We start from the raw sequence: 72,089 nt of genomic DNA, 5'->3' as shown, positions 1-72,089 counted from the left end.
GGGAGACAGGAAGGGATACCTGGTCCCATGCCAGAGGCCACCCCTGGCCTCAGATCAATGTACCTACTATACAAAAAAAAGGACACTGGGCCAAAGAGTGCACTAGAGAGGGACAGCCACGCCAGTCAGCCATTCTGACTCTGGAGGATGACTATGAAAGTCGGGGCTCAGATCTCCTCCCCGAGTTCAGGGTAACTTTTGAAGTGGAGGGTACCCCAGTAATCTTTGAAGTGGATAAAGGGGCAATATACTCATCCCTAGTGTCACATTGGGCGCTCTATCAAATAAAAGGTCTCTAGTTCAAGGGGCTAATGACAGTAAATATCGGGCTTGGACAACTAAGAGGATCATGGACCTGGGGAAAGGAAAAATCCATCACTCCTTCCTAGTAATCCCAGAATTCCTAGGCCCATTGATGGGCAGAGATCTGCTCACCAAGTACCGGGCCAAAATAACTTTTAACCCTGAAGGCCCCCAAGTGGAATTTCTAAATCCTTCACTAAAAACTCCTATAGTCACAGCTCTAAATATGTCAGTAGAAAATGCACATCAACTCACTCACCTTGGTTCAAAGAAACTGCAGGTATTTCTGAAGTATCAAGAACAGAGTTTTCCACTAACTGACTCACAGCAAAAAGAAATAACTAAATGGGTAAAAAAAGCCTGTTGAGTCCATCAATTGGTAAATGCTTACCCTTCCAAGCTTCCTGCAGGAAAGCACCTACGAGGAACCAGACCAGGACAATTCTGGGCAGTTGACTTTACTGAAATTAAGCCAGCAAGGTATGGACATAAATATCTTCTAGTCTTTGTAGATACATTTTTAGGATGGATTGAAGCCTTCCCCACTAAAAGAAAAAAAAAAGAAACAGTGCAAATGGTGGTCAAGCAGATCCTGAAAGACATTTTTCAAAGATACGGCCTGCCACAGGTAATACGGTCTGATAATGCACCGGCGTTCGTGGCCCAAGTAAGTCAGGGGTTAGCCAGGAACCTGGGGATTCATTGGAAGTTTTATTGAGCTTACAGACCCTAGAGTTCAGGACAGGTAGAAAGAATGAATAGAACCATTAAAGAGACCTCAACAAAATTAAGCTTAGAGACCAGCATAAATGATTGGACTATGCTCATGCCTTATACAATGTTTCATGCAAGAAATACGCCCTCTGTTTCTTTGAGTAACCACACCCCCTGTGAATACCTAGGGTGCCTCTCCTCCAGTAATGGACCAAAGCCCAACTCTAAGACCTAACGATCCCTTTCACACCCCCTTGCTTGACAGACTTAAAGCTCTTGAAAGATCTCAGTGATACCTGTGGAAAAAGCTGGCCACTGCCTACCAAACTGGGGACGAGGGGACTCCACATCGATATCAAGTAAGAGATTCATCTACATAAGATGATATCAGGTGTCATCCCTGGAACCCCACTGGAAAGGACCATACCAGGTGGTACTTATAACATCTACAGTGGTAAAGGTAGACGGAATCACTTCCTGGATCCATGCCTCTCATCTCAAGCCTGCGCCCTGTCCACACTCTGGCTGGAAACTGGAAAAGACTGGTAACACTTTCAAATTGCATATTCACCATGTGGATAAGCCTATAGACTCTCCCCTCAGCCACAAGTAGTCCTAACCCTCATCAGCCCGTTCAGCAGCGTTGGCTGATCACAAATTCTACTGGAAAAGAAGTATAATCTATCTCGCATACAGCCCACTTAGGGACCTGGTGACCATCTCTCCACCCAGACATTTGTCAGCTGGCTATAGGTCTTTCCTAATGGGATATCCCTGATGAAGAGGATCCCACTAAAATTCCATTAAATCCCTTCCTTACCATAGATAATGGAAACAAACATTATGGATGTAGGGACTCACGAGCCAGATGCAGGTTGGCTAGCCTAGATTACTGTGTTTACCCGGCCGACTGTCAAAGCCATAAACAGCCATGGCTATGTGGGGGAAAAGCCGACTTCTTCTGTAAGTCATGGGGATGTGAGCATACAGGGGCTGCCTGATGGAACCCAAACTCCGCATTAAATTCAGTACACAGCATTGGCCATATTACGAATTAGAAAACAAAAACTGATGGCAACCAGAGGGGACTCTAGATCCTCAAATCCTGTGTGACCTTTTTAACATTTGCTGGTGCTCAAAAGGGTAAAAGGAGATTCCACTATGTAGAGGCCTTTTCCCTTCTTCGCTCACATCCTGAACTATGCTTATCCAATAGATCCTCACCTTCAGCCTTCTGCTCCAGAGTCTCTGCTGTCACTCCCACCTCAGCAACCTGATTTCTCCACTACAATTATTAGATCAAAAATCCAAATCTCTGCTGGTTCTCAGACCATTGCCCCCTTGCTGACGTAGCAGGTACTGAGGTACCCCTCCACCCACTCACTCCTCTCTTCTCCTGTCAGTGCCCGCACCGGGTCCCACCAGGTCCTCTTACCAACTAACCCAAAGCTCAAACCAGCTGAGGAGAGCCCTCAGACCCATATCCAAGATGTAATAAAAATGGCCTTTAAAGTTGCTTTGTCATCACTGAAAACAGTTTACTAAGAATTTAAAGTCCCTAACATGTGTTTTGGGATACTCACAACCATCTTCTTCTTTGCTCTACCTGTTCTACTGCTCAAATATTTGTTGCTAGGAAAATTCCAAACCACTTTCCAATTATTTTTTTACATCTCTCTTTTCTCATTCTCAGATACTCTGAGCTGCTCTCAGCCCCACCTTCTCCGTCTTTCCCCTCTGTACCAGGCCCACAGAAAAGTCTTTAACTGACCTTCTCCAGAAGTCTTCACCATGGCTGACTTTAGGACTTTCAGCAAAAGAGTCCCTATAAAAAAGTTCAATGTAGTTAAACTTCCTATTTTCATGTTGCCGTGTTCTACTTGGCCACTGGCTAAAAAAATTAGCACTCCTAATCAAGACACCCCCTTACTAGTTTTTCACAAAAATATGTGAACAAGGCCTCTGGCCTTGACATGGGGCTTCACAGAGATGGCTACATTTCTAAGTTAACGAAGTTAGCAACTGGGCTCCGTGGTAACAGCTGGCAATGGGAAAATAAGAAAGGGAAGAAAAAGCTCTTTCCCTCCCAGGTGTCCTTGAAAAGTTAACTTGCCCAGAACCGAGGAAAAAACAGAAAAAAAAACTGCTTTTTTCAACTTCTGCAGACTGTGAACTTCTGAGCCCCTTCCATTACATGTTGGGTACAAAATTCTGAAACTACCTAAACTTGGGTTTCAGAGGATTACTTGATTACAACAGATTCAATGCCCTCTGAATCTGGTTGCCACAAAATAGGACTGTTTCCCTGTCTTCAGTGCTATCTTAGGTGAGTTGCCTTGTCCGTCCCTACTACAGCATGATTCTATATACTTAAACATTGTTAATGTTTTCATGAAATGGTCAACAGATGTGATTAATTGTGTAATCGTGCAGATGTTTCCCAGAGTGCTCTATCACAATGCAGGTTCATTTGAAGATCAAATAGGGGGGCATTCAACCCGGTTCCACTGAAAATATATATCCCTCAACTTAGCCATCATATTAGGAATAGAAATTGCTGCACTGGTGGCCACGGGAACCACTGCCTTTGTCCATGGGACTCAACAAATGACCCAACAAATGACAGCAATAGACCAAAACTAAGATATTAGAAACCTCCATCAGAGCTTTGCATGAGTCTTTTACCTCTCTCTCTGAAGTTGTTTTTCAGACCACTCGAGGGTTGGACCTCCTTGTCATGAGAGAAGGGGCCTCTGTGCTGCATTGAGAGAAGAAAGTTGTTTGTATGCCGAGCATACTGGAGTTGTAATAAAATCTAAGAGTAAATTAAAAAGATTCCTTGAAAAGCATCAAAGAGACAGAGAGGCCCAAAAAAGGTGGTTTGAGTCTTGGTTCACACAGTCTTCCTGGTTAACTATGTTTTTATCAACCCCGGCCGGTCCAATAATAATCCTCATATTATTGCTAACTATTAAACCCTGTTTTCTCAACCGTGTAATTTCTTTTCTCCAGGCTCAAATTGGACGAGTTAAACTTATGGTAATACCCCACTAGTATACATAGAATGTGACACCCCCCAATGATCATTTTTATGATTAAAAGTAGCCAGAAGAAGAAGTGGGGAATAAAAGGTTAATAAAATAGGTACTTGTCACTTCCTGTTTTTCTGTATGCTTAACAAAACACTGTTGAAATCTTGAGAAATGCTTGCAAATCTTGTTCCCAGTATGTGCTGTCCCCAACTGCCCAACTGCAGAATGTGCTCCCTCACCCAGTTGCACGCAAATCGCCCACTCGCCCTGATCCATCAATAAACTTCCCTCCCTGCCCTTTCCAGGTAAAGTATATAAGCTCTACTTAAGCGATTCTCAGGGCTATCTGCTCTATTCAAGTGAGCTCTGAGCACCAGCATGCTGGACACTCAATAAACCCTTTGCTGTTGCATGAGATAGTCTGTTGGTGGTTTCCTCCTGCGAAGCTCGCCCGACATTTACTATAATGATTGAAAGTAGAAGAGAACATCCAGTCAAAAAGGGATTGTTGATAGAAATAGGAAGATAGTACGTTTAGGAAGAAGTGTGAGTATAGGATTTGGAACAAAAGTTCGTTAGCTACAGGGTTTCGGTTACAGAGTGATTGTTAAAGTCAGCACAGGTGAAGAGTCAGTCACAATGATGAACTGGGGAAAACATGAAGTAAAGCAGATATAAATAGAGACATTACAAAATAAGGCAAAGTATAAAGTGAGTGATAGGATTAGACATTTTGAACAGGGTTGAGTTTGAATACATAATTTAGGAAGAAACAAATATGTAGTCACCAATAGGATTGATATTTGAGAGCATTAGGCAAATTTCAGGTGGATGAATATTTCTGAGAATAATCTTGTGAATAGTTGATTATAAATCCACATACATGAACATGAATGAATTTAGGGAGTGTACATAAGACACATATATTTCATATTTAGAAAAATCTGGAGAGTACACACAGACAAAAAAAGTAGCAATATATGTCAATCAAAATTCATCATAAAATATATATCATCCACAGATCCAAAAATATTCATTTTACTGAACATGGATTTATGTATAATGTTGTTCAATTAGGAAGCTCACCCATTGTTTCAATATTCAGTACCAACAGGGTTTAGTAGGAGTGATCTCGTCTCACAATTTGTATCTGCCAAGTAAGCCAAATCACAAGAACAAACGTGTGGTACCAGGTAGGATTGTATATGTCCATATTAAAACACACATGCTGAATAGGCTACAGAGAAAGGGAGACAGGAATTCACATGTTTGTTAACTTTAAAAATACATGGAGAACTATTTCAACAAACAATTGACTAGATTTATAACTCCTACTCTGTATCATGCAGAAGGGAAGTCCAACTATACACCGTGCCTCCTCTGAACTATTTGTATTTCTATTCTGTTTGGGTTATTTTTCTCCATCATATTAGGATTAGTAGTCAGAGTCTGGAAGGGTATGGGTTAGTGTCAGGGATTCAGTATTTTGAATGGAAAACAGGAAATTGAATCCAATGTGTATGCAAACATATGCTACAGAAAAATCTTTCCACTCTCATCCAGAACAATGCCTTGACATTACCTTCGCCTCAAGAAAAACACAATTAGAGTAGAAGAGTTAAAAAATTTGTGAATACCTATCTGGATTGGAAAATGCTCCCGATTTCACATCATTGGAGTTGGTAGAGGAGTTTCTAAAAGTAATGGACAGGGTAAACACTCCACAAACCTCGAGCTCTGCTGGCCTAAATATTTTTGAGGATCTGCCTCTGAGGTTGAGCACTTGAAATATATGCTGTTGTCAGGAGCTTTAGCTTACTTTGTAGTGAGACCATCAAAGCTGGGTCTGCATCTATGTGATCTGGATGACATGGTTACTTACTTTCCAATGAAATCAGGCAACAGTGCTGAATTCTCTCTTTGTAGGTAAACTGTGGCCTCTGAGGGCTAATTGTCTCTTCGTGTGGACTGTGAAGCCATTTGGCCATCCTCTAATTTTCGTGGTGTTTTTGCTGCTGCTCTGGGAGTTTGGTATTTGCTTCACAAAATACGAGTTCAAATGGGACACAGTACTGGAGGAGTTCTGTCAGGTGTGGGGGGAAGGGTCTGGAGGAGAATGCACCAAACAGTATTTTATCCCACGTAGCTTGCCCCCTTGACAATAGCAACATGATTCAGAACATTGCCCTGAAACCTCTCCATATAACAAGATTCCTTTACATATAAGGGTCTGCTGGCTACACCATGTCAGTCACAAGCCATTTGGAATCCAATGGTAGATCCTCATGGCCCTACCACTGATGTTTTATCAAACAACTGCACACCACTGCTCTGGGCCCCTACTCAGCAGGATCCAACTTACTGGCATCTCTGTTCTAAACCATTTTCATGAAACCCAGTAAATCAAGGTACTGTCTGGTATACTCATGATCAGCAACAAGACATCCAAAAGTTTTCCAGTGCCACCTGGTCATGGGAATTTCAAAAATTTCATGGTATTTATCTAACCATTTTTCAAAGATGAAGTTGGAGTCACTGTGGGTTTCAATTCATTCAGGAATCATTAAATGGTGAGGAAGCTCATTTCAATGATAGCTCTAAAGAACTCTCACAGGCAAGGCTTCTGAAAGAGTGCCCAAAGAGGCCACATAAAGCCAGGCCCATTGAGGTCTACAAGGTGAGGCCCATGTGTGTTTTGACTCTCAACTCAGCCTGCCAAGTCTTTAATAATAAAATCATGTTATATAATGGCGGAGATTCCCAGTGCTCTGTGGAAAGCCACCCTGGGCCTAGATCTCAGTTTCCAATGGCGACTCTCATGCATGGCCTACTAAAATTCCAACAAAATTCATGGCAATATTTCTCTGACTTTAGTTCCACAACTCAGTCTCTAAGGGAAATCACACCAGAGTTCAAGCCCAGGTGGACACAGTCATTTTTTCCAACCGACACACAAATGACCAAAATTATAACCAAAACACCTCCACATGACACTAATCCTCTTCCATGTAGAGACTCATCCTCACCTCTGGCGAAGGTTTCTATGAGGGGCGCAGCCGAAGACAGTTTCCAAAATAAGCTCGCTTGCCCCTCATTTGCCTAAAGTCAGGGTGGCCTGGACACCCTTCCTGTGAACCAGGAGTGACAAAATAAGCATGCCTTTAATACTGCTCTGTTTCTCCAATTTGAGCCCTACTGATTTTCAGATATAGATTCTTTATTTCATTTGGAGTCATGTGAAAACCCAAGCACCACTGCAGGGCTTGGAAGAACTCATTTCATCCAAAGAATCCCTATTCTCACTTGATAGAGGTCATGAACCTAACAGAGGAAGGCAAGTGACTTCATCCACAATGACTGATCTTTTTGCAATTATGGTTTTGGATGGACACAAGCGATCATTCTTTAGATCCATCAGGAGCTGAGAATCTAAGTCACAGCCACACATAAGACCAAAAGGCTAATTCAGCCACATCCCTTACCAAAGCAATTAAGCAAAGAGCCACAGATGATGCCCATTCATTTCCATTTCAAAACTGTTTTCCTCAGGCTTCACAGAGGGGTGGCCTGAGGCAAAGGCCTTCCAGACATTCAGGGCAACAGAAAAATAGTTAAGCAAAAGATCCAAAGTAGGGTCTCTCCTCTGAGACTTTCCTGGTCACACTGATATTTGACATTCAGGGCAACAGAACAATAGTTAAGCAAAAGATCCAAAGTAGGGTCTCTCCTCTGAGACTTTCCTGGTCACACTGATATCTGAGTTTTCTGAGAATCTCGCCATTCTCTTAAGCTATCCAGTACATGGCCATGTCACAGGGCTTGGAGGTGGTACATATCTTGGAAACAAAACCATGAGCCAATTCTGGAGAATGGCCAGAATTCAGGAAGAAAACAGGAACTTAGGTAGATAGCAGGTGTTGCCCATGGATAAGACAGGTTGCATTCCATTCATTAATTGGCCAGGATGAATTATGGGAAGATTTATACTAGACTAGACATATATTAATGCATTATCTTTTCAAATGTCTACAACAACGGACACAGTGAAATACACAGACATAGGAACACTAGTCTGGTCAAACGACTTACTAGAAATAGTCCACTGCAAACGAAAAAACCGACTTTCCTACCTATTCTCAGAACATGAGACAGAACCACAAACACACACCCACTCCCACAAAGGCACCTCCTTCCCTCAAGTAGGTCTGTGACTATCCAAAGTGTTCTCTGACTTGTGGGCCATACTATCTTCTCCCAAAATGGCCTGTCCTCTATCAGATCTGGTTTCCTTGGCCAACTCTGTTAAGGTGTCAGGAAAAAGTGGTGAGCCACTACCTGCTTTCTCAGGAAAGGTCCCTCTTCAGAGCTCTCCTCCATTTGTCCTTCCTCACATCAGTAGGTACCAAAAAAGACTGACTCTGTCCTTGTTAAATCCAACCAAGTGAGCCCACTGATACTGGGACTGGGACTGCTTCTGGGTGCCTGACTTCTTGGATACCAAGTTCAGAGAGTTCCATCACCAAGGAAATGAGGTATGTCACTTTCTTTGGAACTGAATGAGGTCACTGTCTTGGCAAACACTTTGTCCTAAGAGTTGCTTCCAAGGGTCCCATGAGATGGAGCCGGCCTCTACTTCTTGTGACACTTTCACTAGTTAGAATGGTATATCAACCAGAGGAACCTGGGAACAGCTCTTCACCCAGGCCTGGTATTGTCCATCTTCTCTACAATAAGAAGAGAGAGGCTGATTCAGACACATCCCTTCATCCTGACCAGGTTGTTTGCCATGGAAGATGACTTTTGCTCTCTCAGGTCCTTTATACCTGCCTAAATCTTCTCCAGGTATCATTTCTGAATGGACCTTTGAGGTTCTCGCAGGTGGAAGGTACCCTAATTTCCTGTATTGTAAGAACAACTCTTTCCCTGCTCTTCTATAAAATGAGATTGAGGGAACAGTGTAGGTTTCGAGTTAATAACATGTTCGATTTCAGTTAGGAATCATTCTGTGAGATGAATAATGGTATTGGGTACCTACGATATTTATAAGAATATAGAGTTGAAATAAATGTACAAAAACAGAAATCTAAGTAAGATTTGAAGGCCAGAAATCATTCAGCCCTTGACTGGGATACTTAGCTTTTAATTATGTTCTGCAAAGATGTCTCAGATAATTCAATAATAAATGGCATAGGACCTTGTACCTTGGATGATTGAATGTAGAAGAGAACATCCAGTCAAAAAGGGATAGTAGGTAGGATTAAGAAGATAGTCGGTAGTTTTAGGAAGAAGAGTGAGTATAGGATTTGTATCAAAAGTTCTTTCCTAATAGGGTTTTGGTTAGAGGGTGAATGTTAATGTCAGCACATATGAAGAGTGAGTCACTATGATGAGCTTGGGAAAATATGTAGAAAAGCAGATATCAATAGAGACATTATGAAATCATGCAAAGTATAAAATGAGTGATAGGATTAGACATTTTCTACAAGGTTGAGTTTCAATATATAATCTTATGAAGAAACAAATATGTCGTCACCAATAGGATTGACATTTGAGAGCATTAGGCATCCTGGACATGGATGTTTTAGTAATCCATGTACAATTTCCCTTTTGGCTTTGGTACAGTCTTAAGTGTGACCTTCACATTTTTAGTTCCGAATATTACTGTGATAAAATGTTTATGTAGATCAGGTGACATGAGTATTTCTACCACCTTTTCTGGGAGCAATATATTGAAGACATAAAATTAGTTTTGGGGGTACAAAGAGGTGTACCCTGTGTCTATGAATATAGAGATAAAGCATGAATAGACCATAATGTGAATAAATAATATAAGTTGTTCCAAATTTAAATTATGTATTGAACTGATATCTGAAAAATTACAGGAAATCTTATATTGATATACAATCATTCATTCCGACCAATTATACATCAAATGGTAATATTAGTGTTTTGGTTTATCATGAAGAGTGTGTGAGTTTTGCTTCAATAGTGATTATGGAAATTGAAAATAATGTGTTTGGAAAGAATTCTCATGAAAAGACCAGTCAAGAAACCCTGATAATACATGTGTTCTGAAGCAATAAGTGATTAAAGTTGAAACAAATGCCTATAAATTTGTGAACTTGTGGATGAAATGTATATCCTATGATGTGCAAACCCTGAAGAAATAGTAATGTACCAGTGTTGAATACAAATGAACGTCAAATTACATATCATGTGCCATAAAAATCTACTTGCATTGATGTTAGACTGGGTTAGTTACTGTAGAATTATTAGGATTTGTATGCACCATTCACTGAAGTTAGTTTTCAGTACTAGGAAACAAACATGTATTTCAGTTAAATGAATATGTCTGAGAATAATCTTGTGAAAAGTTGATTATAAATCCAAGTACATGAACATGAATGAATTAAGAGAGTGTATATAAGACACATATTTCATATTTTGAAAAATCTACAGAGTGTATGTATATATACAAAAAAAACACAAATAGACATTAAAAAGTAGCAATATATATGCCAAACAAAATTCATCATTAAATATATATCATCCACAGATGCAAAAATATTTATTTTACTGAACATGAGCTTATGTATAATGTTGTTCTACTAGGAAGCTTGTAGGTTGAATTTTCAGTTCCAACAGCGTTTAAGAGGAGTGAACTCTTCTCACAATTTGTATCTGCCAAGTCAGCCACCTCCCAAAAATGTACATGTGATACCTGGTAGGATTCTATATATGTATATAAATATACATGGGTGAAATGGCTACAGAGAATTGGAAACAAGAATTCACATATCTGTTAACTTTAAAAACACATGGAGAACTATTTCAATTAAAAATTGACTAGATTTATAACTCCTACCTTATATAATGCAAAAGGCAAGTCCAAATATACAACATGCCTCCTCTGAACTGCTTGTATTTATATTTGTTTGGGTTATTTTTCTCCTTTTTATTAGGTTGAGTAGTCTGAGCCTAATAGCTTCGGGTTAGTGTCAGGGATTCACTATTTCAATAGGAAAATTGAAAAATGAATCCAATGTGTATGCAAATATGTGCTGCATAAATATCCTTCCACTCTCATCCAGAGCAATGCCTTGTCAATACCTTTGCCCCAATTAAGACACAATTGGAGGAGAAGAGTTAGAAAATCAGTGAATACATATCTGGAATGGAAATGCTCAGGAGTTCACAATCTTGGAGGTGGTAGAGGAGTTTCCAAAAGTAAGGGACTGGGTTAACACTCCACAAACATGGAGCTCTTCTGGCCTAAAAAATTTTGAGAAACTTTCTGTGAGGTTGGGCACTTGAAAAATATGTTGTTGTCAGGAGATTTGACTTCTTTGCGTGAGACCATCAAAGCTGGGTCTGCATTTATGTGACCTGGAGGACATGGCTTCTTATATTCCAATAAAGATGAGCAGCAGTGCTGCATTATCTCTTTGTAGGTAAACTGTGACCACTGGGGACTAAGTTTCTCCCCATGTGGACTGTGAAGCCATTTGGTCCTGGTCCACTTTTTGTCGTGTTTTTGCTACTGCACTCGGAGTTTGGTATTTGCTTCATGACATACAAGGAGCTAAACTGGGACACAATGCTGGAGGGAGTTCTGTCACGTGTGGTGTGCCAGGGTATGCAGGAGAATGCACCAACCAGGCTTCTATCCCTCATAGCTTGCCCCATTGCCCCCTTGTCCATATCAACCTAATTCTGAACATTGCCCTGAAACCTCTCCATATAACAAGATGCCTTTACATATAAGGGTCTGCTGGCTGCACCATGTAAGTAACATGCCATTTGGAATACAATGGTAGATCCTCATGACCCTACCACTGGTGATTTATCACACACCTGCCCAAAACTGCTCTAGGCCCACTACTCAGCAGGCTCTAACTTACTGGCATCTCTGTACTACACCATTTTCATGAAACCCAGTCAATCAAGGCACTGTCTGGTATACTCTTGATCAGCAATAGGACATCCAAAGGTTCTCCAGTGCCACCTGGTCATGGGAATTTCAAAATTTTCATGGTATTTATCTAGCCATTTTTCAAGGATGAATTTGGAGGCACTGTGGCTTTCAATTCATTCAGTAACCATTAAATGTTGAGGAAGCTCAATTCAATAAAAGCTCTGGAGAACTCTCACAGGCAAGGCTTCTGAAAGAGTGCCAAAATGGTCACATGATGCCAGGCCCATTAAAGTCTACAATGTGAGGCCTATGTATTTTTCGACTCTCAAATATGGCTGCCATGTCTTTGAGAATAAAATCATGTGATATCCTGGCAGAGATTCCCAGTGCTCTGTGGAAAGCCACCCTGGCCCTAGATCTCAGTTTACAAGGGTGACTCACATGCGTGGCCTCCTAAAATCCAAACAAAATTCATGGCAATACTTCTCTGAGTTCAGTTTCACAACTCAGTCTCTAAGGGGAATCACACCAAAGTTCAAGCCCAAGTGGACCCAGTCATTTCTTCCAACCGCCAAACAAATGGCCAAAATTAAAACCAAAACATTCCCACATGGCCCTCATCTTCTTCCATATAGTCACTCATCGTAACCTCTGGCTGGAGTTTTCCATCAGGGGCACAGCCCAAGACTGTGTCCAAAAAAAGCTCGCTTGCCCCTCATTTGCCTAAAGTCAGGGTGGCCTTGACAGCCCTCCTGTGAACCAGAAGTGATCAAATAAGCCTGCCGTTAATACTGCTCTGTTTCTACAATTTGAGGCCTACTGACTTTCAGGTATAGATTCTGTATGTGATTTGGAGTCATGCGAAAACCCAAGCACCTCATCAGAGCTTTGAAGAACTCATTTGACCCAAAGAATCCCTATTCACACTTGATGGAGGTCAGGAACCTAACAGAGGAAGACGAGAGACTTCATCCACAATGACTGATTTTTTGCCATTATAGTTTTGGACGCACACATGGGATCATTCTTTATATCCATCATGTGCTGAGAATCTAAATCACAGCCACAAAGAAGGCCAAGAGGCTAATTCAGCCACATCCATTTCCAAAGCAATTAAGCAAAGAGCCACAGGTGATGCCTATTCATTTCCATTTCAAAACTATATTCTTCAGGCTTCACAACGGGGTGCCCTGAAGCAAAGACCTTCCAGATATTCAGTGTAACAAAACAGTACTTAAGCAAAAGGTCCAAAGCAGGGTCTCTCCACTGAGAGTTTCTTGGTCACACTGATATCTGAGTTTTCTGAGATGCTCGCCATTCTTTTCAGCTATCCAGTACATGACCATGTCACAGAGCTTGGAGGTGGTACATATCGTGGACACAAAACCATGAGCCTATTCTGGAGACTGGCCAGAATACAGGAAGAAAACATTAACTTGGGAAGATAGCAGGTGTTTCCCTTCGATAAGACAAGCTGCAGTTCATTCATATATTGGGCAGGATGAATTTTGGGAATATTTATACTTTAAAGGACACATTCATTAATGCATTTTCTTTTCTAATGTTTACAACAACGGACACAGTGGAATACACAGACATGGAAATACTTGCCTTGTCAAACGACTTACTAGAACAGTCCACTGAAAACCAAAAACAAAAAAAAAACAACAAAAAAAAACGCCTTTCCTACCTATTCTCAGAACATGAGACAGAACCACAAAGCCATACCCACTCCCACAAAGGCAGCTCCTTCCCCCAAGTATGTCTGTGATTAGAAGGAGTGTCCTATGACTGGTGAGCCATACTATGTTCTCCCAAAATGGCCTGTCCTCTTTCAGATCTGGTTTCCATGGCCAACTCTGTGAAGTTGTCAGGAAAAAGTGGTGAGCCACTACCTGCTTTCTCAGGAAAGGTCCCTCTTCAGAGCTCTTCTGGCATTTGGCCATCCTCACATCAGTAGGTACCAAGAAAGATTGATTTTGTCCTTGGAAAATCCAAACAAGCGAGTCCACTGGGACTGGAACTGGGACTGCCTCTGGGTGCCTGACTTCTTGGATACCAAGTTCAGAGAGTTCCATCACCAAATAATGAGGTATGTCACTTTCTTTGGAACTGAATGAGGTCACTGCCTTGGCAACCACTTTTTCCTAACAGTTGCTTCCAAGGGTCCCATGAGATGGAGCCGGCCCCTACTTCCTGTGACACTTTCACAAGTTAGAATGAAATATCAACGATAGGCACCCAGGAACAGCTCTACACACAGGTCTGGTTTTGTCAGTCTTCTCTACAATAAGAAGAGAGAGGCTGATTAAGACACATCCCTTCATCCTGACCAGGTGTTTTGCCATGGAAGATGAGTTTTGCTCACTCAGGTCCTTTATACCTGCCTACAACTTGTCCAGGTATCATTTCTGCATGGACCTTTGAGGTTCTCAGCAGGTGGACTGTCCCCTTCTTTCCTGTATTGTAAGAACAACTCTGTCCCTGCTCTTCTGTAAAATGAGATTGAGGGAACAGTGTATGTTTCGGGTTAATAACAGGTTCGATTTGTGTTAGGAATCATTCTGTGTGATGAATAATAGTGTTGGGGACCTTCGATATTTAAAAGAATATGGAGGTTAAATATAAGTATGAGAACAGAAATCTAGGTATGATTTGAAGCCCAGAAGGGAATTGAGCCCTTGATTGGGATAATTAGCTTTGAATTATGTTCTGCAAAGATGTCTCAGTTAATTCAATACACAATGGCATAGGACTTTGTACCTTGGATGATTGAATATAGAAGAGAACATCCAGTCAAAAAGGGATAGTCAGTAAGATTATGAAGCTAGTCGGTAGGTTTAGGAAGAAGAGTGAGTATTTGATTTGGACAAAAGTTCTTTAACAATAGGGTTTCGGTTAGAGAGTGAATGTAAATGTCAGCACATATGAAGAGTCAGTCACTATGATGAGCTAGGAAAAATGTAGAAAAGCAGATATCAATAGAGACATTATGAAATCAGGCAAAGTATAAAGTGAGTGATAGGATTAGACATTTTCAACAGGGTTGAGTTTGAATACATAATCTTTTGAAGAAAAAAATATGTAGTCACCAATAGGATTGACAGTTAAGAGCATTAGGCAACCTGGACATAGATGTTTTTAGTAATCCATGTTCACTTTTCATTTAGTCCTTCGTGCAATCATAACCGTGACCATTACATTATTTGTCCAGAATATTACTGTGAAAAAATGTATATGTAGATCAGGTGACATGAGTATTTCGTCCACCATTTCTGGAAACAATATATTGAAGACGTAAAATTAGTATTGGGGGTACAAAGAGGTGCACCCTGTGTCTATGAATATAGAGATAAAGCATGAATAGACAATACTGTGAATAAATAATATAACTTGTTCAAACATTAAATAATGGATTGAACTGATATCTGGAAAATTACAGGAAATCTTATATTGATATACAATCATTCATTCCCACCAATTATACATCTAATGGTAATATTAGTGTTTTGGTTTATCATGAACAGTGTGTGAGTTTTGCTTCAAAAGTGATTATGGAAATCGAAAATAATATGTTTGGAAAGAAGTCTCATGAAAAGACCTTTCAGGAAACCTGGAGGAATGCATATATTGTAAAGCAGGAAGCGATTGAAATTCAATCAAATGCCTATAAATTTGCTAATTTGTGGATGAAATATATATCCTATGATGTGCATAAACTCATGAAATAGTAATGTACCATTGTTGAATAAAAATGAACGTCAAAATACACATCATGTCCCATAGGAATCTACTGGCATTGATTTTAAACTGTAGAAATATTATGATTCTCGTGCATTATTCACCGAATTTAGTTATCTCTTTTTTTAAATTTTTATATATGGTTGTTCAAAACATTACATAGTTCTTGATAAATAATATTTCACACTTTGATTTATGTGGGTTATGAACTCCCATTTTTGCCCCGTATACAGATTGCAGAATCACATCAGTTACACATCCATTGATTCATATATTGCCATACTAGTGTCTGTTGTATTCTGCTGCCTTTCCTATCCTCTACTATCCCCCCTCCCCTCCAGTCTTCTCCCCTCTTCTCTCTCTACCCCCAATACAGTAATAAATTTCTCCCCCTTGTATTATTTTTCCCTTTCCCCTCACTTCCTCTTGTATGTAATTTTGTATAACCCTGAGGTTCTCCTTCCATTTTCATGCAGTTTCTCTTCTCTCTCCCTTTCCCTTCCACCTCTCATCCCTGTTTAATGTTAATCTTCTTCTCATGCTCCTCGTCCCTACTCTTTTCTTAGTTACTCTCCTTATATCAAAGAAGACATTTGGCATTTGTTTTTTAGGGATTGGCTAGCTTCACTTAGCATAATCTGTTCTAATGCCATCCATTTCCCTGAAAATTCTATGATTCTGTCATTTTTTAATGCCGAGTAATACTCCATTGTGTATAAATGCCACATTTTTTTCGTTCATTCTTCTATTGAAGGGCATCTAGGTTGGTTCCACAGTCTTGCTATTGTGAATTGTGCTGCTATGAACATCGATGTAGCAGTGTCCCTGTAGCATGCTCTTTTTAGGTCTTTAGGTTTTAGACCGAGAAGGGGAATAACTGGGTCAAATGGTGGTTCCGTTCCCAGCTTTCCAAGAAATCTCCATACTGCTTTCCCATTTGCCTGCACCAATTTGCAGTCCCACCAGAAATATACAAGTGTACCTGTTTCCCCAGATCCTCGCCAGCACTTGTGATTGTTTGACTTCATAATGGCTGCCAATCTTACTGGAGTGAGATGGTATCTTAGGGTGGTTTTGATTCACATTTCTCTGACTGCTGGAGATGGTGACCATTTTTTCATGTACTTGTTGATTGATTTTATGTCCTCCTCTGAGAAGTGTCTGTTCAGGTTCTTGGCCCATTTGTTGTTTGGGTTATTTGTTATCTTATTGACTAATTTTTTGAGTTCTTTGTATACTCTGGATATTAGTGCTCTATATGAAGTGTTAGGAGGAAAGATTTGTTCCCAGGATGTGGGCTCCCTATTTTCCTCTCTTACTGTTTCTTTTGCTGAGAAAAAACCTTTTTAGTTTGAGTAAGTCCCATGTGTTGATTCTAGTTATTAACGCTTGTGCTATGGGTGTCCTATTGAGGAATTTGGAGGCGACCCCACAGTATGTAGATCGTAGCCAACTTTGTCTTCTATCAGATACCATGTCTGACTTGATATCAAGCTCCTTGATCCATTTTGAGTTAACTTTTGTGCATGGCGAGAGAAAGGGATTCAGTTTCTTTTTGTTACATATGGATTTCCAGGTTTCCCAGCACCATTTGTTGAAGATGCTATCATTCATCCATTGAATGCTTTTAGCCCCTTTATCAAATGTAAGATAGTTGTATTTTTTGGATTGGTTTCTGTGTCCTTTATTCTGTACCATTGGTCCACCCACCTGTTTTGGTACCAGTACCATGCTATTTTTGTTACTATTGTTCTGCAGTATAGTTTGAAGTCTGGTATCCCTATACCGACTGATTCACACTTCCTGCTTAGTGTTGTTTTTGCTATTCTGGGTCTTTTATTTTTCCATATGAATTTCATGATTGCTTTCTCTATTTCTGCAAGAAATGCCGTTGGGTTTTGATTGGCATTGCACTAAACCTATAGAGAACTTTTAGTAATATCGCCATTTTGATGATGTTAGTTCTGTCTATCTATGAACAGGGTACATTTTTACATCTTCTAATATCTTCCTCTATTTTTCTCTTTAGGTTTCTGTAGTTTTCCTTGTATAAAACTTGCACCTCTTTTGTTAGGTTGATTCCCAATTATTTTTTTTTTTAGTATATTGCGAATGGAGTGGTTGTCCTCATTTCCGTTTCAGAGGATTTGTCACTGATATTCAGGAATGTCTTTGATTTATGAGTGTTGATTTTATATCCTGCCACTTTGCTGAATTCATTTATTTGCTCTATTAGTTTCTTTGTAGACCCTTTTGGGTCTGCTAGGAATAGAATCATGTCATCTGCAATAGTGATAATTTAAGTTCTTCTTTTCCTATTTATATGCCTTTAATTTCTTTCATCTCTCTAATTGCTCTGGCCAGTGTTTCGAGAACTATGTTGAACAGAAGTGGTGAAAGAGGGCATACCTGTCTTGTTCCAGATTTTAGGGGGAATGCCTTCAATTTTTCTCCATTCAGAAGTATGCTAGCCTGAGACTTAGCATAGATTGCTTTTACAATATTGAGGTATGTTCCTGTTATCCCTAGTTTTTCTAGAATTTTGAACATAAAGGGATGCTGTACTTTGTCGAATGCTTTTTCTGCATCTATCGAGATGATCATATGGTTCTTATTTTTAAGTCTATTGATGTGATGAATAACATTTATTGATTTCTGTATATTGAACCAGCCTTGCATCCCACGGATGAATCCTACTTGATCATAGTGCACAATTTTTTTGATATGCTTTTGTATCTGATTTGCCAGAATTTAATTGAGGATTTTTGCCTCTAGGCTCATTAGAGATATTGGTCTGTAGTTTTCATTCTTTGAAGTGTCTTTGTCTGGTGTAGGAATCAGAGTGATGTTGACCTCATAGAATGAATTTGGAAGTTCTCCCTCTTTTTCAATTTCCTGAAATAGCTTGAAAAGTATTGGTATTAGTTCCCCTTTAAAGGTTTTGTAAAACTCTGCTGTATACCCATCAGGTCCTGGGCTTTTCTTACTTGGTAGTGTTTTGATGGTTTTTTCTATTTCCTCAATTGATATTGGTCTGTTTAGGTTGTCTATATCCTCCTGACTCAATCTGGGCAGATCATATGACTTAAGAAATTTATCGATGCCTTCACTGTCTTCTATTTTATTAGAGTACAAAGATTCAAAATAATTTCGGATTATCTTCTGTATATCTGAAATATCTGTTATGATATTGTCTTTTTCATCCTGTATGCTAGTAATTTGAGTTCTCTCTCTTTTTGTCTTCGTTAGCATGGCTAAGGGTCTGTAGATTTTTTTTATTTTTTCAAAGAACCAAATGGGTTGATGTGTCTGCTGTGCTTGCAGGCCGCTAGTCCTGTTCCACCGGTCAGTTGCAGGTCTGCCTACCTTGCGGGAGCGGGTGGTGGCTCTGCTTTGGCCCTACTGCAATTGGGGTGTCGTGACTACCATGCTGGCAGATCGCTGGAGCTGTTCCGGGTGCGGGCAAAGACTCTGCTCTGCCCCTACTCCAATTGGGTTGACGTGACTACCACGCCGGTGGGCCGTTGTGCTTGTACTGGGCGCGGGAGAAAGCTCTGCTCTGCCACTACTCCAATTGGGGTGTCATGTCTACCATGGTGGCAGGCCGCTGGGCCTGTTCCGATGGTCAGTCACAGGTCTGCTTTTGTGGCGGGCGCGGGGGGCAGCCTGCTTGGCCCCTACTACAATTTGGGTGACGTGACTACCACACCAGCTGGTGGCTGGGCCTGATCCGGGAGCAGGCAGTGGCACTGCTCTTTCCCTACTCCATTTGGGGTGACGTGGGTACCACGCCTGCGGGCCTGATGAATCTTCCTCTATGTTTCTAGAGAGAATTACGGAGGCATATAGGAGATATACTCCTTTCGATCCTCATGCAGAGGATCAAAATTCATCTGTCACAATGGCCTTTATTGGGCATGCTGCCTTGGATATTTAAAGAAAGTTACAATGCTTAGATGGATTACAAGATATGACTTTGAGAGATTTAGTCAGAGAAGCCGAGAATGTATACTATAAGAGAGAAACTGAGGAAGAGAAGGGAGCAAAAGGAGGATAAAAGAAATAAAAGACAGACTAAAGAGTTGACTAAGGTCCCGGTCACAATAACAAAAAGGCCAGAAATTAAGAAACAGGGAGACAGGAAGGGATACCTGGTCCCACGCCAGAGGCCACCCCTGACCTCAGATCAATGTGCCTACTGTAAAGAAAGAGGACACTGGGTTCAAGAGTGCCCTAGAAAGAGGCAGCCACGCCAGCCAGCCTTTCTGACTCTTCAGCATGACTACGAAAGTCGGGGCTCAGATCCCCTCCCTGAGCTCAGCGTATCTTTTGAAGTGGAGGAGACACCAGTAAACTTTGAAGTGGATACAGGGGCAATAAACTCAGCCCTTAAGGCCCCATTGGGCCCTCTATCAAATAAAAGGTCTCTAGTTCAAGGGGCTAATGGCAGTAAATATCGGACTTGTATAACTAAGAGGATCATGGACCTGGGGAAAGGAAAAATCCATCACTCCTTTTTAGTAATCCCAGAATGCCTGGCAGACTTTTGCTGTACGTCATGGGGATGTGAGCATACAGGGGCTGCCTGATGGAACACAAACTCCTCATCAAATTCAGTACACAGCATTGGCCATATTACCAATTAGATAACCAAAACCCATGGCCCCCAGAGGGGTCTCTTGATCCTCAAATTCTGTGTGACCATTTTTTTTTAAAGAGAGAGGTGAGAGAGAGAGAGACTGAGAGAATTTTTAATATTTATTTTTTAGTTTTTTGCTGGACACGACATCTTTGTTTGTATGTGGTGCTGAGGATCGAACCCGGGCCGCACGCATGCCAAGCGAGCGTGCTACAAATGAGCCACATCCCCAGCCCTGTGTGACCTTTTTAACTTCTGCAAGTGCTCAAAAGGGTGAAAGGAGATTCCCCTATGGGCATGCCTTTTCCATCCTTCACTCATATCCTGAACTATGCTTATCCAATCAATCCTCACCTTCAGCCTTGTGCTCCAGAGTCTCTGCTGTCACTCTCACCTCAGCAACCTGATTTCTCCCCTCCAATTATTAGATCAAAAACCCAAATCTCTGCTGGTTCTCAGACCATCGCCATCTTGCTGAAGTAGCAGGTACTCAGGTTCCCATCCACCGACTCACTCCTCTCTTCTCCTGTCCGTGCCCGCCCCGGGTCCCACCAGGTCCTCTTACCAGCTAACACAAAGCTGAAACTAGCTGAGGAGAGCCCTCAGACTCCTATCAAAGATGTAATGAAAATGGCCTTTAAAGTTGCTTTGTCATCACTGAAAACAGTTTACTAAAAATTTAAAGTCCCTCACATGCATTTTGGGATACTCACTCTTGTCTTCCCCTCTGCTCTACCTGTTGTACAGCTCAAGTTTTTGTTGCTAGGAAAATCCCAAACCCCTTTCCCATTATTCTTTTACATCTCTCCTTCCTTATTCTCAGATCCTCGGAGCTGCTGTCAGCCCCACCTTCCCTGTCTTCCCCTTCTGTACCAGGCCTACAGAAAATTCTTAACTGACTTTCTACAGAAGTCTTCACCATGGCTGACTTTAGGACTTTCAGCAAAAGAGTCCCTATAAAAGAGTTCAATGTAGATAAACTTCCTCTTTTAGTGTTGCCTTGTTCTACTTGGCCACTGGCTAAAAAAATAAGCACTTCTATGCTAGACACCCCATTACTTGTTTTCCACAAAATAATGAACAAGGCCTCTGGCCATGAGCTGGGGCTTTACAGAGATGGCTATATTTCTAAGATAAAGAAGTTACCATCAGGGCTCCATGGTAACAGCTGTCAGGGGTGAAAAATAAGAAAGGTAGGAAAAAGCTCTTTCCCTCCCAGGTGTCCTTGAAAAGTTAACTTGCCCAGAACTGAGGTAAAAACAGAAACAACAATGGCTTTTTTGAACTTCTGAAGACTGTGAACTTCTGAGCCCCTTCCCTTACATGTTGGGTACAAAATTCTGAAACTACCTAAAATTGAGTTTCAGGAGAATAATTGATTACAACAGAAGCAATGCCCTCTGAATCTGGTTGCAACCAAATAGGACGGTTTCCCTGTCTTCGTTGCTATCTTAGGTACCTTGCCTTGTCCGTCCCTACAACAGCATGATTGTATATAATTAAACATTGTTTATGTTTTAAAGAAATTGTCAACAGATGTGATTAATTGTGTAATGGTGCAGATGTTTCCCAGAGTGCTCTGTCATGATGCAGGTTCATTTGAAAATGAAATAGAGGGGCATACAACCCGTTTCCACTGGGAACATATATCCCTCACTTTAGCCATCCTATTCGGAATAGGAGTTGCTTCAGGGGTGGGCACAGGAACCACTGCCCTCGTCCATGGGACACAACAAATGACCCAATTAGAAGAAGCAATAGACCAAAACTAAGATATTAGATACCTTCATCAGAGCTTTGCATGAATTTTTAACCTCTCTCTCTGAAGTTGTTTTACAGAACAGGCGAATGACACAAAACACACACACACACACACACACACACACACACAGAAAAAAAAATAGCAAAATATATGTCAATCAAAATTTTCATAAAATATATATCATAAAAAGATCCAAAAATATTCATTTTACTGAACATGGATTTATGTATAATGTTGTTCAACTAGCAAGCTCACCCATTGGTTGAATATTCAGTTCCAACACGGTTAAGTAGGAGTGATCTCTTTTCACAATTTGTATCTGCCAACTCATCCACCTCACAAGAATGTATGTGTGGTACCAGGTATGATTCTATATATCCATATAAAAATATATGTGCTGAATAGGCTACAGAGAAGGGGAGACAGGAATTCACAATTTTTTAACTTTAAAAACACATGGAGAACTATTTCAACAAAAAATTGACTAGATTTAACTCCTACTCTGTATCATGCAAAAGGAAAGTCCAAATATACACCATGCCTCCTCTAAACTGCTTGTATTTCTATTCATGGCAATACTTCTCTGAGTTCAGTTCCAGAACGCAGTCTTTAAGGGAAATCCCAACAGAGTTCAAGCCCAGGTGGACCAAGATATTTCTTACAACCACCACACAAATGACCACAATTAAAAACAAAACACTCAAACATGGTCCTCATCTTCTTCCATATAGTCACTCATCGTAACCTCTGTCTGGAGGTTTCCATGAAGGGCTCACCCAAAGACAGTGTCCAAATAAACTCCCTTGCCCCTCATTTGCCTAAAGTCATGTTGGCCTGGACACCCTTTCTGTGAACCAGGAGTGATCAAATAAGCCTCCCGTTAATACTGCTCTGTTTCTCCAATTTGAGGCCTACTGACTTTCAAGTATAGATTCTTTATGTGATTTGGAGTCATACGAAAACCTAAGCACCTCTGCAGTGATTTGAAGAACTCATTTGACCCAAGGAATACCTATTCTCACTTGATGGAGGTCAGGAACCTAACAGAGGAAGACGAGAGACTTCATCCACAATGACTGATCTTTTGGCAATTATGGTTCTGGATGCACACATGGGATCATTTTTAGATCCATCAGCTGCTGAGAATCAAAGTCACAGCCACATACAAGGCCAAGAGTCTAATTAAGACACATCCCTTTCCAAAGCAACTAAGAAAGAGCCACAAGTGATGCCCATTCATTTCCATTTGAAAACTGTTTCCTTCAGGCTTCACAAAGGGGTGGCCTGAGGCAAAGACCTTCCTGATATTCAGGGCAACAGAACAATAGGTAAGCAAAAGGCCAAAAGCAGGGTATATCCACTGAGACTTTCCTGGTCACACTGATATCTGAGTTTTCTGAGATGCTGGCCATTCCCTTCAGCTATCCTGTACATGGCCATGTCACAGACCTTGGAGTTGTTGCATATCTTGGACACAAAACCATGAGCCTATTCTGGAGAGTGGCCAGAATTCAGAAGAAAACAGGGACTTAGGAAGGTAATAGGTATTGCTCATCCATAAGGCAAGCCGCACTCCATTCATAAATTAGGCAGGATGCATAATGGGAAGCTTTCTACTAGACAGGACACATCCATTGTTGCATTCTCTTTTCTCATGTCTACAACCACGGACACAGTGGGATACACAGACATAGAAACACTCATTTTGTCAAACGACTTACTAGAAACAGTTCACTCCAAATCAAACAAACCACCTTCCCTACCTATTCTCAGAATATGAGACAAAAAAACAAACCCACACTCACAAAGGCACCTCCTTCCCTCAAGTAGTTCTGTGACTCTCCGGAGTTAACTCTGACTGGTGTTCCCCCGAAATGGCGTGTCCTCTATCAGATCTGCTTTCCTTGACCAACTCTGTAAAGTTGTCAGGAAAAAGTGGCGAGCCACTACCTGCTTTCTCAGGAAAAGTACCTCTTCAGTGCTCTCCTGGTATTTGGCTATACTCACATCATTAGGTACCGAGAAAGACTGACTCTGTCCTTGGAAAATCCAATCAAGTGAGCCCACAGGGACTTGGACTGGGATTGCCTCTCGGTGTCTTGGTTCTTGGATAGCAAGTTCAGAGAGTTCCATCACCAAGGAAATTAGATATGTCACTTTCTTTGGAACTGAATGAGGCCACTGCCTTGGCACCCCTTTTTCCTAACAGTTGCTTCCAAGGGTCCCATGAGATGGAGGCTGCCCCTACTTCCTGTGACACTTTCACAAGTTAGAATGGTATATCAACCATAGGCACCCGTGAACAGCTTTCCACACAGGCCTGATTTGGTCCATCTTCTCTACAATAAGAAGAGAGAGGCTGATTAAGACACATCCCTTCATCCTGACCAGGTTGTTTGCCATGGAAGATGACTTTTGCTCTCTCAGGTCCTTCATAGCTGCCTATATCTTTTCCGGGTATCATTTCTGTATGGACCTTTGAGGTTTTCAGCAGGTGGGAGGTCCCCTACTTTCCTGTATTGTAAGAACAACTCCGTCCCTGTTCTTCTGTAAAATGAGATTGAGGGAACAGTGTATGTTTAGGGTTAATAACAGGTTCAATTTGGGTTAGGAATCATTCTGTGCGATGAATAATGGTATTGGCAACCTGTGAGATTTACAAGAATGTAGAGGTGAAATATAAGTATGAAAATAAAAATCTAGGTATAATTTGAAACCCAGAAGGGCAATGGGCCCTTGATTGGGATACTTAGCTTGATTTATGTTCTCTAAAGATGTCTCAGATAATTCAATATACAATGGCATAGGACCTTGTACCTTGGATGATTGAACGTAGAAGAGAACATCCAGTAAAAAGGGATAGTCAGTAGGTTTAGAAAGATTGTCGGTAGGTTTAGGAAGAAGAGCGATTATAGGATTTAGACCAAAAGTTCTTTAGCAATATGGTTTCGGTTAGAGAGTGAATGTAAATGTCGGCACATATGAAGAGTCAGTCACTATGATAAACTGGGAAAATATGTAGAAATGCAGATATCAATAGAGACATTATTGCATCAGGCAAAATATAAAGTGAGTGATAGGATTAGACATTTTCAACAGGGTTGAGTTTGAATATATAATCTTAGGAAGAAACAAATATGTTGTCATCAATAGGATTGACATTTGAGAGCATTAGGCAGCATGGACATGGATGTTTCTATTAATCCATGTTCACTTTCCTTTTAGGCTTTGGTACAGTCATAAGTGTGACCTTTACATTTTTTTTCAGAATATTATTGTGATAAAATGTATATGTAGATCAGGTGACATAAGTATTTCTTTCACCATTTCTGGTAGCAATATATTGAAGACGTAAAATTAGTATTGGGGGTCCAAAGAGGTGTACACTGTGTCTATGAATATAAAGATAAAGCATGAATAGAACATACTGTGAATAAATAATATAACTTGTTCCAACTATAAATAATGGATTGAACTGATATCTGAAAAATTACAGGAAATGTTATATTGATATACAATCATTCTTTCCAAAATGGTATACATATAATGGTAATATTAGTGTTTTGGTTTATCACGAAGGGTGTGAGTTTTACTTCACCAGTGATTATGGAAATCGAAAATAACTTGTTTGGAAAGAAGCGTCATGAAAAGACGAGTTCAGAAACCCTGATAATACTTGTGTTCTGAAACAGGAATTGATTAAAGTTGAAACAAATGCCTGTAAATTTGTGAACTTGTGGATGAAATATATATCGTATGATGTGCAAAAACTGAAGAAATAATAATGTACCAGTGTTGAATACAAATGAACCTCAAATTACATATCATGTCCCATAGGAATCTACTTGCATTGGTGGTAAACTGGGTCAGTTACTGTAAAATTATTAGAATTTGTAGGCACCATTCACTGAAGTTTGTTTTCAGTACTAGGAAACAAATATGTATTTCAGGTGGATGAATATTTCGGAAAATAATCTTGTGAAAAGTTGATTATAAATCCATTTACATGAACATGAATGAATTTAGAAAGTGTATATAAGACACATATATTTTATATATTGAAAAATCTGAATAGTGTGTGTGTATATATATATATATATATATATATATATATATATACACACACACACACACATAAAAACTACACACAGACATTAAAAAGCAGCAATATATATGAAAATCAAAATTCATCAGGAAATATATATCATCCACAGATGCAAAAATAATTATTTTACTGAACATGAGTATATGTATAATGTTGTTCTACTAGAAAGCTCCCCTATAGTTTGAATCTTCAGTTCTAACAGCGTTTAAGAGGAGTGATCTCTTCTCACAATTTGAATCTGCGAAGTGAGAAACCTCACAAAAATGTACGTGGGATTCCTGGTAGGATTCTATATGTGCATATAAATATACATGTGTGAATTGGCTACAGAGAAAGGGAAACAGGATTTCACACATTTGTTATCTTTAAAAACACATGGAGAACTATTTCAAATAAAAATTGACTAGATTTATAACTCCTACCTTATATAATGCAAAAGGCAAGTCCAACTATACAAGATGCCTCCTCTGAACTGCTTGAATTTCTATTCTGTTTGGGTTATTTTTCTCCATTATATTAGGATGAGTTGTCTGATTCTAGTAGGTATGGGTTAGTGTCAGGGATTCAGTATTTCAAAAGGAAAATTGGAAAATGAATTCAATGTGTAAGCAAATACGTGCTTCACAAATATCTGTTAAGGTCTGATATCCTCTCACTCTCATCCAGAAAAATGCCTTGACATTACCTTCACCCCAGGTAAAACATAATTAGAGGAGAAGAGTTAGAAAATCAGTGAATACATATCTGGAATGGAAAATGCTCAAGAGTTCATAACCATGGAGGTGGTAGAGGAGTTTCCAAAAGTAAGGGACAGGGTAAACACAACACAAACAGGGAGCTCTGAGAGCCTAAAAACTTTTTGAGAAACTGCCTCTGAGTTTGGGCACTTGAAATATATGTTGTTGTCAGGAGATTTGGCTTCTTTAGTAGTGAGACCATCAAAGCTGGTTCTGCATCTATGTGACCTGAAGGACATGGTTTCTTATTTTCCAAAGAAGATGAGGCAGCAATGCTGAATCCTCTCTTTGTAGGTAAACTGTGACCACTGAGGACTAAGTGTCTCTCCGTGTTGACTGCGAAGCCATTTGGTCCTCCTACACTTTTTGTGGTGTTTTTCCTGCTGCACTGGGAGTTTGGTATTTGCTTCACGAAATACCAGTAGCTCAACTGGGACATATTGCTGGAGGGAGTTCTGTCAGGTGTGTTGGGTCAGGGTCTGCAGGAGAATGCACCAACCAGGCTTCTATCCCTCCTAGCTTGGCCCATTGCCCCCTCGTCCATATCAACCTGATTCAGAACATTGACCTGAAACCTCACCATATAACAAGATGCCATTACATATAAGGGACTGCTGGCTGCACCATGTCAGTCACAAGCCATTTGGAATCCAATGGTAGATCCTCATGGCCCTACCACTGATGTTTCATCACACACCTGCCCACCACTGCTCTAGGCCCACTACTCAGCAGGCTCCAACTTACTGGCATCTCTGTTCTACACCATTTTCATGAAACCCAGTCAATCAAGGCATTGTCTGGTATACTCATGATCAGCAACAGGACATCCAAATGTTCTCCAGTGCCACCTGGTTGTGGGAACTTCCAAAAATTCATGGTATTTATCAAGCCATTTTTCAAGGATGAAGTTGGAGAAACTCTGGGTTTCAATTCATTCAGGAACCACTAAATGTTGAGGAAGCTAATTTAAATGAAAACTCTGGAGAACTCTCACAGGCAAGGCTGCCCAAAGAGTGGGGAAAAGGTCACATGAAGCCAGGCACATTGAGGTGTAAAATGTGAGGTCCATGTGTGTTTTGACTCTCAACTATGGCTGCAAGTTTTTCACAATTATATCATGTGATATCCTGGCTGAGATTCCCAGTGCTCTGTGGAAAGCCAGATCTCAGTTTCCAAGGGCAACTCTCATGCGTGGCCTCCTAAAATCCCAAAACAATTCATGGCAATACTTCTCTGAGGTGAGTTCCAGAACTAAGTCTCTATGGGGAATCACACCAGAGTTCAAGCCCAGGTGGACCCAGACATTTCTTCCAACCGCCACACAAATGACCACAATTAAAACCAAAACACTCCCACATGGCCCTCATCTTCTTCCATATATTCACTCATCATGACCTCTGGCTGGAGGTTTCCATGAGGGGTGCAGCCATTGGTAGTGTCCAAAATAATCTCACTTGCCCCTCATTTGCCTAAAGTCAGGGTGGCCTGGACACTCTTAATATGAACCAGGAGTGGTCAAATAAGCCTGCCGTTCATGCTGCTCTGTTTCTCCAATTTGAGGCCTACTGACTTTCAGGTATGGAATATTTATGTGAAATAGAGTCATGAGAAAAGCCAAGCACCTCGGCAGAGATTTCAAGAACTCATTTGACCCAAAGGATCAGTATTCTCACTTGATGGATGTCAGGAACCTAACAGAAGAAGGCGAGAGACTTCATCCACAATGACTGATCTTTTGGCCATTTTGGTTTTGGATGCGCACATGCGATCATTCTTTGGATCCATCATGTGCTGAGAATAATAATCACAGCCACATACAAGGCCAAGAGGCTAATTCAGACACATCCCTTTCCAAAGCAATTAAGCAAAGAGCCACAGGTGATGCCTATTCATTTCAAATTTAAAACTGTTTTCTTCAGGCTTCACAAAGGGGTGGCCTGAGGCAAAGACCTTCCTGACATTCAGGGAAACAGAACATAAGGTAAGCAAAAGGCCCAAAGCAGGGTTTCTCCACTGAGACTTTCCTGGTCACACTGATATCTGAGTTTTCTGAGATGATCTTCATTCTCTTCAGCTATCCAGTATATGGCCATGTCACAGAGCTTGGAGGTGGTACATATCTTGGACACAAATCCCTGAGCCTATTCTGGAGACTGGACAGAATTCAGGAAGAAAACAGGAACTTAGGATGATAACAGGTGTTGCCCATCAATAAGACAAGGTGCAGTCCATTCATAAATTGAGCAGGATGAATTATGGTAAGATTTATACTAGACAGGACACATCCATTAATGCATTCTCTTTTCTAATGTCTACAACAATGGACATAGTCGGATACACAAACATAGAAACACACACCTTGTCAAATGACTTACTCGAAACAGTCCACTTCAATCCAAACAAACCGCCATTCCTACCTTTTGTTAGAACATGAGGCAAAACCACAAACCCACACCCACTCCCACAATGGCACCTCCTTCCCCCAAGTAGATCTGTGACTATCTGGAGTGTCCTCTAACTGCTCGGCCATACTATATTCCTTCGAAATAGTCTGTCCTCTCTCAGGTCTGGTTTCCTTGGCTAACTCTGTGAAGTTGTCAGGAAATAGTGGTGAGCCACTACTGGCTTTCTCAGAAAAGGTACCTCTTCAGTGCTCTCCTGGCATTTGGCCATCCTAACATTAGTAGGTACCAAGAAATACTGACTCTGTCCTTGGTAAATCCAAACAAGTGAGACCACTGTGACTGGGAATGGGATAGCGTCTGGGTGCCTGGCCACTAGGATACAAAGATCATAGAGTTCCATCACCAAGGAAATGAGGTATGTCACTTTCTTTGGAATTGAATGAATGAGGTCACTGCCTTGGCAACCAGTTTGTCCTAACACTTGCTTCCAAGGGTCCCATGAGATGGAGGCTGCTCCTACTTCCTGGAACACTTGCACAAGTTAGAATGGTATATCAACCATAGGCACCTGGGAACAGCTCTCCACACAGGTCTGGTTTAGTCCATCTTCTCTAACATAAGTAGAGAGAGGCTGATTCAGACACATCCCTTTATCCTGACCAGGTTGTTTGCCATGGAATAGGACTTTTGCTCTCTCAGGTCTTTCATAGCTCCCTACAACTTCTCCAGGTATCATTTCTGCATGGACCTTTGAGGTTTTCAGCAGGTGGAAGGTCCCCTAATTCCCTGTATTTTAAGAACAACTCTGTCACTGCTCTTCTGTAAAATGAGATTGAGGGAACAGTGTATGTTTAGGGTTAATAACAGGTTCAATTTGGGTTAGGAATCATTCTGTGCGATGAATAATGGTATTGGGAACTTGCGATAATTAAAAGAACATAGAGGTGAAATATAAGTATGGAAACAGAAATCTAGGTATGATTTGAAGCACAGGACCTTGTACCTTGGTAGATTTAATGTAGAAGAGAACATCCAGTAAAAAATGGATAGTCGGTAGGATTAGGAAGATAGTCGGTAGGTTTAGGAAGAAGAGTGAGTATAGTATTTGGACCAAAAGTTCTTTAGCAATAGGGTTTCGGTTAGAGAATGAATGAAAATGTCAGCACATATGAAGAGTCAGTCACAATGATGAACTGGGGAAAATAAGTAGGAAAGCAGTTATCAATAGAGACATTATGAAATCAGGCAAAGTATAAAGTGAGTTGTAGGATTAGACATTTTCAACAGGGTTTAATTTGAATATATAATCATTGGAAGAAACAAATATGTTGTCACCAATAGGATTGACATTTGAGAGCATTAGGCAACCTTCACATGGATGTTTTTAGTTAAACATTTTCACTTTTCTTTTAGGCTTCGGTACAATCATAAGTGTGACCTTTACATTTTTTGTTCAGAATTTTACTGTGATAAAATATATATGTGGATCAGGTGACATGAGTATTTCTTCCACCATTTCTGGGAGCAATATTTTGAAGACATATACATTAGTGTTAGGGGTACACAGAGGTGTACCCTGTGTCTATGAATATAGAGATAATGCATGAATAGACCATCCTGTGAATAAATAATATAACTGGTTCCACTTCAAATAATGAATTGAATTGATATCTAAAAATATATAAGAAATCTTATATTGATATATATATATATATATATATATATATATATATATATATATATATATATATACACACACACACACACACACACACACACACACGCACACGCACAGACATTAAAAAGTAGCAATATAAGAGATCCAACATGGTGGCGGACATGGAGAAATCAAGTATCTGACCTCCTTAGCTGCGCAGGCATAGGGAGTCGTAAACTGTCTAAATGCTGTTTGTTCAGAATCACTAGGCAATGCTGACCTGACGTGGATCTGGTGCGAACAGTCTGGGCCCCTGAGAAAACACACAGAGCCCGGATCGGCTGCATAGAAGCTCAGATTTGCCTGCTTCTTGTGACTCAGAACTAACGTTCCCTCTGAAATAACTGGTCGGCCCTTCTGAATTTACAGAGGTAAAAGGCCACTGGATTGAAATGGCGCTTTGGAGACACAGTCAGGACCCATCCATTGCATTGGTCACCTGGCAAAAGGAACGAATGGTCACCATTTGCATGGGATACCACCGTGGAAGAGAACTGATGTCATGGGCAGAGGAGATAACTTCATTGAAACCAGTACGACAGGTGTGTAATTCCCTATGCATCTCTCTCCACACAGCGGGGAAACATTAAGGGCCCCTCCCAGCTCTCCCTTAAGGGGCCCTCCCAGGTCTCCCGTGAGAAAGATGGCCAGACCGAGGGAATCATGTGTGCTGTGGGACTTGTGGCGTGGAATTCCTGGCTACCGCTCCTACCAGTGCTGACAACTGAGGTCTCTTACACCAGCTAATGTGGGCATGGATACCAGAGAGCAAGCAAATTCGCTGGGGGTTCCCAGCCCCAAGCTCTACAAACTTAGGGTCTGAGGGAGGCAAACAGGGAGAGAGTGCCAAGCGTTGATGAAAACAGGGCTACCAGGAGCAGAGACCTGACGTGTAGCAAGTATTGTGGTGAGCGTCACAGTTGAGCGGAGCCTGGCTTGAGGAAACACTAGAGAAGGTCCTAGGCACTCAGGATTAGAGACCCGCGCAGTCTGGGAGGAAGAGCTGCTGCACAGTGATTGGTTCCCACCTATTGAGAGGAGAAGCTTGGCCCAGTGAGCACAGCTCCACCTACTGGAAGAGAAGTTAATTGAACTCTATGACTGCATGTATTATTATTATTATTATTATTTTATTTTTATTTTTTTTCTTTCATTTAAATTTTTTGTGTTGTTCTTTAACTTATTTTAATGTTTTTATTTTTTTAATTTTACTATTATTATTATTTTAAATTTTAATTTTCATTTTTTAATTATCACTATTATTTTTAAAAAAATTATTTCTTTCTTTATTTTCTATTTTTTTCTTTTGTCTTTTCATTTCTTTTCAATTTTCTTATTGCCCCATCCTTGAATTCTACCTGCCTATTCTCATTCTCTTTAGTGACTTCTTCCCATCCCTTCTAATATCTTTCCTCCCAAGCTTCAAATAAATTTATAAGAATAAGAAGTAACTCAGCACTCAAACAGAACAAGAAGTAACATGAGCAGCATCAAAAAGCAAGAAAGAAAAGGAGTACAAACAATGAAGGATAACCTAAATATTCAGGAGGACCTAGAATTATCAGAAAAATGGTCATATAAAGAATTCAAGGAATACCTTAGACAGATGAAATGGAACCTTAAAGAGGATACGAGAGAGCAAATAAATACAGTGAAAGAACACATTGAAAATGAATTACATAAACAGATAAAAGAAGAAGTTAATCTTCTTTATCAGGAGATAGAGATTATAAATATTCAAAGAATATTTCTAGAAATGAAGGAAACGATAAACCAAATTAAAAACTCAATTGAGAGTATCACTAACCGTGTGGAGCAAGTAGAAGACAGAATGTCACATAATGAAGACAAAATATATCATCTTGAAAAGAGTCTAGCCAACACAGAAAGGCTGGTAAAAAATCACGAGAAAAACATCCAAGAGATATGGTATAACATAAAAAAACCAAACTTATGAGTCATCTGGATAGAGGAAGGTACAGAGATTCAAACTATGGGAATGAAAATTTTCCAGAAATAAAAAAGGAAATGGATATACAAATTGAAGATGCTTACAGGACACAGAGCACACAAAATCACAGTAGACCAACGCCAAGACACATTGTTATGAAGCTATCCAATATACAGAACAAAGAGAAAACATTAAAAGCTTCAAGAGAAAGGAGGAAGATTACATTCAGGGGTAAACCAATAAGGTTAGCAACCTATTTTTCATCACAGACACTGAAAGTGAGAGGATCCTGGAACAACGTATTTCAAACATTGAAAGACAATGGATGCCAAACAAGAATTCTGTATCCAGCAAAATTCAGCTTCAGGTACGACAACGAAATAAAAATCTTTCATGATAAACAAAAGCTAAAAGAATTTGCAGCCAGAAAACCACCATTGCAAAGTGTCTTGAGCAAAACACTACACGAGAAAGAAATGAAAAACAACAACCAAAACCATCAGTGGGAAGTGCCTCAGTAATGACAGAGGGCGGGGGAAAAGCTAATCATGGAGAAACAAAGTAAATTTTAAAAAGCGATAAATATTCAAACATGGCTGGCAGTAGATACCATATATCAATAGTAACACTAAACATTAATGGCTTAAACTCTCCAATAAAGCAACATAGGATTGTAACTTGGATTCAAAAAACAAATCCAACAATATGTTGCCTCCAGGAGAGATATCTGAATGGAAAAGACATACACAGGCTGAAGGTGAAAGGTTGGGAAAAAATATACCATGCACACGGTCCTCATAAGCAAGGAGTGGTGGCCATCCTCAAATCGAATTAAATCGACTTCAAGACTAATTTAATCAAAAGGGATAATGAAGGAAATTATATACTGTTAAAAGGAACCATTCACCAACAAGACATAAAAATTATCAATATTTACGCACCATTAAATGGTGCTGTGACGTTCATAAAACAAATTCTCCTCAAGTTCAAGAATCAAATAGCCCACAACACAATAATTATGGGTGACTTCAACACACCTCTCTCACCATTGGACAGATCCTCCAAATAAAAGTTGAATAAAGAAACTATAGAACTCAATATCACAATCAATAACCTAGACTTAACTGACATATATAGAATATATCAACCATCATCAAGTGGATATAATATTTTTTAGCAGCACATGGATCCTTCTAAAAAATAGACCATATATTATGCCATAGAACAACCTTCAGTAAATATAAAGGGTGGACTTAATACCATGAATTTTATTGGATTATACTGGAATGAATCTGGAAACCAATGAAAAAGAAGGAAGGAAAAATCCTACATCACATTGAAAATGAACAACATGTTACTGAATGATTAATGTGTTACAGAAGACATAAATGAGAAAATCAAAAAATTCTTCAAGATAAATGAAAATACAGAAACAACATATCGGCGTCTATGGGACACAATGAAAGGTGTTTTAAGAGGGAAATTCACCACCTTGACATCATTCCTCAAAAATAGGAAAGAACAACAAATAAATGAGCTCACACTTCATCTCAAAGCCCTAGAAAAGGAAGAGCAAAACAACAGCAAATGTAGCAGAAGGCAAGAAATAACTAAAATCAGAGCGGAAAACAACAAAATTGAAACAAAAGAAACTATTGAAAAAATTACAAAACTAAAGCTTGGTTCTGCAAAAAATAAATAAGAAGGATAGACCCTTAGCATCCCTTTATGTTCAAAACATTTGAAAAACTAGAGATAACAGGAATTTACCTCGACATTGTAAAAGCTATCTATGTTAAGCCTCAGGCTAGCATTATTCTGAATGAAGAAAAATTGAAGCATTCCCTCTAAAATCTGGAACAAGACAGAGATGTCCTCTACCACCACTTCTATTCAATATAGTTCTCGAAACACTGGCCAGAGCAATTAGACAGATGAAAGAAATAAAAGGCATGAAAATAGGAAAAGAATAACTTAAATTATCACTACTTGCAGCTGATATGATTCAATATATAGAAGACCCAAAAGGGTCTACAAAAAAAACTACTAGAAGTAAGAAATTATTTCAGCAATGTGGCAGGATATAAAATCAACATTCATAAGTCAAAGGCATTTCTTTATATCAGTGACAAAACTTCTGAAACGGAAATGAGAAAAAAAAAACACTCCATTCAAAATATCCTCAAAAAATAAAACTAAAATCCTTGAGAATCAGCCTAACAAAAGAGGTGAAAGATTTATACAATGCAAACTACAGAACCCTAAAAAGAGAAGTAGAATAAGATCTTAGAAGATGGAAAAATATACACTGTTCATGGATAGGGAGAACTAACATCATCAAAATGGTGATATTCCCAAAAGTTCTCTATAGGTTTAATGTAATGCCAATCAAAATCCTAACGGCATTTCTTGTAGAAATAGAGAAAGCAATCATGAAATTCATATGGAATAATAAAAGATCCAGAATAGCAAAAGCAATTCTAACCAGGATGTGTGAATCAGGCGGTATAGCGATACCAGATTTCAAACTAAATTTCAGAGCAATAGTAACAATGACAGCATGGTACTGGTACCAAAACAGGCGGGTGGACCAATGGTACAGAATGGAGGACACAGAGATTAATCCACAATGCTACAACAATCTTCTATTTGATAAAGGAGCTAAAAGCATGCAATGGAGGAAGGATAGCATCTTCAACAAATGGTGCTGGAAAAACTGGAAATCCATATGTAACAAAATGAAACTGAATCCCTTTCTCTTGCATGCACAAAAGTTCACTCAAAATGGATCAAGGGCCTTGATATCAAAACAGAGACATGGCGTCTGATAGAAGAAAAAGTTGGCTACGATCTACATACTGTGGGGTCGGGCTTCAAATTCCTCAATAGGACATCCATAGCACAAGAGTTAATAACAAGAATTAATAACTAGAATCAACACATGGGACTTACTCAAAGCAAAAAGTTTTTTCTCAGCAAAAGAAACAATAAGAGAGGTAAATAGGGAGTCTAAATTCTGGGAACAAATCTTTACTCCTCACACTTCAGATAGAGCCCTAATATCCAGAGTATACAAAGAACTCAAAAAATTAAACAATAAGATAACAAATAACCCAATCAACAAATGGGCCGAGGACCTCAACAGACATCTCAGAGGAGGACATATAATCAACAAGTACATGAAAAAATGCTCACCATCTCCAGTAGTCAGAGAAAGGTGAATCAAAACCACCCTAAGATACCATCTCACTCCAGTAAGATTGGCAGCCATTATGAAGTCAAACAACAAGTGTTGGTGAGAATGTGGGGAAACAGGTACACTTGTACATTGCTGGTGAGACTGCAAATTGGTGCATCCAATTTGGAAAGCAGTATGGAGATTTCTTGGAAAGCTGGGAATGAAACCACCATTTGACCCAGCTATTCCCCTTCTCGGTCAATTCCCAAAAGACCTAAAAAGAGCATGCTGCAGGGACACTGCTACATCGATGTACATAGCAGCACAATTCACAATAGCAAGACTGTGGAACCAACCTATATGCCCTTCAATAGATGAATGGATTAAAAAATGTGGCATTTATACAGAATGTAGTATTACTCTGCATTAAAAAATGACAAAATCATAGAATTTGCAGGGAAATGGATGGCACTAGAGCAGATTATGCTAAGTGAAGCTACCCAATCCCTTCAAAACAAATGCCAAATGTCTTCTTTGATATAAGGAGATTAACTAAGAACAGAATAGGTATGAAGAGGATGAGAAGAAGATTAACATTAAAACAGGGATGAGAGGTGGGAGGGAAAGGGAGAGAGAAGGGATATTGCATGGAAATGGAAGGAGACCCTCAGGGTTATACAAAATTACATACAAGAAGAAAGGGAAAAATAATACAAGGGGGAGAAATTTATTACTGTAGAGGGGGTAGAGAGAGAAGAGGGGAGGAGAGGGGAGGGGAGGGGGGATAGTAGAGGATAGGTAAGGCAGCAGAATACAACAGACACTAGTATGGCAATATGTGAATCAATGCATGTGTAACTGATGTGATTCTGCAATCTGTAAACGGAGTAAAAATGGGAGTTCATAACGCACTTGAATCAAAGTGACAAATATGATGTATCAAGAACTATGTAATGTTTTGAACAAGCATAAATAAAAATTAAAAAAAAAAGAAAACTAACTTCGGTGAGTGATGCACGCGAATCCTAATATTTTTACAGTAACTGACCCAGTTTAACATCAATGCAAGTAGATTCCAATGGTACATGATGTGTACTTTGACGTTCATTTTTATTCAACACTGGTACGTACTATTTCCTCAGTTTATGCACATCACAGGATATATATTTCATCGACAATTTAGCAAATTTATAGGCATTTGTTTCACTTTCAATCACTTCCTGCTTCAGAACACATGGATTCCTCCATATTTCTTGACTGGTAATTTCATGAGACTTCTTTCCAAACACATTATTTTCGACTTCCATAATCACTTTTTAAGCAAAACTCACACACACTTCATGATAAACAATAACCCTAAGATGACAATTAGATATATAACTGGTTGGAATTATTGATTGTATGTCAATATATGATTTCTTATATATTTTCAGATAACAATTCAATCCATTATTTAAAGTGGAACCAGTTATATTATTTATTTACAGTATGTTCTATTCATGCATTATCTCTATATTCATAGACACAGGGTACACCACTTTGTACCCCCAATACTAATTTATATGTCTTAAAATATTGCTCACAGAAATGGTGGAAAAAATACTCATGTCACATGATCTACATATATATTTTATCACAATAATTTTCTGGGCACAAAATGCAAAGGTCACACTTATGATTGCACCAAATCCTAAATGGAAGTTGAATATGGATTACTAAAAACATTCATTTCCAGTTTGCATAATGCTTTCAAATGTCATTTCTATTGGTGACTACATATTTGTTTCTTCCTAAAATTATGTATTCAATCTCGATCCTGTTGAAAATGTGTAAACCTATCATTCACTTTACAATTGCCTGATTTTGTAATGTCTCTATTGATATCTTCTTTCCTATATTTTCCGCAGTTCATCATTGTGACTGACTCTTCGCATGTGCTGATATTTACATTCACTGTGTAAATGAAACCGTATTGCTAAAGAACATTTGATCCAAATTTTATACTCACTCTTCTTCCTAAACCTACCGACTCTCTTCCTAATCCTACCGACTATCCAAATTTGAGTGGATGTTCTCTTCTACAATCAATCTTCCAAGGTACAAGGTCCTATGCCATTGATTATCAATTTATCTGAGACAAACGTGCAGAACATAATTAAAAGCTAAGTATCCCAATAAAGGGCCTCATTCCCTTCTGGGCTACAAATCTTACCTAGATTTCTGTTTTTATACTTATATTTCACCTCTATAGTTTTATAAATATCGCAGGTTCCCAATACCATTATTCATCAATCAGAATGATTCCGAACCCAAATTGAACATGTTATTAACCCTAACCATACACTGTTCCCTCAATCTAACTTTACAAAAGAGAAGGGACAGGGTTCGTCTTGCAATACAGCAATGTAGGGGATCTGCCACCTACTGAGAACCTCAAAGGTCCATGCATATTTGATCCCTGGAGAAGATGTAGGCAGCTATGAAAGACCTGAAAGACCAAAACAACCTGGCAAACAACCTGGTCAGGATGAAGGGTTGTGTCTGAGTAAGCCTCTCTCTTCTTAATGTAGAGAAGATGGACCAAATGAGGCCTATGAGGAGAGCTGTTCCACAAACTGGTGCGGCCAATTTGAAAAGCAGTATGGAGATTCCTGGGAAAGCTTGGAATGGAACCACAATTTGACCCAGCTATTGCCCTTCTTGGACTATTTCCTGAAGACCTTAAAATAGTGTAACTCTGGGATACTGCCACATCGATGTTCTTAGCAGTACAATTCACAATTGCTGCACTGTGGACCCAACCTAGATGCCCTTCAATAGATGAATGGATAACAAATGTGGCATTTATACACCATGGAGTATTACGCAGCACTAAAATATGACAAAATCATGGAATTTTCAGGGAAATGGATGGTAATAGAGCAGATTATGCTTAGTGAAACTAGCCAATCCCTAAAAAACAAATACCAAATGTCTTCTTGGATATAATGAGAGCAACTAAGAACAGAGCAGGGAGGAAGAGCAGGAAGAAAAGATTTACATTAACAGAGACATGAGGTGGGAGGGAAAGGGAGAGAAAAGGGAAATTGCATGGTAATGAAGGGAGACCCTCATTGTTATACAAAATTACACATAACAGGTTGTGAAGGGAATGGGAAAATAAACAAGGAGAGAATTTAATTACAGTAGATGGGGTAGAGAGAGAAGATGGGAGGGGGAAAGAGGGGGGATCATAGAGTATAGGAAAGGTAGCAGAATACAACATTAACTAATAGGGCATTATGTAAAAATGTGGATATGTAACCAATGTGATTCTGCAATCTTTATTTGGGGTAAAAATGGGAGTTCATAACCCACTTGAATCTAATGTATGAAATATGATATGTCAAGAGCTTTGTAACGTTTTGAACAACCAAAAAAAGAAAAAAAGTAGCAATATATATGCCAATCGAAATTCATCATGAAATATATATAATCCACAGATGCAAAAATATTCATTTTACTGAACATGGATTTATGTATAATGTTATTGAACTAGGAAGCTCACCCATAGGTTGAATTTTCAGTTTGAACAGCGTTTAGGAGTAGTGATCTCTTCTCACAATTTGTATCTGCCAATTCAGCCACCTCACAAGTATGTACGTGTGATACCAGGTAGGATTCTCTATGTGCATATAAAAATACATGTGCTACAGAGAAAGGGAGACAGGATTCCCATTTTTGTTAACTTTAAAAACACATGTAGAATTATTTCAACAAAAAATTGACTAGATTTATAGCTCCTATACTATATAATGCAAAAGGCAATTCCAACTACACACCATGCCTCCTCTGAACGGCTTGTATTTCTATTCTGCTTGGGTTATGTTTCACCATCATATTAGGATTATTAGTCAGAGTCTAGTAGGGTATGGGTTAGTGCCAGGAATTCAGTATTTCAAATGGAAAATTGGAAAAAGAATCCAATGTGTATGCAAATATGTGATATACAATAATCTTCCCACTCTCATCCAGAACAATGCTTTGACATTACCTTTGCCCCAAGTAAGACACAATTAGAGGAGAAGAGTTAGACATTCTGTGAATACTTATCTGGAATGGAAAATGCTCAGGAGTTCACAACCTTGGAGGTTGTAGAGGAGTTTCCAAAAGGAAGGGACAGGGGTGATCACTCAACCTGATCTTTCATTAATATTGGGAGCCATCTTGCCACAAAGCCATGGAAAGATAATTTTTGCTTTACTATAAATTACTGCAAATTCTGAACCTGCTTGGAATGCCTGCCCATGCCTTGAACTCACCCATGCCTGTCTTACTGACCAGATCACAGCCCTCTCTGAAACCTTACTGAAACCTCATAAATATTGGCCTTCCCTGGCCAGACAACGACCCTCTCTGAGGCTCTAATGGTCCTCATAATTTCTGATGCTGGGGCCAGCAAATAAAAAATGTAAACTACAATTAGTGTGATGCTTGTCAAAGTTCTGTTTTCTGATACTCCCTTTTTGTGTAACTTTTTGGGCTATAAAGCTGGGGTGTAGGAAAGGTGGGGATGCTGTCTTTTTCCAGCCGTTTTGAGAAGGAGAGTCAGCCTAGCCGGTTGAACTAATAAGCTTGCCTTAATTTGATTTTAATTGGAGTCAGTGGTATTTTCTTGCATCCTGGTCTAACATTTTGGAGTTCCCCAGCGAGATGACGTTACCACATCATAAGACCAGACTGCTGGAAATTCTGACGCTGGCCTTTCCTCCAGGGCTCAGGGCTGGAGAGCCAAGTTCCAAAGCCTTGGAGTGAGCATTTGGTCCAGGGAGCACTGCAGTGAACCATCGCACTAAAACTATTAGCAAGCACCTGGTGGAGGAGGCCTCCATAGGTAGGTGGTGCCTTTATAACATCTGATATCTGGTTAAGGGAGATGTCTTCTGATGACAGAGAGGTGGCCTGGGGAGGCTCACATGTACTCCTGTCCAGGACAGTAACAAGAATTGTTCTGTCCTCTGTTCTGTTCTGTATGGAATTTCTCTGAAAGGGTAGAAAGGTGCAGCCGGGCACGCAGGAGCTCCTACCCCGGAGCTTCAGCAAGACATTTCATTGCTCCTCTGTTTTTCTGTATCTTCACCAGGTTTCTGTTTCTTTGTGTTTTGTTCTGTGTTCTATATGTTTTCTTGTTTGTTTGTTTTTGTGCATTTTGTTGTGTGATTTCTGTGGTAAAAACTTAAAGATATTGGACGTAAAAATGGGTAATAAAGCAAGTAAGCCTTACACCCTTTGGACTGTGTTCTAAAAAACTGTGTTGAAGTTTACCCCCCTTTGTTAAGCAGGATGAGAGAAGCCCATAGCTGGCAGCCTGGAACTCACCCACTGCAGAGGGCAATGCCTGCTGGCCACCAAAGAACAGAGTATCTCCCAGGTTAACAATGGAAACTCCTTTAAAACCCCTTGTTGCTCCAGTTCAAGAGAGTCACAACCTTTGGGCAGAGTCCCCTGTGTTTCTGCTTTGTTAGCAAAGCAGTAAACCTCCCTTTTTATTTTTCTCAAACCCTGTCCTCATTATTAAATAGGTATTAATTCGCTTCAAGGTCAGAAACCGAAATTTAAGTTACAAATTTTGATAACCCCCGACCCTGGAACTTTTTGAGAGCTGACTACTGAAATGTTAGGAGATGGAGCGAGATTGGGGTGGAACCAAACCAGAGGAGCTAATCCTATAAGTAAAAGGAGGGACTGAGGGACTCCCAGGATCTACCAAAGCCCTGTTGCTTCAGGGAATTCCTTCCTTCGTTCCCTGCACTGTAAGGATTATGCCACCTCTGTCTTCTTAAAAAAAAGAAAAAGAAAAAGGAGACACTAAATGCAGTAAAGTCACCATGGAAACCCTTGATATTACATTTCAGGTTGCCGTCTGTGAAAACATCTGATCCCCTTGTGAGGACATCTATCCTGCCACTGGTGTAGGAGATTTTTCTCTTATCTGCTCTGTTTTTAAGGCTTCTGTCTGTCAGCCATAGTCTGGAGCTCCTTTCTGTCTGTCTTGTGTCTTTGTTTCTGGCCCTTTAAGACATGTGCAATAATGTGCTGATATTATAAATTGTTTCTTGGGAATGATATTAGTTCAATGTGTGTCTAAATGATGGTGTTTTATTGTAACAATCTTTTATCTGGATGGGTTTTTGTAGCATTGCTGAATCTTGCAGTTAAAAGTCGGGTTTAGGTAATTGTTTAGTTTATGATTTCAGATAATTCATGCCAGATAACTTAAATGCTTAGGATGGAAAACTAAAGCACTCTACTTCCAAGTTGGCAAGTAACTTCCCAAACATTCAGTTTTATTTTTCACCAATTTTGAATTGGGTAGACTGAGAAAATATCACAGTGTGTACCAGTGCATTAATTTGGACAAGGATAGTAAATCATATTATGGTATCTGTTGACAAAACAAAATGTAAAGATATAAAATTTTGTGAATTTCATCTTAAAATTGTATCATAATTTTCAACATCCAAACCTCAAAATTATGGTTAAAATGCCTTAGGCCTGAGGTGTCTGCTCAGAATAGCAGTTTTACCCTGCTCCTTTCAGACCTCAGCAAGGACTTTTGTTGAAATGCAAATGAAAGAAGCCTGCAAGCTCAGTAGGAGACTGATCTGAGGCCTAAGGCAGGAAAAAAGGTAAATTGTATGGTATTTACTAATTACTGGCCAGTCATTTTTTCTAGGACTCTTATTTTTTTCCTTAGATTCTGTATTCTTTTTTTGAGCTCATGATTTTGATCCTACAGACCTAGGTTAATGTTTTTCTGATCAGCTCTATCTTTGACCAACAGTGGAGTTTTTGAAACATTGCAATGGAGATTTCAACTGCAAAAAGCTACAAGGCCTTTACTATTATTATGTGTGCACACTTTTGTTAGTGTTGTATGTCTATATATACATATATTCCTATATCATATATATGTTATACAAATTAACACATATAAGGAGCACTCATAAAAAAAGCACTCATATAAACAAATTTTAAAACGTGGATCCAAAGATCTTAAATTCTCATGATTTAATTGGTGCAATTTAAATTGGATAAACAGATAAAAATAAATGTCTTTAAATTTAACCTTACAAGTTTTTCTAGGTGTTCAAAAATCTAATAAAATATTAATGCCGACAAAAGGTCTAATATGCCTTGGTTCTAGAACTTTTTCTTCAACAAAAAATGGTACACTGTTCAATACATTTGTCTAATATTTTGATAAATAAGTAAAGTAAATTTGATATGGGATTACTCATTCATGAGTACTTTTGTTAGATATCTGATTGATTTACTAAGGTCTGTATAAGTTTGTCCTAAAGTCTGTATAAGATTGTAAAAATCAGTCATGTGTTAAAGAGACAAAAATTTCTCAAAACATAATTTTACCCATAACATTGTGGTTATTAAGTTTTATTTTTCTAGAGCAAGCAACCATAAAAATTAAACAACTGATTAAATAAGAACTGTTATTTTAGAGCACTGTACTGCCATTTCTTTAAAAGCTAAACTTGGTTAATGTAGAAACATCAATGCAATTGTGATGCTATTAATGTGCTCATATCTTCCAGGTATACAAGTCTGTAAGGTAGAAACTTTAAAAGAGCATTATATCAAGGTGGTGTTCTGAAGTTGTATGGTAAAATATATATATATATATATATATATATATATATATATATATATATATATATATATATGGGATTTATTTACCTGTTGTCAATAAGATATGTAAACTTTTATGTTACTTTTTATATTGGGGAACAATTTAAATGTATTTTAAGTTAATGAGAGCCTAATCTATGTAAAGGTTAAAAACTTTCAGCCTTTTTTTAATTCATGTTTTAAAAGCTATATCATACGGTGTTAGCTAATGTTCATGTGACCTCAAATAATTTATGTAAACTTTGTAAAATGATATTTAAAAAACAAAGATTAGCTTTAGAATTAAAACACTTAAGATTAATAAAGAGCCCTGCCTTACCTGAGATAAGGCTCTGTGTCCCATCTTATTATGTGAGAATGACTGCGAAAGCAGTAGGTCAGATGTTATTTCATTTAAAGTTATTTTCAAAAGTTTTTTTTTTTCCTGTCAACATTACTAGCATCTCAAACAGAGGATATAACGTATAACTCAGCCAAAAATTTTAGGGTAGCTATTACACGAACTAAGTTTGTTTACTGTTGTAAATTTTATTTTGTAATTTCCTTATGGGTGATATAAAGATTCCCTGTTAGTGTTTTACAGCAGTGTTGCTTTAAGAACACAACATTGGTTAATTTAAGATAATTAGTCATCACCTACAAGACAGACAGAATAATACAGATCCCAAATAATAAAAAGATAAATAATTTTAAATTATAGACATTAAAGCCCAGTATTCTTTATATAAGTCTGTTAAAATTTATTTGATGGATGTTTAAGATTAGGATTTAAAATTAAAGTTATATGAAAAGGGACAAGAAAACCAATATTTGGCTCTTGCCCTCTGAGTCAGTCTGTATCCAGGGAACAGCGGACTTCTCTAAAGAGCTTTGCAACTCTGAACCGCATAACCTCCTGATCAGGGAGATTAATGAGACCACTGGAGAACAGAAAGCCAATCAGTGCATTTGCTAAGAAGAGGAGAGTCATCAGAGAAGGGAAACATCCCTGATGCTTCCGAGGGAAGCCACATGGTCAAGCAAGACCTGGACCCACCTAGCGCAAATGGCACTAGCAGAACTGAGAAGCTGCTCTCAAGTTTCCCCAGGAATGACTCCCATAAAATCTCAGCTGACTGTTCAGAATAGATAGAAACAAAAGTCAGTTTGACTGCTTCATCTTAAACACTTAGAAAAGACAGTTAAAAACAAATTACAGCCATTTCTGGGCATTTTATATAATAATAGTAATAATAATATTTTAAGGTATACACTTTATGTTAGCCTCCCAAAATAAGTAAGACTGGAGGCTACAAAGAAGGATTCTCAGACAGGAATGCCTGATAACTATAAAAAGAGGCTATCAAGATTATCTGCCAGTGGCAGAAGTTTTTAGTTGAAGGCCTACAGATATTCTTAACCTAAACACATAGGCTTGGTATTTGTTAGTATGATTATCCAGCAATGAGTAAGAGAATTAAAGGTTTCTCTATTAGTCACAGAGGTCATACTAGTAAAAATATTTTGCAAGATCAGATGACATTAAATTATTAAACTGAATCTTATGGGGAGGGACAAATGTAACACTAAAAGTTAAATATTAAGTTGACAGTCCTGATAACTGGGGATATTAAAGACTGGTGAGGGAACTTCTATACAGTGACATGTTCCAGCTGCTGCAACATTTATTAAGTACTCATGTTTTTTTGTTTCTCTCATAGAAGAACCCATTCCCAGATGACTTTACTACCTGTTCTTCCCCATCCAGACTTCAAACCTAACTGACTTCTAAAAGGCGACTAATGTCCCTCAGACGGTGCCCCCTCACGTCACCCTCTCTCAGCTCAGAAGAAGTCTAAATGAGTGACGCCTCTCTTCTTACAACAATGGAGACAAAAATAAATAGAATATCAATATAAGTAATTAATTAAGTCAGGTAAAATCAGGGAGACCTGTTTTTGGGTGAGTTCAAAAAATCTGGAGACTATTACCTGAGGGATTAAAATTCCCACAGTGCTCTTCCTACCCAATCAAATATATGAAAAAAACACATTAGAAAAGGGGGGAATGATTGACCCAACCTGATCTTTTATTAAAATTGGCAGCCATCTTGCCACAAAGCCGTGAAAAGATAATTTTGGCTTAACTATAAATTGCAGCAAGATCTGAACCTGCTTGGAAAGCCTGCCCGTGCCTTGAACTCACCCATGCCTGGCTCTCTGACCAGATAACAGCCCTCTCTGAAACTTTGTTGACACCTCATAAATATTGGCCTTCCTTGGCCAGACGACACTCTCTGAGGCTCTAATGGTCCTCATAAATTCTGATGTTGGGGCCAGCAAACAAAAATGTAAAATACCATTAGTGTGATGCTTGTCAGAATTCTGTTATTTTTAACCCCACTTTTGTGTAACTTTCTGGGCTATAAAGATGGGCTGCTCTCCTGTTCCCAACGTTTTGGGAGGGAGAGGCAGCCAGGGTGGTGGAAATAATAAGCTTGCTTTAATCTGATTTTAATTGGAGACAGTGGTCTTTTCTTGCAACCTGGTCTAAAAGGTAAACACTACACAAACCTGGAGCTCTGCCGGACTAAAGACTTCTTGAGAAACTGCCTTTGACGATGGGCACTCGACATATATGTTGTTGTCAGAAGCTTTAGCTTCCATTCAAATGAGACCATCAAAGCTGGGTCTACATCTATGAGACCTGGAGGATATTGTTTCAATTTTTCCAAAGAACATGAGGAAGCAGTGCTGACTTCTCTCTGTATGTAAACTGTGGCCACTGAAACCTAAGTGTCTCCGCATGTGGACTGTGAAGCCATTTGGTCATCCTCCACTTTTCATGGTGTTTCTTTCTACTGCACTGGGAGTTTGGTATTTGCCTCATGAAATACAATGACTTCAACTGGTACACAGTGATGTAGGGAGTCCTGTCACGTGTGGTGGGTCAGGGTCTGCAGGAGAATGCATCAACCAGGCTTCTATCCCACATAGCTTGACCCTTTGACCATAGCAACCTGATTCTGAACATTGCCCTGAAACGTCTCCATATAACAAAATGCCTTTTATGGAGAGGTTTCAGACATATAAGTGATTCCTGTCTGTAACATGTCAGCCACAAGTCATTTGGAAGTCAATGGCAGAATCACATGTCCCGACCACAGATGTTTTATCACACAGCTGCACACAACAGCTTTTGGCCCACTACTCAGCAGGCCCCAACATACTGGCATCTCTGTTCTACACCATTTTCATAAAACCCAGTCAATCAAGGCACTGTCTGGTACACTCAGGATCAGCAACTGTACATCCAAAGGTTCTCCAGTGTCAGGTGGCCATGGGAAGTTCAAAAATTTCATGGTATTTATCTAGCCATTTTCAAAGACGAAGTTGGAGAAACTGTGGGTTTCAATTCATTAAGGAACCATTAAATTTAGAGGAAGCACATTTCAATGAATAATCTAGAGAACTCTCACAGGCAAGGGTTCCCAAAGACTGGCCAAAAGGTCACATGAAGCCAGCCCCATTGAGGTCTACAATGTAAGGTCCATGTGTGTTTTGACTCTCAACTATGGCTTCCAAGTCTTTCAGAAAAAAAATCATGTGATATCCTGGCTGAGATTCCCAGTGCTCTGTGGAAAGCCAGTCTGGGCTTAGATCTCAGTGTCCAAGGGCGACTCTCATGTGTGGCCTCCTAAAATCCCAACACAATTCATGGCGATACTTCTCTGAAGTGAGTTCCATAACGCATTCTCTAAGAGGAATCACACCAGAGTTCAAGCCCAGGTGGACCCAGGCATCTCTTACAACCACCACACAAATGACCACAATTAAAACTAAAACACTCCCACATGCTCCTCATCTTCTTCCACATAGACACTCATCATAAACTCTGGCTGGAGGTTTCCATGAAGGGCACAGCCCAATACACTGTTCAAAATAAGCACCCTTGCCCCTCATTTGCCTAAAGTCAGGGTGGCCTGGACACCCTTGCTGTGAACCAAGAGTGATCAAATAGGCCTGCCCTATATCTGATCTGCTTCTCCAATTTGAGGCCTAATGACTCTCTGGTATAGATTCTTTATGTGAATTGGTATCATAGAAAACCCAAGCCCCTATCGGCTAGGCTCTGCAGGGATTTGAAGAAATGATTTGACCCAAATGATCCCTATTCTCACTTGATTTAGCTCAGGAAGCTTACAGAGGAAAGTGAGAGACTTCATCCACAATGACTGCTCTTTTGGCCATTTTGGTTTTGGATGCACACTTGGAAACTTTCTTTAGATCCATCAGGTGCTGAGAATCTAAGCCACTGCCACCCCACCGGGCCAAGTGGCTGTTTCAGACACATCCTTTTCGAAAGCAATTAAGCAAAGAGCCACAGGTGATGCCCATTCATTTCCATTTGAAAACTGTTTTCTTCAGGCTTCACAAAAGGGTGGCCTGAGGCAAAGACCTTCCTGACATTAAGGGTAATAGAATCATAAGTAAGAAAATGGCCCAAAGCAGGGTTTCTCCACTGAGACATTACTGGTCACACTGATATCTGAGTTTTCTGAGATGCTCGCATTCCCTTCAGCTATCCAGTACATGGTCATGTAACAGAGCTTGGACGTGGTACATATCTTGGAAACAAAACCATGAGGATACTCTGGAGAGTGGCCAGTATTCAGGAAGAAAAGAGGAACTTAGGAAGATAGTAGCTGTTCACCATCCATTAGGCAAGCCGCACTCCATTTTTAAATTGGGTGGGAAGAATGCTGGGAAGCTTTATACTAGACAGGACACAACCATTGATGCATTCGCATTTCAAATGTCTACAACCACGGATACAGTGGGATACACAGACATAGAAACACTCGTGTTGTCAAACGACTTTCTAGAAACTTTCCAGTCCAAACCTACAAACCGCCATTCCTACCTATTCTCAGAACATGAGACAAAACCACAAACTCACACCGACACCCACAACGGCACCTCCTTCCCCCAAGTATGGCTGTGACTATCCTGAGTGTCCTCTGACTGGTGAGCCATAATATGTTCCCACGAAATGGCCTGTCCAATCTCAGATCTGGTCTTCTTTTCAAACTTTTAGAAGTTGTCAGGAGCCATGGTTGAGCCACTACCTGCTTTCTCAGAAAAAGCCACTCTTCAGAGCTCTCCTGAAATTTGGCCATCATCACATAAGTAGGTACCAAGAAACACTGACTCTGTCTTTGGTAAATTCAAACAATTGAGACCACTGGGACTGAAACTAAGACTTGCTCTGGGTGCATGGCTTCCTGGATCCCAAGTTCAGAAAGTTCCATCACCAAGGAAGTGTGTTAGGTCACTTCCTTCAGAAACTGAATGAGGTCACTGTGATGGAAAACCACTTTGTTCTAACAGTTGCTTCCAAAGGTCCCATGAGATGGAGGCTGCCCCTACTTCCTGTGACACTTTCACAAGTTAGAATGGTATATCAACCATAGGCATCTGGGAACAGCTCTGTACACAGGCCTGGTTTGGTCCATTTAATCTACATTAAGAAGAGAGAGGCTGATTCAGACACATTCCTTCATTCTGACCAGGATGTTTGACATGGAAGTTGACATGGATTTGACTTTTGCTCTCTCAGGTCCTTCATAGGTAAAAAGGTCGGTCAAAAGTCGGAGGAAAAGACCACCAAGAGACTGTCTCATGCCACAGCAAAAGGTTTATTGGGCGTCCAGCATGCTGCGGCTCAGAGCTAACTTCAGAGGAGCAAAGAACAAAGAGCCCCAAAAACAACTTGAGCAGAGTTTATTTACATTCTTTAGAGAGGGCAGGGACTTTGCATACATCATAGCCTCCTTTAGCAAATCAACATACCACGGGAATATCAAATAACAACCCAAAAACATGATTAGCACATTCATTGGCAGGAAGAGGTCGGACAGGGGGTGATTGGTTAGCCCTGAGAAGGGGTATACGTTTAAACTGATTGGTTGAAGCCCTGAGATGTATACGTGATGAGCTGCACGGTTTCTGGGAAGGGGTTGTTTAGCAACTAGGTGGTCAGGGAAGATTTCAACACACATCTAATTGGCAGTTCCGGGAATTGTCTTAACTGCCACAGGAATTTCAGGTTCTGAGTGCAGCTTGGAAACTTTACAAAACCTGGTTCTTTATGTTTCAATTTTAATTTCTTTTATTCTTTCATTTCCCACTCCTTTTTCTTACTACATTTAATCTTAAAAGTAATGAATCATAATTATTGCGGGGTCTCACACTCTATTTCTGCCAGTGGAGCGTATTTCTCTCTGATTACCATGAGTTTTTCCTGCCCAATTTGAGCCTGGAGAAACGAAACTATGCGGTTAAGCAAACAAGGTCCCAAAGTTAGCAACACCATAAGGATGATCAGGGGTCAAGCTAAGCCTGATAGGAGTGTAGTTAACCAGGGGGACTGGGTAAACCATGACTCAAACCACCCTTGTTGAATCTCCCTTTCTCTCTGGCGCTCTTCAAGGCATTTTCTCAATTTACTCATGGATTCTTTTACAACTCCAGTATGGTCAGCATAAAAACAACATTCTTCTCTCAGTGCAGCACAGAGGCCCCACTCCCTCATGAAGAGGAGGTCTAATCCTCGCCTGTCCTGTAAAACAACTTCAGAGAGAGAGTTTAAGGATTCCTACAGCACTGTGATGGAGGTCTCTAATGTCTTCCAGTCTTGATCTATTGCTGTTTCTAATCAGGCCATTTGTTGTGACCCATGGATCATAGCAGCTGTTCCTGTACCCACTCCTGCAGCAGCTCCTATCCTCAATAGGATGGCTATAGTAAGGGACACTGGATGCCAGCAAAATCAGGTTGTTTGTCCCCCTAGTAGACCTTAAAATGATTCTGCATCATAATAAACCACCCTGGGGAGTATCTGCACCATTAAACAATAATTTACAAAGCTGTCAAATGCATGGGTTGAAATGCAAGGAGTTCTGACTGTGTGGAGTTCAGTACAATTAAGGTTCCTTTAATTAGTTCCCAGGGGCAGGAGTCAGCTGTACTCTGGACTGGGGAAGTAGGCAAAGATGGAAACTGGGAAGTATGAGATGGTTGAGGGGTTCTGGTAGATATAGGCATGGGAGGTTTTGGAGGCTTAATTCCTGGCTTGAGGGGATTGGGCCCTATTGCTGTGGGATTTTCTTCCTTTTTAAGCAGGATGGTGAACCAGTGACCAAAGTCATAACGAGGGCCATAAATATAGAATCGCATTTCCCATGCATTTCCCATAGACCATGTTGTTCTGAGGTAGCCCCTTCCTTTGGAAGTGAAAGTTATATTGAGGGGGTAACATAGACTATTCTTTCCACAGCGAGTTTTTGACACAACTTGGCTAGCGGCACATTTCTTGGGATCAATCCAGGTGTCATTATTTCCTACCTGAATGATACTGTCTGCGGAGTTTGGGTTCAACCATGTAGCTCCCGTTTGTTCACAACCCCAAGATCTTAAATAAAAGTCACTGGGTCCTCCACAGGTTTGGGCCTGTTTGTGACTTCAGAAATCAGCTGGGCACACATAAAAATCAAGACTGGCTAGTTTACACCTGAGCTGGGGAAGATGATATCCATAATTCATGGGGTAAGGTGGTCTATGTTGCCCTGGTTTGGGTTTGAGTGGGATCTGTGTGAAGTCCTCTATGTCAGGGAGATCCCAGTCAGAGAGGCCTATGGCAAGCTGACAAATGTCCAGGTAGAGAGATGGCCACCAAGTCCATAAGAGGGCTGTATGTGAAATAGACCACACTACTTGCCCAGTAGGATTTATAGCTGCCATTGTTGCTGAACAGGCTGATGGTGATTAGGACTGCTGGTGGTCAGGGGAAGAATCCATAGCCTTACCCACACGACGGACACGCAACTTGAGAGGGTTACCAGTCTGTTCCAGTTTCCAGCCGGAGGCTGGACAGGGCGCAGGCTTGAGATGGGTGGCATGGATCCAGGAAGTGATTCCATCCACTTTCACCACTGTAAGTGTTATAAGCAGCACCTGGTATTGTCCTTTCCAGCGGCGTTCCAGGGATGATACCTGATGCCGTCTCACGTAGACGAAGACTCCCACTTGATATCGATGTGGGGTTCCCTCGTCTCCAGGCTGATAAGCACTGGCCAACTGTTTCCACAGGTATCGCTGGGTGCTGTGTTTGTTCAAGGGCTTTAAGTCTGTCAAGCAAGGGGGTGTGAAAGGAATCATTAAGTCTCAGAGTTGGGGTTAGGTCCCTTACTAAAGGAGGGGCACCATAGAGAATTTCATAAGTGGTGAGTTTACACAAAGAGGCAGAGGGTGTACTTTTTGCACGAAACAGTGCTTAAGGTAGGAGCATAGTCCAATTTTTTTATGCAGGTCTCCAAGCTTAATTTCTTTAAATTCTCTTTGATGGTTCTAATCATTTTTTCTACCTGTCCTGAGCTCTGGCATCTATAAGCACAATGTAACTTCCAATTAATCTTCAGGGTCCTGGTGAATCCCTGACTTACCTGGGCAACAAATGCCGGTCCATTATTGGACCCTATTACCTTAGGCAGGCCAAACCTTGGAAAAATGTCTTCTAGAATCTTTTTGAGCACCGTCTGAGCCGTTTCTTTCTTCATGGGGAAGTCTTCAACCAATCCTGAAAGAGTATCTACAAAGACTAGGGGATATTTAAGTCCATACCTTCCTGGCTTAATTTCAGGAAAAGTCCACTTCCCAAAATTGTCCTGGTCTGGTTCCTCGTAAGCGCTTCCCTGCAGGAAGCTTGGATGGGTAAGCATTAACTAATTGGCAGACTTGACAAGCTCTAGTCACCTTCTAAGCTATTTCTTTCCTCTGTAAGTCAGTCAATAAAAAATCCTTTCTTCGGTCCTTTAAGTGTGCCTATAACTTCTTTGAGCTTAAGTGGGTGAGCTAGTGTACGTCTTTGACATAAAGGTGGGCTTTTTGAAATTGTAAACTTGGCTCTGTAGGGTCCCAGAGTTCTGCATCTGTCTCCTCAGATGATAAGTTGCCTGAATGTTCCAGAGTGGCCAAGTCTCCTGAATGTTGATCCCCCTGGTGTGGAAAAAGTTAACAGAGTCACTCCGTTTAGGGCTGCCAATTAAGCTTCCTCATCTGCCCTTCTGTTTTTAACTGCAACGAGGTCGTTTCCCTTCTGGTGCCCTGGACAGTGCACTATAGCTAGTTCCTTAGTGCCCTTCACTGCTGAGAGAAGGTGGAGAATCTCAACTTTGTTCTTTATTTTTTTCCCAGTGGAGGTTAATAGCCCCCTTTGCTGGTAAATAGCCCTGTGCACATTAGCATTGCCAAATGCATAGTGGCTATCAGTGTATATGGTGGCCCTTTTGCCTGTTGCTAGTTCCAATGCTTTCGTAAGGGCAATCAGTTCTGCCATTTTGACTGATGTCTCTTCTGGGAGACCAGAGGATCAGATGACATTAGTTTTGCTAACTACTGCTGCTCCATCCCACCACATACCATCTTGGAGGAAGCTGCTCTCTTTCGTAAACCATACGACTTCAGGGTGAGGCAGTGGCTGGATCCTTCAAGTCTCGTCCGATACTGGTTTCCTCTGCCAGTATGTGTTGACACTCATGAGCGACAGGTCCTGATGATTCTTCTGGCAGCCAGGTTGAGTGGAGCAGAAGGTCCAAGAGTTATTCTGTCTTTGCTAATCCAGAGGCTCTGGTAGTAGTTTATTCTGGAGTTTGATAGCCACCTATCTGGAGGTTGACAGATGATGCTCTCCAGGGCATGGGGGGCTATAATGGATAGCTTCTGTCCCAACGTTCATTAATGAGCATCTTTTATTAGAAGCGCTGCCGCTGCTATAGCTCTTAAGCAACGGGGCCACCCAGTAGTCACTGGGTCCAGTTTTTTTGATAAGAATGCTACCGGCCTTTTCCAAAGTCCCAAAGTCTAAGTGAACACTCCCCATGCTATTCCTTTCTTTTTCTCGATGTAGAGAGTGAAGGGTTTATCTATATCTGGGAGTGCTAAGGCCGGAGCAGATAGCAGCACCTTTTTTTGACATTATCAAAAGCTTGTTGGTGCTCAGGGGTCCATTGGAATTGGGCATTCCACTTTATCAGCGGGTATAAAGGGGCAGCCAGAGAGGCGAACCCAGGAATCCATCACCTGCAAAATCCAGCAGTCCCAAGAAACTCTCTGAGTTGTCTCTTATTAGATGGGGGTGGTATCTGCACAATGGTTTGTTTTCTGTTCTCAGTTAGCCATCATTTGCCACCCCTAAGAGAATAACCCAGGAAGATTACTTCTTGCTGACAAATTTGGGCCTTTTGGCAGAAGCCCTATATCCAAGCCGAGCAAGCTCGGATAATAGTGCTTGGGTCCCAGACTCATAGTTTTCCTTGGTGTCCGCTGCCAGTAGCAGATCATCCACATATTGGAGTAGTGTGACTTCGGGGTGTGCAGTTCTGAAGTCGTTTATGTCCCTGTGGAGGGCTTCATCAAAGAGCGTGTGGGGGGGTTTGAACCCCTGTGGGAGTCTAGTCCAGGTTACTTGGCCAGATGTTCCAGTTTCTGGGTCTATCCACTCGAAAGCAAACAGCAACTGACTGTCCTTATGTAGGGGCAAGCAGAAGTAAGCATCTTTTAAGTCCAGCACAGTGTAGCATTCCCGGTCCAGATTCAGAGTGCTAAGCAAATTATATGGATTGGGTACTGTGGGGTGAATGTCCTGCACTCTGTTGTTGATCTCTCTTAGGTCTTGAACAGGACTGTAGTCCCTAGTTACTGGCTTTCTTACTGGTAGCAGGGGGGTATTCCAGGCTGATTGACAGGGCCTTAGGACCCCAAGGGCCAATTATTTCTGAATATGGTGACTTATGCCATCCTTAGCTTCTTTGCTTAGAGGATATTGTTTAACACTGATTGCAGAGGCAGAGGCTTTTAATTCTACTACTATTGGAGGTTGTTTTATGGCTAGACCTAACCCAGCAGTTTCTGCCCAGGCATTAGGATAATCTTTTATCCATTTCTGTTGTAGTTTGCCTCTTTGATCAGTCCTAGGGGGCACGAAGTGTTGATGTTCATCTTCTACGGACATAGTCAATTCTGTGACTATGGGAGTTTTTACTGAAGGTTTTAGAACATCCACTTGGGGACCATCAGGGTTAAAGGTTACTCTAGCCCCGAGTTTGGTAAACAGATCCCTGTGCATCAATGGGGCTGGGCATTCTTGGATTACTAGGAAAGAGTGGTGGACTTTACATTTTCCTACTTCCATAATCCTCTTAGTTGTCCAAGCCCGATAAGTAGTGCCATTAGCCCCTTGAACTAGGGACCATTTATTTGATATGGGGCCCAGTGAAGCCTTAAAGGCTGAGTATACTGCTCCTGTATCCACTTCAAAGTTCACTGGAGTCCCCTCCACTTCAAATGTTACCCTGAGCTCTGGGAGGGGATCCGAGTCCTGACATTCCTAGTCCTCTTCTAGAGTCAGCATGGCGGGCTGCTGTGGCTTCTTCTTTTTGGGGCACTCTTTGACTCAGTGTCCTTTTTCTCTACAGTAGGCCCATTGATCTGAGGCCAGGGAAAGCCTTTGGCGTGGGCCCAAGTATCCCTTTCTGACTCCCTGCTTTTTAATTTCTGGCGTATTTGCTGCTGTGAAGAAAATCTTAGCCAATGCTTTTGTCTGCCTTTTGCTCCTTTCATCATTTTTTTCTTCCCTTTCCTTCTCTCTCCTCTGTTCCGTGTCCTCCTCAGTTTCTCTCTTATAATATACTTATATACTTATAATATATACTTATAATATATATCTTATAATATACTTTCTCAGCTTCTCTGTCTAAATCTCTTAAGGTCGTATTTTGTAACCCATCTAGACATTGTAACTTTCTCTTAATATCTTGGGCAGCCTGCTCAATAAAGCCCATTGTAACAAATGCCTTTTGGTCATCTGCCTGAGGATCAAAAGGAGTATATTTTCTATATGCTTCCATAATTCTCTCCAGAAACATAGAGGGAGACTCATTAGGCCCTTGGATAATCTCTCTTACCTTTGCTAAATTGGTCGGCTCTCTGGCGGCCACTCTGAGACCCACTATTAGAGCCCGGCGATAAGTGGACAGATGCTTCCTACCTTCAAAGGTGTTGGGGTCCCAGTTGGGTCGGTTCATGGGCCCATAGGGATGGAGAGAGAGCATCACAGGGGCTTCTGAGTTTTCTATTATCCATCGCCGGTGGGTTCTTTTAGGTTGCCCATCTTCCTCCAGGGGAGGAGGGGTTGCTGCTGCTGTGGGGAAGTCCCCTGGAGGGCTTGGGTCTGGCCCAATTGCCTCTAGCAGTGGAGAGGCTGAGTCAGCGGTGGGAGGATCATCAGGAACTGTGTTGGGGGTTGGGGAGGGAGAGTAGACAATAAGGAGGGGGTGGAGTGTCCAGTCTTGTGACTCAGGGAGAATGGAAGGAAGAGGGAGAGGAGCGGAAAGTTTGAATGATAGGAATGTGGGGGAAGGAGTATATGGCTGTTGATCTGGGTGGCCACGTGGCCCCGGCTGAATGACAATATCTCTGAATTTTCGGATTAGAGGAAAGTGGAAGGATTCTTCTGGGGCCATCTGAATTCGAGGATGGGCCATTCTGAAGCACAGAGAGTCTGCCAGGTACGGTGTTTTACTGAAAAAGAAAGATTCTGGGCCCTTGAGCGGACATCAGTCCAATGATCAAGGGTCAGGGACAGAGAAGAGGAAGTGCTTTGTCCCATAATGGGAGTTACTCAAACAGGGACATTGAAGACACAAACACAACACAAAGACAAACAGTAAACGTTTAACATGAGTCCAAGACAAAGATTTGAACTGAGTAACTGGAAAATATTGATGGGTTAGACAATAAAAACAGACAGTAAACTCAACATGAGTTCAGAACAATGACCAAAACTGAGTTACCGGCAAAACCTGATGGGCTGGCAAATCAAATCCTGAAGCAAAACATAACCGAGTTGAGGAAACTACTATTCCTTGAATTCCCTAGTCCTCCGGAGTGTCCCTCAGGGACGTGATCTTGGCTCTGTGACACGTCTGTCACACCATAGGAGAGAGCTAATGCTCTTCACCAACAGCCACTTTGCCACGCCCTAGCCTGAAACCCGAAACCAGAAAGAGGCACCTTACTTACCCCTAGAGGACTCCCTTGAGGTCTTCCATTCACCGCTCCCGGATATCTCACCTGGGGCCTCCAGATGAAAAGTTGCTGCGAACATCAAAGGAAAAGACAACAAAGAGGATTTCTCATGCATCAGCAAAGGGTTTATTGGGGGTCCAGAATGCTAGGCCTCAGAGCTCCCTTCAGAGGAGCAAAGAACAAAGAGCCCCGAGAACAACTTGAGCAGAGTTTATATACATTCTTTAGAGAGCTCAGGGACTTTACATACATCATAGCCTCCTTTAGGAAATCATCATGTACCACGGGAAAATGAAATAACAACTCTAAAACATGATTAGCACATTCATTGGCGGGAAAAGTTGGGGCAGGGGGTGATTGGTCAGCCCTCAGAAGGGGTATACATTTAAACTGATTGGTTGAAGCCCTGAGATGTATACGTGGTGAGATGCACGGCTTCTGGGAAGGGGTTGTTAAGTAACTAGGTGGTCAGGGAAGATTTCAACACACATCTAATGGGCAGTTCCAGGAATTGTCTTAACTGCCACAGGAATTTCAGGTTCTGAGTGCAACTTGGAAACTTTACAAAACCTGGTTCATTACATTTCGATTTCAATTTCTTTTATTCTTTCAGAACCTTACAGTGGAAGGTGAGAGACTTCATTCACAATGACTGCTCTTTTGGCTATATTGGTTTTGGATGCACACATGGGATCATTTTTTTGATCCGTCTGTTGCTGATAATCTAAGCCACAGCCTCACACAGGGCCAAGAGCCTGATTAAGACACATCTCTTTCCAAAGCAATTACTTCTCTGAGGTCAGTTTCAGAACTCAGTCTCTGAGGAGAATCACACCAGTGTTCAAAACCAGGTTGACCCAGTCATCTCTTCCAACTGCCACACAAATGACCACAATTAAAACCAAATCACTCTCACATGGCACTCAACTTCTTACATATATACACTCATTATACCCTTTGGCTAGAGGTTTTCATGAATGGCGCAGCCCAAGAGAGTGTCCAAAATAAGCTCCCTTGCCCCTCATTTGCCTAACCTCAGGGTGGCCTGAACACCCTTCCTGTGAACTAGGATTGATCACATAGTTCTTCCTTTAATACTGCTCTGCTTCTCCACTTTGAGGCCTACTGACTGTCAGGTTTAGATTCCTTATGTGATTTGGAGTAATTAGGAAACCAAAGCAACTTTGCAGCACTTGAAAGAACTTATTTGACCCAAATGATCCCTATTCTCACTTGGTGGAAGTCAGGAAACTTACAGAGGAAGGCGAGAGACTTCATCCACAATGACTGATCTTTTTGCCATTTTGGTTTTGGATGCACACATTGCATCTTTCTTTAGATCCATCAGGAGCTGATAATCTAAGCCACAGCCTCACACAGAGCCACAAGGCTGATTCAGACACATACTTTTCCAAAGCAGTTAAGCAAAGAGCCACAGGTGATGCCCATTCACTTCCATTTGAAAACTTTTTTCTTCAAAATTCACAAAGGGGTGGCCTGAGGCAAAGACCTTCCTGACTTCAGGGTAACAGAACAATAAGTCAGCAAATCCCAATGCAGGGTTTCTCCACTGAGACTTTACTAGTCACAATGATATCTGAGTTTTGTGAGATGCTTGCAATTCCCTTCAGCTATCCAGTACATGGCCATGTCACAGAGCTTGGATGTGGTACATATCTTGGACAAAAAAACATGAGCCTATTCTGGAGAGTGGCCAGAATTCAGGAAGAAAACAGGAACTTAGGAAGATAGTAGGTGTTGCCATCGAAAAGCAACCAACAGTCCTTTCCTAAAATGGGCAGGATGAATTCTGGGAAGCTTTCTACTAGACAGGATACATCCATTGATCTATTCTGCTTTCTAATATGTACAACCAAGGACACAGTGGGATACACAGACACAGACACAGTCGCCTTGTCAAAGGACTTTCTAGAAACAGTCCACTCTAAACCAAACAAACCACCTTTCCTACCTATTCTCAGAACATGAGACAAAACCCCAAACTCACACCCACAATCAAAAAGTCACCTCCTTCCCCCATGTAAGTCTGTGACTATCCAGAGTGTCCTCTGACTGGTGGTCCATACTATGTTCCCCCAAAATGGCCTGTCCTGTCTCAGGTCTGGTCTTCTTGTCCATCTCTGTGAAGTTGTATGGAGCCTGTGCTGACCACTACCTGCTTTCTCATTAAAGGCCCATCTTCAAAGCTCTACTTGCATTTTGTCATCCTCAAACCATTAGGTACCAAGAGAGACAGACTCTCTCCTTGGTAAATCCAAACAAGTAAGTCCACTGGGAATGGGACTGGGACTGGCTCTGTGTGCCTGGCTTCCTGGATCCCAAGTTCAGAGAGTTACATCACCAAAGAAGTGAGGTAGGTCAATTCCAACAGGAAGGGAATGAGGTCACTGCCTTGGCAACCACTTTGTCCTAACACTTGTTTCCAAGGGTCCCTTGAGATGGAGGCTGCCCCTACTTCCTGTGACACTTTCAGAAGTTAGAATGGTATATCAACCGTAGACACCAAGGAGAAGCTCTCCACACAGGGTTGGTTTGGTCCATCTTCTTTATATCAGTAGGAGAGAGGCTGATTCAGACACATCACTTCATCCTGAACAGGTGGTTTGGCATGGAAGATGACTTTTGCTCTCTCAGGTCCTTCATAGCTGCTACATCATCTCTAGGGATCATTTCTCATCAAACTCTGAGGTTCTCAGCAGGTGAAAGATCCCCTACATTCCTGTATTCTAAGACCAACTCTGTCCCTGCTCTTTTGTGAAGTTAGATTGAGGGAACAGTGTATGGTTAGGGTTAATAACATATTCTATTTGGGTTAGGAAACATTCTGCGGGATGAATAATGGTATTGGGAACCTGCGATATTCACAAGAATATATAGGTGAAATATAAGTATGAAACCTGAAATCTAGGTACGATTTGAAGCCCTGAAGGGCAATGGGCCCTTTAGTGAGATACTTTGCTTTGAATTATGTCCTGAACAGATATCTCAGATAAATCGATGTGCAATGGCAAAGGACCTTGCACCTTGGATGATTAAATGTCCTAGAGAACATCCAGTCAAAAAGGAATAGTCGGCAGGATTAGGAAGGTTGTCAGTAGGTTTAGAAAAAAGAGTGAATATAGTATTTGAACGAAAGTTTCATTAGCAATAGGGTTTGGGGTAGAGAGTGAACATAAATATGAGCACATATGAAGAGTCAGTCACAATGATGAACTGGGGAAAATATGTAGGAAAGCAGATATCAATAGAGACATTAGGAAATAAGGCAAAGTATAATGTAATAGGATTAGACATTTTCAACATGGTTGAGGTTGAATATATAATCTTAGGAAGAAAGAAATATGTTGCCTCCAATAGGATTGACATTTGAGAGCATTAGGCAACCTGGACATGGTTGCTTTTAGTAATCAATGCTCACTTTCCATTTTGCTTTGGTGAAAGGTTAATAGGCACTTGTCACTTCCTGTTTTTCTGTATGCTTAACAAACCACTGTTGAAATCTTGAGAACTGTTTGCTAATTTTGTTCCCAGGATGTGCTGTCCCCAACTGCCAAACTGCAGAATATACTCCTTCACCCGGGTGCACGCAAACCGCACACTCGCCCTGACCCATCAATAAATTTCCCATTCTGCCCTCTCCAAGAAAAGTATATAAGCTCTGTTAAAGCTGTTCTCAGGGCTCTCTGCTCTATTCAAGTGAGCTCTGAGCCCCAGCATGCTGGACCCCCAATAACCTCTTTGCTGTGGCCGAGTGAAAATGCTATACTGTTCTGTACTTAAAAGATGCTTTCTTTTGCTTGCCTCTGCATAAAGATAGTCAGTTGCTGTTTGCTTTCGAGTAGGTAGACCCAGAAACCGGAACGTCTTGTCAACTAACTTGGACTAGACTTCCACAGGGGTTCAAAAACTCCCCCACTCTCTTTGATGAAGCCCTTCACAGACATCTCTACAACTTCAGAACTACGCACCCCGAAGTCATTCTGCTTCAATATGTGGATGTCCAGCTACTGGCAGCCAACACCAAAGAAAACTGTGAATCTGAGACCCAAGCACTATTATCTGAGCTTGCTCAACTTGGGTAGAGAGCTTTGGACAAAAAGGCCCAAATTTGCAAGCAAGAAGTAATCTTCCTGGGGTATTTCCTTAGGCACGGTAAATGATGGCTCACTGAGCCCAGAAAACAAACCGTTGTGCAGATACCACCCCCATTTAACAGGAGACAACATAGAGAGTTTCTTGGGACTGCTGGCTTTAGCAGGTTATGGACCTGGGTTTGTGTTCTTAGCTGCTCCTTTATACCCGCTGTTAAATGAGAATGCCCAATTCCAATGGACCCTTGAGCACCAGCAAGCTTTTGATAACATCTAAGAACACTGACACTGAACTCCTCAACTTCACTGAGCCCAGCCTGCAATTTCAGAAAGCCCTACACTACATTAAAAATGTACATCAACTCAATCAACTTGGTTCAAAAAAACTGCCGGCATTACTGTAGGATCAAGAACAGAGTTTTAGACTAATTCACTCACAGTGAAAGGAAATAATTGAATGGGTAACAAAAGCCTGTCAGTTCTGTCAATTGGTTAATGCTTACCCTTCCAAGCTTCCTGCAGAAAAGCACCTATGAGGAACCAGACCAGGACAATTCTGGGAAGTGGACGTTACTGAAATTAAGCCAGCAAGGTATGGACTTAAATATCTCCTAGTCTTTGTAGATACATTTTCAGGATGGATTGAAGCCTTTCCCACCAAAAAAAAAAAAAAAAAAAAAAAAAAAAAAAAGAAAAGAAAACCGGCACAAATTGTGGTCAAGAAGATCCTGAAAGATATTTATCAAAGACACGTCCTGCCTAATTTAATATGGTCTGATAATTGAACAGCCTTCATGGGCCAGGTAAATCAGGGGTTAGCCAGGACCCTGGGGATTAATTGGAAGTTACATTGTGCTTATAGACCCCAGAGCTCAGGACACTTAAAAAAAATAAATAGAACCATTAAAGAGACCTTAACAAAATTAAGCTTAGAGACCGGCATAAAAGATTAGACTATGATTCTGCCTTATGCACTGTTTCATGCAAGAAATACTCCCTTTCTTTCTTTGTGTAACCTCACCCCCTATGAAATTCTCTATGGGGCCCTTCCTACACTAAGAGACCTAACCCCGACTCTAAGACCTAAGGATCCCTTCCACACACCCTTGCTTCACATACTTAAATCTCTTGTAAGAACTCAGCTATACCTGTGGAAACAGCTGGCCACTGCCTTCCAACCTGGGGACGAGGGGAATCCACATTGATATCAAGAAAGAGACTTCCTCTACATAAGATGACATCAGGTGTCATCCCTGGAACCCCGCTGGAAAGGACCATTCCAGGTGCTACTTATAACACCTACAGTAGTAAAAGTAGAGGGAATCACTTCCTGGATCCATGCCTCTCATCTCAAGCCTGTGCCATGTCCAGACTCTGGCTGAAAACTGGAAAAGACTGTTAACCCTTTCAAATTGCATATTCGCCACGTGGGTAAGGCTATAGACTCTCTCCTTGGCCACCCGTAGTCCTAACGCTCATCAGTCGCTTCAGCAGCGATGGCTGATCACAAATACTACTAGACAAGAAGTATGGTCTATCTTGCATACAGCCCCCTTAGGGACCTGGTGGCCATCTCTCCACCCAGACATTTGTCAGCTGGCTATAGGTCTTTCCTATTAGGATATCCCTGATGAAGAGGATCTCACTAAAATTCCATTAAATCCTTTCCGTACCATAGATAATGGAAACAAACATTATGGTTGTAGGGACAGGCAAGCCAGATGCAGGTTGGCTAGGCTATATTAGTATGTTTGCCCGGCAGACTATTAAAGCCACAAACCGCCACGGCTGTGTGGGGGAAAAGCCGACTTCTTCTGTAAGTCATGGGGATTTGAGCATACAGGGGCTGCCTGGTGGAACCCAAAATCCTCATCAAATTCAGTACACAGCATTGGCCATATTACCACTTAGAAAACCCAAACTGATGGCCAACAGAGGAGTCTCTAGATCCTCAAATTCTGTGTGACCTTTTTAACTTCTGCAAGTGCTCAAAAGGGTGAAAGGAAATTCCCCTATGTGAAGGCCTTTTTCCTCTTTCGCTCACATCCTGAACTATGCTTCTCCAATAGTTCCTCAAACTCAGCCTTCTGCTCCAGACTCTCTGCTGTCAGTCCCACCTCAGCAAACCTGATTTCTCTTCTCCAATTACTAGATCAAAAACCGAAACCTCCACCGGTTCTCAGAGCATTGCCCTCTTGCTGAGGTAGCAGGTACTGAGGTACCCATCCATCCACTCACTTCTCTCTTTTCTTGTCAGTGCCCACACCGGGTCCCACCAGGTCCTCTTACCACTTAACCCAAAGCTCAAACCAGCTTAGGAGAGCCCTCAGACCCCTATCGAAGATGTAATGAAAATGGCCTTTAAAGTTGCTTTGTCATCACTGAAAACAGGTTACTAAGAATTTAAAGTCCCTCACAGGCTTTTTGGGATACTCACTCCCGTCTTCCTTTCTGCTCTACCGATTCTACTGCTCAATTTATGTTGCTAGGAAAATCCCAAACCCCTTTCCCATTATTCCTTTACATCTCTCCTTCCTTATTCTCAGATCCACGGAGCTGCTCTCACCCCCCGCCTTCCCCGTCTTCCCCCTCTGTACCAGGCCCACAGAAAAATCTTCACTGAACTTCTCCAGAAGTCTTCACCATGGCTGACTTTAGGACTTTCAGCAAAAGAGTCTCTATAAATGAGTTCAGTGTAGATTAACTTCCTCTTTTTCTGTTGCCCTGTTCTACTTGGCTACTGGCTGGAAAAATCAGCACTCCTAAGCTAGACACCCCCTTAATAGTTTTTCACAGAATATGTTAACAAGGCCTCTGGCCTTGAGCTGGGGCTTCACAGAGATATCTACATTTCTAAGATAAAAATTTACAAACTGGGCTCCATGGTAACAGTTGGCAGGGGGATAAAAGAAAAGGAAAAAAAAGCTCTCTGCCTCCCAGGTGTCCTTGAAAAGTTAACTTGCCCACAATAAAGGAAAAAACAGAAAAAAAAGCTTCTTTTTGTGAATTTCTGCAGACTGTGAACTTCTGAGTCCCTTCTCTTTCATGTTGGGTACAAAATTCTGAAACTACCTAAACTTGGGGTTCAGGATGTTAATTGATTACAACAGAAGCAATGCCCTCTGAATCCGGTTGCAACCAAATAGGACTGTTTCCCTGTCTTTGGTGCTATCTTAAGTGCCGTGCCTTGTCCGTCCCTACAACAGTATAATTCTATATACTTAAACATTGTTCATGTTTTCAAGAAATGGTCAACAGATGTGATTAATTGTGTAATGGTGAAGATGTCTCCCAGATTGCTCTGTAATGACCCAGGTTCATTTGAAGTTCAAACACGGGGGCATACAACCCGGTTCCACTGGGAACATATATCCCTCACTTTAGCCATCATATTAGGAATTGGAGTTGCGGCAGTGGTAGTCACAGGAACCACTGCCCTGCTCCATGGTACACAACAAATGACCCAAATAGAAGCAGCAAGAGACCAAAACTTAAAGATAATAGAAACCTCCATCACAGCTTTGCAGGAATCTTTAACATGTCTCTCTGAAGTTGTTTTACACTCCAGTTGAGAGTTGGACCTCCTCTTCATGAGAGAAGGGGGCCTTTGTGCTGCATTGATGTAAGAATGTTGTTTTGATGCCGACCATACTGAGGTTGTAAAAAAAACCTTTGAGTAAAATAAAAGGATGCCTTGAAAAGCGTCAACGAGAGAGAGAGGCCCAAAAAGGGTGGTTTGAGTCTTGGTTCACACAGTCCCCCTGCTTATCTACGCTTTTATCAACCCTGGCCTGTCCAATAATAATCCTCATATTATTGCTAACTATAAAACCCTGTTTGCTCAACCATGTAATTTCTTTTCTCCAAGCTCAAATTGGATAAGTTAAACTTATGGTAATACCCCACTAGCAGACATAGAATGTGACACGTCCCAATAATCACTTTTATGATTAAAAGTAGCAAGAAGAAGAAGTGGGGAATGAAAGGTTAATAAAAAAGGTACTTGTAACTTCCTGTTTTTCTGTATGCTTAACAAAACACTGTTGAAATATTGAGAACTGTTTGTAATCTTGTTCCCAGATTGTGCTGTCCCCAACTGCCAAATTGCAGAATGTATTCCCTCACCCAGTTTCACACTAACCACCCACTCGCTCTGATCCATCAATAAATTTCCATCCCTGCCCTCTCCAAGGAAAGTATATAAGCTCTGCTTAAGCTGTTCTCAGGGCTCTCTGCTCTATTCATGTGAGCTCTGAGCCCCAGCTTGCTGGACCCCCAATTAACCCCTTGCTGTTGCATGAGACACTATCTTGGTGATCTCTTCCACCGACGCTTGCAGGAACATTACTTGGATGTTTGAATGTAGAAGAGAAAATCCAGTCATAAACGGATAGTCGGTAAGATTAAGAAGATAGTCGGTAGGTTTAGGAAGAAGAGTGAGTATAGGATTTGGAAAACAATATCTTTAGCAATAGGGGTTCGGTTAGAGAGTGAATGTAAATGTCAGCACATGTGAACAGTCACAATAATGAAGTGGGAAAAATATGTAGGAAAGCAGATATCAATAAAGAATTTACGAAATCAGGCAAAGTATAAAGTGCGTGATATGATTAGACATTTTCAACAGAATTGAGTTAGAATATATAATCTGAAGAAGAAACAAATATGTAGTCACCAATAGGATTGTCATTTGAGAGCATTAGGCAACTTTGACATGGATGTTTTTTGTAATCTATGCTCACTTTCCATTTAGGCTTTGGTACAATCAAAAGTGTGACCTTTACATTTGTCTCCAGAATACTACTGTGATAAAATGTATATGTAGATGTGGTGACATGAGTGTTTCTTCCACCATTTCTGGGAGCAATATTTTGAAGACATATAAATGGGTATTGGGGGTACAAAGAGGTGTACACTGTGTCATTGAATATACAGATAATGCATGAATAGACCATAAGTGAATAAATAATATAACTGGTTCCACATTAAATAACGGATTGAATAGATATCTGAAAATATATAAGAAATCTTATATTGATATACAATCATTCATTCCAACCAATGATACATCTAATATTAATATTAGGGTTACGGTTTATCATGAAGATATGTTAGTTTTGCTACAAAAGTGATTATGGAAATCGAAAATAATGTGTTTGGAAAGAGTCAGTCATAATGCTGGCAATATGTAAACAAGGCCTCTGGCCTTGAGCTGGGGCTTCACAGAGATGGCTACATTTCTAAGATAAAGAAGTTACCAACTGGGCTCCATGGTAACATCTGGCTGAGAGAAAAAAAAAAGAGAAGAAAATAGCTCTGCCCCATTCCCGGTATCCTTAAAATGTTAACTTGCCCAGAACAGAGAAAAAAAAAAAAACAGAAACAAAAACTGCTTTTTATAAACTTCTGCAGATTGTGAACTTCTGAGCCCCTCCCATCCATGTTGGGTACAAAATTCTGAAACAATTTAAACTTGGGGTGCAGGGGATTAAATGATTACAACAGAAGCAATGCCCTCTAAATCCGGTTGCAACCAAATAGGACTGTTTCCGTGTCTTCGGTGCTATCTTAGTTGCCTTACCTTGCCTTGTCCATCCCTTTTCTCATAAAAAGACCAGTCGAGAAACATGGAGGAATGCATGTGCTCTGAAGCAGGAAATGATTGATAGTGAAACAAATGCCTATTAATTTTCTAACTTGTGGATGAAATATATATCCTATGATGTGCATAAATTGAAGAAATAGTAATCTACCAGTGTTGAATAAAAATGAACGTCAAAATACACATTATGTCCGATTGGAATCTACTTGCATTGATGTTAAACTGGGTCAGGTACTGTAGAAATATTAGGATTTGTGTGCACCATTCACTCAAGTTACTTTTCAGTATAGGAAAGAAATATGTTTTTATGGTTAATGAATATTTCTAAGAATAATCTTTGGAAAGTTGATTATAAATTTACGTATATGAATATGAATGAATTTCGTGAGTGTAAAATAAGACACATATTTCATATTTTGAAAAATCTGGAGAGTGTATATATATATATATATATATATATATATATATATATATATATATATGTGTGTGTGTGTGTGTGTCTGTGTGTGTGTGTGTGTGTGTGTGTGTGTGTGTGACTAAAGTCACGGTGGCCTGGACACCCTTCTTGTGAACCAGGAGTGATCAAATCAGTCTGCCATTAATACTTTTCCACTTCTCCAATTTGAGGCCTTCTGACTTTGGCGTTTAGATTCTTTATGTGAAATGGAGTCAAGAAAAAACCGAAGCACTTATGGATTTGCCTCTGCATGGTTTTGAAGAATTCATTTGACCCAAAGGATCCCTATTCCCCTTGATGGAGGTCAGGAACTTTACAGAGAAAGGCGAGAGACTTCATCTACAATGACTGCGAATTTTTGCCATTTTGATTTTGTATGCACACATGGGATCTTTCTTTACATCCATCAGGTGTTGGTAATCTAAGCCACAGCCTCACACAGGGCCAAGAGACTGATTCAGACACATCCCTTTCCAAAGCAGTTAAGCAAAGAGCCACAGGTGATGCCCACTCATTTCCATTTGAAAACTGGTTTCTTCAGGCTTCAGAAAGGGGTGGCGTGAGGCAAAGCCCTTCCTGACATTCAGGGCAAAAGAACAATAGGTAAGCAAAAGGCCCATAGCAGGGTTCCTCCACTGAGACTTTACTGGTCACACTGATATCTGAGTTTTCTGAGATGCTCGCCATTCCCTTCAGCTATCCAGTACATGGCCATATCACAGAGCTTGGAGGTGGTAAATATCTTGGACACAAAACCATGAGCCTATTCTTGAGTGTAGCCAGAATTCAGGAAGAAAATGGGAACTTAGGATGTTTGTAGGTGTTGCCCTTCGATAATGCAAGCCACAATCCATTCATAAATTGGGCAGGATTGATGCTGGGAAGCTTTCTACTAGACAGGACACATCCATTGATGCATTCTCTTTTCTAATGTCTACAAAAACAGACACATTGGGATACACAGACATAGAAACACTTGCCTTGTCAAACGACTTACTAGAAACAGTTCACTCCAAACCAAACAAACCGCGTTTCTTACCTTTTCTCAGAACATGAGATAAAACCACAAACACACAACAAAAACCACAAAGGCAACGCCTTCCCCCAAGTAGGTCTGTGACTATTCGGAGTGTACTCTCACTGGTGAGCCTTACTATGTACCTCCAAAATGGCCTGTCCTGTCTCAGATCTGGTCTCTTTGGCCAACTCTGTGAAATTGTCAGGAGCCCGTGGTGAGCCACTACTTACTTTCTCTGGAAAGGCCAGTCTTCAAAGCTTTCCTGGCATTTGGCCATCTTCACATCAATAGATACCAAGAAAGACTGACTCTGTCCTTACAAAATCCAAACAAATGAGCCCACTGGGACTGGGACTAGGACTGGCTCTGGGTGCCTGGAATCCTGGATCGCAAGTTCAGAGAGTTCCATCACCAAGGAATAGAGATGAGGTCACTTCCTTCAGGAACTGAATGAGGTCACTGCCTTTGCAACCACTTTTTCCTAACAGTTGCTTCCAAGGGTCCCATGAGATAGATGCTGCCCCTATTTCCCGTGACCCTCTCACCAGTTAGAATACTATATCACCCATAGGCACCCGTGAACAGCTCTGCACACAGGCCTGGATTGGTCCATCTTCTGTACTTTAGGAACAGAGACACTCAGTCAGACACAACCCCTCTCCAGACAGGGTTGTTTTCCATGGAAGACGACTTTTGCTCTCTCAGGTCCTTAATAGCTGCCTACATCTTCTCCAGGGATTATTTCTGCATGGACCTTTGAGGTTTTCAGCAGGTGGTATATCCCCTACATTCCTATATTGTAAGACCAACACTTTCTCTGCTCTTTTATAAAGTTAGAATGAGGGAATAGTATATGGTTTGGGTTAATTACATGTTCGATTTGGGTTAGGAATCATTTTGCTGGATGAATAATGGTATTGGAAATCTGTGATATTTATAAAAATATAGAGGTGAAATATATGTATGAAAACAGAAATCTAAGTAATATTTGAAGCCCAGAAACGGATTGGGCCCTTGATTGGGAGACTTAGCTTTGAATTATGTCCTGCACAGATGTCTCAGATAAATCAATACACAATGGCATCGGACCTTGTACCTTGAATGATTGAATGTCGAAGAGAACATCCATTCAAAAAAGGATAGTCAGTAGGATTTGGGAGATAGTTGGTAGATTCAGAAAGAAGAGTGAGTATAGGATTTGGACCAAAAGTTATTTAGCAATTGGGTTTCAGGTAGAGAGTGAATGTAAATGTCAGCAAAAATGAACAGTCAAAATGATGAACTGGGAATTTATGAAGGAAAGCCGATATCAATAGAGACATTAGGATATCAGGCAAAGTAAAGTGAGTGATAGGATTAGACATTTTCAACAGGGTTGAGTTTGAATATATAATCTTAGAAAGAAACAAATATGTAGTCAACAATTGGATTGACATTTGAGAGAATTAGGCAACCTGGACATGGATGTTTTTAGAAATCCATGCTCACTTTAAATTTAGGCTTTGGTACAATCATAAGTGTGACCTTTGCTTTATTTTCCAGAATATTACTGTGATAAAATGTATATGTAGATCAGGTGACATGAGTATTTCTTCCACCATTTCTGGGAACAATATTTTGAAGACGTATAAATGAGTATTGGGGGTAGAAAGTGGTGTAGTATCTGTCTAAGAATATAGAGATAATGCAAGAATAGACCATACTGTGAATAAATAATATAATTGGTCCGCTTTAAATAATGGATTGAGTTGATATCTGAAAATATACAGAAAATCTAATGTTGATATAAAATCATTCATTCCAACCAGTTATACTTCTAATGGTAATATTAAGGTGATATTTCATCATGAAGAGTGTGTGAGTTATGCTTCAAAAGTGATTATGGAAATCGAAAATAATGTGTTTAGAAAGAAGTCTTGTTAAAAAACATGGAGGAATACATGTGTTCTGAAGAATGAAGCTATTGAAAGTGAAACAAATGCCAATAAATTTGCTAACTTGTGTATGAAATATATATCTTATGATGTGCATAAACTGAAGAAATAGTAATGTACAAGTGTTGACTAAAAATGAACATCAAAATACACATCACGTTCCATAATTATCTACTTGCATTGGTGTTAAACTGGGTCAGTTACTGTAGAAATATTAGGATTCGTATGCACCATTCACAGAAGTTAGTTTTTATTTCTAGGAAACAAATATGTATTTCAGGTGGATGAATATTTCTGAGAATAATCTTTTGAATATTTGATTATAAATCCACATACATGAATACGAATAAATTTAGGGAGTGTACATTGAGACCCATATATTTCATATTTTGAAAAACTTGGAGAGTGTACACACACACACACACACACACACACACACACACAGACATTAAAAAGTAGCAATATATATGGAAATCGAAATTCATCATGAAATGTATATCATCCACTGATCCAAAAATATTCATTATACTGAACATGATTTTATTTATCATGTTGTTCATCTACGAAGCTCACCCATAGGTTGAATTTTCAGTTCCAACTGTGTTTAGGTGGAGTGATCTCTTCTCCCAATTTGTATCTGCAAAGTCAGCCACCTCACAAGAATGTACATGTGATAACAGGTATGATTCAATATGTGCATATGAAATAACATGTGCTGAATTGGCTACAGAGAAAGGCAGAGAGGAATTCATCTATTTGTTAACTTTAAAAACACATGGAGAACTATTTCAACAAAATATTGACTAGATTTATAAGTCCTACCCTGTATAATGCAAAAGGCAAGTCCAGCAATACACTATGTCTCGTCTAAACTGCTTGTATTTCTATTTGGTTTGGGTTATTTTTCTCCATCATATTAGAATTAGTAGTCAGAGTCTAGTAGGGTATGCGTTAGTGTCAGGCATTCAGCATTTTGAATTGAAAATAGGAAAATGAATCCAATGTGTATGTAAATATGTGCTTCACAAAAATCTTCCCACTCTAATCCAGAACAATGCCTTGACTTTACCTTCACTCCAAGTAAAATACAATTAGAGTGGACGAGTTAGAAAATCTGTGAATACATATCTGGAATGTAATATGCTCAAGAGTTCACAACCTTGAAGGTGGTAGAGGAGTTTCCAAAAGTAAGGGACAGGTAAATACTCCACAAAAATGGAGCTCTTCTGGACTAAAGACTTCTGGTGAAACTGCCTCTGAGTTTGGGCACTTGAAATATTTGTTGTTGTCAGGAGTTTTAGCTTTTTTTGTAGAGAGACCATCAAAGCTAGGTATGTATCTAAGTGACCTGGAGGACATGGTTTCTTATTTTCTAATGAACATGAGGCAGCAGTGCTGAATTCTCTCTTTGTAGGTAAACTGTGGCCACTGCGGGCAAACTCTTTCTGTGTGGACTGTAAAGCCATCTGGCCATCCTCCACTTGTCGATGTGTTTCTTGCTGCTGCAATGTGAGTTTGGTATTTGCTTCACAAAATACAAGGAGTTAAACTGGGACACAGTGCTAAAGGGAGTTCTGTCACGTGTGGTGTGTCAGGTTCTGCATGATAATGAACCAACCAGGCTTCAATCCCACATAGCTTGCATCCTTAACCATAGCAATCTGATTCTGAACATTGCCCTGAAAACTCTCCACATAACAAGATGCCTTTACATAGAAGGGTCTGCTGGGTGCACCATGTCAGTCACAAGCCATTTGGAAGCCAATGGCAGATCCACATTGCCCCACCACAGATATTTTATCACACAACTGCACACGACTTTTCTAGGCCCATTTCACATCAGGCTCCAACTTACTGGCATCTCTGTTCTACACCATTTTCATGGTCATGGGAATTTCAAAAATTTCATGGTATTTATCTAGCCATTTTACAAGAATGATGTTGGAGGCACTATGTG

The sequence above is a fragment of the Callospermophilus lateralis genome, unplaced genomic scaffold, assembly GCF_048772815.1.
Source record: "Callospermophilus lateralis isolate mCalLat2 unplaced genomic scaffold, mCalLat2.hap1 Scaffold_305, whole genome shotgun sequence".
NCBI lineage: Eukaryota > Metazoa > Chordata > Mammalia > Rodentia > Sciuridae > Callospermophilus > Callospermophilus lateralis.
This window is presented reverse-complemented; position numbering follows the sequence as displayed.